This window comes from Choloepus didactylus, chromosome 9, assembly GCF_015220235.1.
Source record: "Choloepus didactylus isolate mChoDid1 chromosome 9, mChoDid1.pri, whole genome shotgun sequence".
In the NCBI taxonomy this organism is placed as follows: Eukaryota; Metazoa; Chordata; class Mammalia; order Pilosa; family Megalonychidae; genus Choloepus; species Choloepus didactylus.
In genome coordinates, this window is record NC_051315.1 from 85,828,923 (window position 1) to 85,901,011 (window position 72,089).

The 72,089-nt window shown below is 35.1% G+C and overlaps 1 pseudogene; it reads right to left on the reverse strand.

Moving 5' to 3' along the window:
- Window positions 1-29,602: 29,602 nt before the first annotated feature.
- LOC119543793 lies at window positions 29,603-49,735 on the reverse strand (annotated as a pseudogene).
- Window positions 49,736-72,089: the final 22,354 nt, after the last annotated feature.

Sequence of the window (72,089 nt, forward strand, 5' to 3'; positions counted from 1 at the left end):
TGACTTCTTGCTGAGGACCAAGAAGTGGATTCTGCATTATTCACTACAGACTACATTTCCTTGCAAATACTTTAACAGAAGAAATGCAAAGAGAAAAAGATATAAATGTTGTTGTGGAATACTCCAACATGAAATCAGAAACTGATCTGAAGTCTGAATTACTGAAAGCAATACATCAACAGCAAAACCAAACTCAGAGAAAGAAAAAAAAATCATCTTTAAAAAAGAAAACGAGCTGATAAAAAGCAACATGGAACCTAACATAATCTAACATCCAACCTCAAGAGGCTTTTGTAGCTCTTCTTAACAGTCCAACAATTGTCAACAGAAATGGAAGAAATTTCTCTAACTCTAGAATATTTGTCACAAAACAAAAAACAGATAGGGTAATTGATACTTTGTGTATTTTTAACTTCTATTTAAAGAATAATATTAAATACATGTGGCATTATATTTTACTTTAAAATAATTTTTTTTCATTTATGTTAATATTCCATTCCTTTCCTATATTCTTTATTAAATATCTAAATCAAGTAGGGATATTTTTGCCTGTTATTGAAATACATAATCTTATCATCATATATCAGTTCATACCATTCATCTATTACCTACATTTTGTATTAGTTTGTTGTACAGCAAACTTCTGCAACATTTAGTATTGGCTTTTCAGAAAAATGATTTACTGTTTATCCTCACTCATTACTATTTAAAAATACCTAAATAAATTATAACTTATGATTAGAAAATGTCCTAAAACTCAAGGAATTCTTATTTCTCATCCTCCAAATCCTCAGGGCTAATATTTGTCAGGCATTAGATAATGCTAACAGGAGAAGTTATAGTGAAGACTTCTCTTATTTGTTTTTCTTTCACTGTGTTTATGTTTGCCCAGGGGTTTTCCAATTTTTATTAAACTTACCCTCACAAAATAGATAATTACCCTTCCCCCCAAAAAGATCCCGGCAAAGAAATCATGGATTAAGGATGTTATTATAAAATCTAGCTTAAACAAACAAGAAAGTGGTAGAGGGAATATAGCAACACTGTGTAAGTGCCCTTTGTCAGCCACATTAATTTGAGGCCTGTGTATGAGAGGAAGGGATAACTAGAAATTGAGAAAAAAAAATGAAAACAAAAAACAAAGAATGAGCAGATGAAGAAACAAAATTTACTAGTGAGGACAAAATTGGAAAACAAGCTTTAAAGCAAGTGGATGATCCAAATCATTAAGCTACAGTCCCTTCCATGTCAAAGGATCTGCCAATGTGCATATCATTCAAAGTCAAACAAATCTTCCAATGTGCAGTTGGCAGATTCACCGACCAAGACACTGGCCGTGCTAGCCTAAGAAGGCCTCATGTGGGATAGGAGAGCAGGGCTGCTATAGAGGGCAGAGTGAGTGAGAAGCAGACTGCTAAAAAGAAGGAAGAAGTCAAGCTTGGCATTATCAGTTTACTTTTCCAAAATTTACTAATCAGATAAATCACTCCACTTTCAAACCCCAAGAATGAAGTAAAGGAACACATGAAATTAGGTCAGAAGTGTAATAGTGGATTTCATGAGTCTAAGAACTTTTCTCCCCTCACATTTTAACATATTTCCATATCTCTACAATTGATGATGTCTTAAGATTGCTGTTGGACCAGGAACAGAAATACTATAGTTATTTCAGATGACATGACTGGACAGCTAAAACTCTTCAAATACCATTTGAAAAGAAACTATAAATCCTGATTGTTGTCTGAAAACCTTTGCTAGGCATCATGAGGGGAAATTAAGGAATTGCATTAACATCATGTATTAACATCTGTACAATGAGTGTGAGTGCTGTGGAAGAAATCACAGAGACAATAATGGAATACTCATAAAAAATCCACATTGGTGGTGTCCTTGATGCTTGCAAGAATGCTATAGTTGAAAATACATGAACATCAATGATGCTGAGTCAAAAATTATTCACAAAAATTGGACATTGTAGATTAAGAAGTTTTGAAATGCCTTCTCCAATTTATTTCACTTATTTCTTCCTTTTTGTATGCACATGAGGGATACATGAATAAAATCTACATCTAGGTAAGTATAGAAGAGCTCTTTCAATAAGTAAAAAATACAAATTTTAAGTGATAAAACATGTTGTCATACTGTAATTGGCAGAATTTTTTCCTTAGTGGTCCATACAATAATGGTGAAAGTGATCATTGATTCATGAAATAAAATAATAATGAGTGATAATATATTTGTAACATTCATTGAACATGTCAAACACTGCACTTACATGTATTAATTTCATTTAATAATAACAAAAACTCTATAAGGTAGGAACAAATACTATTATTATTTTACACATTAGGAAACCAAGGTACATAGGAGTATAATAATTATCCAAGAGCATACAGCTAGTAATTCCAAGTAGGACACTTCCAACCTAGACAGTCTAGTTACAGCATCAGCCAACTCAAACACTACATCAAATTGCAACACTCAGGATACACTGTTTACTTGAAAGTAAACATCAAATGTGGGGAAAAATATCCACCACTCCCAGATCATCAGTTATGAGGTAAAAACTGTTAAGCTGACCCAAATACTCAGATTATTTAGAAGACTCTATTAAACACAGCTTTTCTTCTCTTGAGTTACATGTGTATATTTTGCCTAAGAATATTAACTAATTCCATATTGAGCTATTAATAGCCAAGATATTTATAATGTAGTCATCCAGAACATAATTAATAACCATTTTTAGAGAAAGCAAAAATATTTCCGTAAAACTTTGAATATTTGTTTTATCTCATTATTTTAAATTTGGTTTATTTTATAAAGGGCATAATATGTTACCATAGCACTGTTATATGTATATAATCTGTATGGAAATAAATGTACATAGATTGAAGGTATGGGTCCAGTTATTTTATTTTCTGAAAGGGGCATGCAAATGCAATGAAAACAGTCTGGAAACCATTTTCTTAGACTTCTACGCTACTACCATGTGCATTAGACTAGAAAGGATAAACTGCTACAGAGTTTAAGAGAAAATAATGTGACCACTAAAATTTATATCCTATAAAGCTGGTTTTCTTACACAAAGTTAACAACCAAGTGTATTGTAAAGAGAAGAGTCTCAGCAAATATACAACATTATACTGTTCCAGAAAGAAAACAAATTTTAATTAAATAAATAGGTAGATACTGGAAAAAAATAGATGTTTTGACTGTTAAATACCTTGTTTTATGAGTAATCTTAGTTCTGTAAACTAGAATAGAAAATACTGTCTCCTTAGAAAATCGTATCACTATCTCTTTTTTTAAAGATGTAATGGCATCTTGTCAAAGATATATCTTTTAAAGGAGATTTTAAAGTTCTATTGGGAAATAGTTCAAAGTTATTGCTAAATAAGAAATATTGACCCAACGTGTGCCAGTTTTTTAACAACACTTTTATCTTTTATGTATTAACGTGGGGCTGGAAAGAGTCACAATCTGTGTAGCTACTGTGGAAGGAAAGAAATTAACCAACATCAGATTAAATTGTTTATGGAAAATTAGGTTTTAGTCTTCAGTGCCCATAAAATGTAGTGTTTACAGCCTGAAATTAAAATTAAGCAGGAGTTAAAACAGCGCCGCTTTCAATATTTAGATGTAGGCTGAGTCTGGACAATATTCTCAAACAAAAAATAATTTTGTACATGCATATGGAGGAATTTAATTTTTCTTATAAAGCATGCGAAGAAGTACAAATGAATAGAAAAATTATATAGAGATATTATAGAGAGTACACAGTATTGGAAAGATAAAATATCAAACATATATCTATTAATTTCATTAATTACAAGGACCTCTTAAAATGTAGAAATTTCTTATGTAATTTACGTTTAATGTGTTAATACTTATGATTCATAAGAAAGATATTCTTAATTATGGGATATTATCAAATATATTTTCTACATGAATAAACATTTCTTTTTTCAGGATTGAAAATTCTTATTTGCCAATTTGTGTTTCTGTCCCACCATATATCTAAAAAACCTTTTTAGGCTCTGTAAGGTATATTCCAGACAACTCTTAGGATCAAGGTATTGCAAATATTTGCCTTGTAACATATAGTACTGTAGGTTTCTTCAGCTGTCAGATACTGCCAGGCAGAAGAGATACATTATGTTTTCACTGATATAAAATGAGTGAATACTGTCTGCACTTCTTTCCTGATATAATTTTGAAGAAGATAAAATAAGATATAAGAAGTGATTTTAAAGAGTTAAATAAATTTTAATTAAACTCACTCACTTGCTTATATTTGGATAATTAAGCTGATGGATCCACTTGCATTGTAAGAATATGGGATAATTTTATGATCAGTGAAATCTTTTATATCCAGGTTTTAGAACAGGTATCTAGACTTACCATTAAAAATAAATTTGATCCCTTGTTCTATAAAATATTCAACATGAAAAGTGAAGTGTAAAGATATACGAACATCACACAAAATCAGTTTATGTTTCAAAAAAAAAAAAGAGTTTCTCCTCAAAACCCACAATGTATTATAATTATTTTTTTCATTTGGAAAGATCACCAAATCCTTGAAGTATAATCTGAAATATATCCTGAAATACAGAAACTATGATTAGCCATTCTGATATATTTATCCTGGCTAAATATTATCCTTGTTCTCCTGCTATCCACACTTGTCCCCAGTGAAACAACATATTTATGGTTACTTAGCAAGTTGGTAGCAATAACTGAAGTTGAAATTGCTAAAATGCAACACGCTATATGATGAATTTATTCATTTTACTATGGCTTTCAATCGTTTTTGTTTTCTACCTCATTTTAATTATATTGTCAAGTTCTTCCACTTTCCTTGTCCCAGGTAATTTTCCTTTTGTCTTCTGGATTCTGCTTGATTTCTGCTTGTTTTATTGAATTATTTTTAATCTTTTCTAACTTCTTAGGTAGCTAATATAGAAAGGGAGGGAAGTGAGAGAGAAAGGGGTTATGTTTTCATGCATCATGAAGTCAAGGATCTTCAAACCAACCAAGAGTTATTAAAATTATATGTATTTAATACAGTCTCTCTAAGAGTTTTCTGAAGCTCTAGCTGAGATTTTTCTTTTCTCTATGCTTCCAGGAACATACTGGAAAATAAAGATAAAACAATTCTCAAGTAAGTTGTTTACTGAGAATTTAATTGTGAGGTTGCCAACCGTGGTTTGATTTCTCATTGTCTATTGTTTTAGGGTTATAAACATTTCAATTCATTTATATTTATAAGCAATTCCCACCACATTACATGCATGGATTATTAGAAATGTCTCCCAGTAGAATTTTGTCAACTGTCTGTACATAATTCATTAAAAGCCTTGGCTCATTTTTTATCAAACTTTTACAGCGGGCTAGAATATCTGAAATCTAAACTCAAAGTCACTTTTAACCCAAATGACTACTCATTCTCTCATTTGGAAGGCTCTTTATTTCATGGATTTGAAAAAGGGGATTAAAGCCATTGGAGAAATCACCTCAGGCAGAGTGTGGTATTGCTGATAACGGAATTATATTTCACAGTAAAGGAAGCTAGACCCTGTATCTAATTAACAAACTAATGGGGATAAAAAGAAATCAAAGGAGAAAACTTTACCCTAAAAGTATGATCCTACCTGCAAAAGAATGAAGTGTAATAGTTGACCTCTAACCGGGCCAATAATCACCAATACCATTATCTTTCTAAGAGGAACATGGATAAGCCCAGTCTTTATATCCTCTGCAGCAGAGTGAAATCCTCAATCCTACAACTTTATCTAACCCAGTGTTCCTCATGGCATCACCTTTGAGTCACATAGGGAGCTTTTAAAGCCTATCAATGCCTGGAGTTTAGCACTCAGAGATTCTGTTTCAATTCGTCTGGGATTGGAACAAGGCATAGCTTGTTTAAAATATATTTATATGTGTGTGTGTGTAGGTATACAAATGATATACAAACCAAACAGTGTTGAAAACCTAATTTGGGGTTATTTAAAAAGTACTTACGGTGCTAATATTCATAACATTCACATAGTTTGTCCCATCATTTCCCCAGCATTGATCTTAAATTTTGAAAAATCATTGTGAATTTAGTGTGAAGCAGTAAGTGATAGACCAGAAGCACAGAGGAAGGGTAAAATTGGCAGTAATCGTAAGTACATATTTAAAGTTGTACTTGACCAAGTGAAGTATATGAAATCTCAAAGACCTTTTATGCCCATTGTCTTGCAAACCGTTTTTTTTTGTTGTTGTTGTTTTCTTTTAGACTCAGGTACAGAAGGTTGAGTTAATCATCATATTCCTCTATCCATGGCATGCGAACATCTTAGGCCATGCAACACCTCTATGTATTTATTTAACCTCCTACCCCTTGACTATTTCCCCCACCATCTAAAAGGCAGCAATTCTATCTTAAAGAATGTGTATTTTTTTATCACATATAAAACCATTTAAAAATAAAGTAGAGAAAGCTATTTCTTATGTTTACAGGGGAGTAAGCTATCACTTAGACAGCTTTTTAATATGTGATTTTTTAAAGAATGGAAATGTTGAGTCACAAGATAGGAATATTATAAGGTTTTAGAAATACATTGCCATATTTCTCTGAAGTTTGTACCAATTGACACTCTGAATAGAGCTTTGTACACCAATGTCTATAGCATCATTTTCACACAGCCAGAAGGTGGAAGCAACCCAAGGGTCCATCAACTGATGAATGGATAAACAAAATGTAGTACATACACACAGTAGAAAAAATATTCAGCTGTAATAGGGAATGAAGTTCTGATACATGCTACCACATGGGTGGACCTTGAAGACATCATATTCAGTGAAATAAGCCAGACACAAAAGGGAAAATATTGTATGAGCTTGCTTATATGAAATACCTAGAATAACCAAACTACATAGAGGCAGATCGTAGATTACAGGTTACCAGGGTATGGTGAGGGAGAGGAAGGAGCAGTTATTGCTTAATGGGTACAGAGTTTCTGTTTGGGGTGCTAAAAAAGCTAGCACAATATTGTCATTGTAATTAACGCCACTGAATTGCACACTTGAAAGTGGCTGTAATGGGAAATTGTGAGTTACATACATGCAGTATAATATAAAGTTAAAAACAAACAAAAAGATTAAAGTAAAAAACAGCTGTCCCAAAGTTTCCATGGCTGAGAAATTCCAAATGGAGTTGAGAGGTGACTCTGGTGGACACTCTTATGCACTGTATAGATAACCCTTTTTAGGTTTTAGTGCAATGAAATAGCTAGAGATAAATTCCTGAAACTATCAAACTACAACCCAGTAGCCTTGACTCGTGAAGACGAGTGTATAGCAATACAGCTTACAAGGGGTGATGGTGTGATTGTGAAAGCCTTGTGGATCGCAGTCCTTTTATCCAGTGTATGGATAGATGAGTAGAAAAATGAAGATAAAAAACTAAATGAAAAATAGGGTGGGGAGGATGATTTGGGTGTTTTTACTTTTATTTTTTATTCTTTTTTTTCACATTTTCTGGTACAAGGAAAATGTTCAAAAAATAGATTGGGCTGATGAATGCACAACTATACAATGGTATTGTGAATAATTGATTGCACACTTATGGATGATTGTATGATATGTGAATATATCTCAATAAAAATGAATTTAAAAAAAAAAAAAAGCTGTCTCCCAACCCAGTTCTCTACCTCTCTTCCTAAGAAATAACTAATGTTACCAGTCTCTCCAGCATCTTTGTAGAGAAATTTATACATAAAGAGGCCTCTGAATTTGTTTCTTTTTTCCAGGTAAACAGTGGCACATGCTACATCTCAAGAGACATAATTTCTAAGTATTTCCTGAGTTAGCATATTTTCTCTCCATCCTTATTACCATTATTCAATCCATCATTGAAGAGCACAGGACTGTTACTTTGTAGACACACTCAATTTTGTTTGTCTGGTGTTATCTTATGGTTAATTTTATGCACTTTTTACAGTAATGCCACAGAAGGGATACTGTCTCCTTCTTAGTATATCCTATCAGAAGGCACCTCATATCAATTTTCATTCTTACAGGTAATGTGAATTTTAACCATTTGGTTAAAGTGAAATCTGCCAGTTTTCTCCACTGAAAATTTACCAATTTTCCTTTTGTATTTAATAAGTATTCTGTGGAGAGATTCTTTGAGGCAAAATATATCTTATTCTTCATTAAACCTTCACTTGGAGGTTTTTACATACACTGATGAGTTTTGCCTGAATCAATTATTACTATGATTATTGCAAAAATTATATGTATTAGTTTTATTTCCACTGTCTTTGAGCACTGCTGAACTCTAGAATCAGGCTGGGTTAGTAGGGCTGGGAATGCCTCTTGGACTTGTCTCTGTCTCCTGAAGTCCTTCTTACCGTTTCTAGAAGTCTAAGAGGAAGGGTGCATTCTCAGGAAGAATGAGAGGGAAAAATCTGAGGCCCAGTGTGTTGATATCAGAAAGGCTAGATTTGTTTCTATGCCCTTCCATTCTGGTTCCAGAGGAATAAGACAGTTGCTAGTGAGGTTGGTGTCATCTTGTGTAGCTTCTATATTTTGAATTTTATCATCTAAGAGATTTTGTCCCTGGTCTTGTCTTTGTTCTAAGACCTCACCAGTTTCCCTTTTTTTTCCCTGGACATGGAATCTAGATCTTCGATTTTGAAACCAAATTTGGACTTCTGACTTTGTTACCCCAATTTCTTTAGCAAGTTGTTCTCTGAATCAATCCCAGGGTAAGGGTTCGTAAGTACTTTGAGGAGAGTGCATAACTGGAAAGAGGTATAGGAGGAGGTTTGCACCATCTGGCTTCTCTGTCTAGAGTAGGTGTAAGAAATACTGGGGGTAAAAGAATATTTCAGGGGTCAGTTTACATATTTGAACATGGAACTCAAACATGCCCCAACATCTCCAGCTAATTTGGAATCCGTTGTGTCTCCCTCAGAGAGCCTTGTCCCAAGTCCATTCCCAATGGAAGATGCAAGAGGAGATGTAGGATGATATGACTGGGCAACTGGACTCCAGCTGGAAGAAAACAACCATGGGAAGGCCTGAAAAGGGCCACAGACAAGGTGGGGCTTATATGTTCATTTCTCTTATGTCTTTTGATGAGCAGAAATTTTTAATTTTGATGAAATCCAAATAACAGATTTTTAAAAATTGTTAGTGATTCTAGTCTTTTACCCCAACAGAGCAAAGTATTCTTTTATATTTTTTTTTAGAAATTTCATAGTTCTGTGTTTACATTTAGGTTTACTATTTATCTCAAATTAACTGTGTTGAATGAGAAGGGGATCAAGTTTTATTTTGTTTTTATATGGAAATCCATATTAAATCCAAGCTACATTAAGAGCTTGACATGAGTAGGCTTTGTATAGCCTGTGAGTCATTCAAATATCTGAAGCTGAATAATCTTTAAAACGTTCTCTTAACTGCTAAAAGTTTATATTAAGTCCTGAAATTATAGTTTAGGTTCTCCAAACTTGTTCTTTTTCAAAATTGCTTTCGCTATTCTATATTCCATACAATTCCAAGAGAATATTTGATTCAGTTTATCTATTAAAAAATAGTACCTGCAGGAGTTTTTATAGATCTGTTTAAGGAGAATCTTCAAATTGTTTCTTCCAATCAATAAAATCTCTCCATTTATATAGTCATGTTTAATATTTTAAGCAATGCTTCATAGTTTATAATGTAGAGGTCTTGATAGTATTTCATTAGATTTATTCCTAAGTAATTGATATTTCTTGATGCCATTGTAAATGAGATTTTTTAAAATTCTATTTTCCAATGGCTCATTGCTAACATATAGAAATATAATTGACTTTTCCTATTGACTTTAGATCCTACATTCTCAGTAAATTCACTCATTAGTTCTAATTTTCTTCTTCTTAGATACCATAGTTTAGTACATAAGCAATTATGTTATCTGTAAAAAATTATAGTTTTCATTCTTTGTTTCTAAATTGTTTTCCTTTTTTCCTTGCATTGTTGCACTTCCTAGGACCTGTAGAACAATGTTGAATGGAAATACTGGAAGTATATGTGCATAACTTGTTTTATCTTAAGGGAAAAGATTTTAGTTTTCCACTATTAAGCATGACATTACCTAAAGGTTGTAAATGACCTTTAGTGGCTTCAGAAAGTTCCCCTCTATTCCTAGTTTGATGAGAGTATTCCTCATAAAGAGATATGAAATTTGTCAAATGCTTTTGCTGTATTTATCAAAATAGTTTTTCAACTTTATTCTGTTATTGTCTTGTTTAGCAGTTTCAATAAAACTTTATCCTTTTTACATATTGCTGCAATTCATTTACTATCATTTTGTTGAGAATTTCTGCATCTATTTTCATGTGGAATTTTTATATGTTATTCTCTTTTTTGTATTATTTTTATCAGATTTTGAAGTTAGATTAGTATTGAATTCATAAAATTTGTTGGGAAATGTTCACTCCTATATTTTCTGAATGAGTTTCTGAAATATAGATATTATTTATTAAATGTTTGGTATAATTCATTGGTGAGGTCATCTGGGCCCGGAAATCTCTTTGTAGGAAGGTTTTTGATTATGAAATTAATCACTTTAATAAATAAGGGGCTCTTTAGGTGTTTTATTTTTCTTGTGAAAATATTTGTAATTTATGTCTTTAAAGGGTTTTGTGTATTTGTATAAAATATAAAATGTGTTGACATTAGCTGTTTAAAATACTTCTGTAATATCCTTTTAATTTCTATAGGATCCATAATGATGTTCCTTTTTGTAGTACTCATGATGATAATTTGTGCTTTCCCCATTTTTTTCTTAGTCCTTCTTCCTAAAGTTTATCAATTTATTATTCTTGTCAAATAACTATTTTTGGCATTATTGCTTCCAACCATGTCTATTTTTTATTTTGATTTCTGTGCTTATCATTTTCATTCTTTCATTCATTTTGGATTTAAATTGTTCTTGTTCCTTGCATATTTATATTGTATGCTTTCTTCTTCAAATATTTGGGGATTTTTTTAGGCATCTCAGTTCTAGTTGTAGGTAATAGCAACACTTTTTGTAGGTAAATAAAAGAATATACTTTCTCACTCAGATAACACAAATTTTACAGCTCTTATTCAAAGTACTATTATGAAATCCAAGTCATGTTTATTCTTGTACTGGTACCTAAACCTTTAAAGATCCTCAAAACCTATGGCTTTTTAAAAGAGTAACCATTGATATTTCCCTAAAGTCACTTGGATCCTTTCTTTCCTTATCTATGATCTGTTTTACTTGTTTTCTATCAAATAGTCTTATTTTAAAAGGTCACTAATGCTATTTGTAACATGCCATTAAGCATCCAATTGAGCTACTTACAATATTACACAATATAATAGTGACACATTGACTAATATATGAAGTATGAAGGTCATCTCACTCTATTTCCTTTTTATCTTTATCAATAAGCAATTATGTTATCCGTAAAAAATTATAGTTTTCATTCTTTGTTTCTAAATTGTTTTCCTTTTCCCCTTGCATTGTTGCACTTCCTAGCTATTATTCTGCCATAGCTAATTTGTCATTATATAGCTTCATTAGTTCTCATTGCCTTAAGTTAGAACTTCTTAAGTTAGGACTATCAACCTGTATTTTATATGTCTAGTCTAAAACCAGAAAACATAATAACTAAATACAATTTATTTAGTTACCTTATTTCTCTATTTCATTTGGATCCATTGACTTAAAATTTTTTTATTGGAGAAGCTGTAGGTTTACATGCACAAAATTTAGGATTCCAATATATGCCCCACCCCCCAGCATTAACTCTTGCATCAGTGTGGTACATTTGCTACATTGATGAAAGCACAGTTTATAATTGTACTATTATCTATAATCCATGATTTAACTTTGGGTTCACTGCTTTGTATAGTGCAGTATCATGTTGTTGTTGTTGTTTTTAAATTTTTGTTCTTTTACCATATAAACAACCTAACATTGCCTCTTTTAACCAAATTCACATACACATTTAAGTGCTGTTAATTACACTCACAATGCTGTGTTACGATAACCACTATCCATTATCAAAACATTTCCATTATCCCAAATAGGAACTCCGTATATTTTAAGCCTTAACTTCCTGTTACTTACCCCTACTGTGTCCCCTTGTAACCTATATTCTAGATTCTGACTCTATGAGTTTGCTTATTCTAATTATTTCATATTAGTGAGATCATACGTATTTGCCCTCTTGTGTCTGGCTTATTTCACTGAATATGATGTCTTCCTGTTTCATCCATGTTGTTGCATGTGTGCCAGTTTGTATATTTATGTTCCCCAGAAAAAGACACATTCTTTAATGCATTCTTACGTATAGAAGGTTGGAACTAGAGTGAGGAGTGTGACTTGACATGGAGTGGGATCAGAGTAGGTACAAAAATAGTTAAATTTTGAAAGTGATAATGTAATATTAAGCTAGTGATAGGAAACTAACCTGGCAATGATGTTAAAAACCAATGGTTAATGCAAGTTCTTAAAGATGCTTTACTCAGAGAACTTGTGTTAGGCAATGGTCTCTTAGACTTTACACCCAAAGAGAAAGCAACAAAATAAAAAATAGATAAATGAGATTGCATTAAAATTAAAAACTTTTGTTTTTAATTCTTTCCCAGAGCCACATTCAACCCTATCAATGAGGCTATCACTGGCACCTAAAACTGCTTCTCTCCTTTTGCCTGTTGCCATATCTGCCATAGGCTTTCTCTATGCTAGTTCCCTCCTTTGCTGAAGAAAATTCTAAACTAGTGCCTTTTCATTCCATACACAAAGTGATATTTAACATTAAACTTCTTTGTTAAGCTGTGAGCGAATAGGAAAGAATCAAAATTAATTAATCCTGGCATTCAGGTCACACTATGATCTGGCTTTAACATAAATTTCTGTATTTGTATCCCATCATTCCTTTATAGGCTTTTTGTAAAGCCTATACTGGAATGTTTATGCCTCTCCTGCTTTGTTATTCATCTGTGTGCCTTATCTTACACCAAGGATGGCAAATAGATTTTATCTTACATGAGTGCTCTGATTGATTGTGGTGGTAATGAGGAGGTCTGTGTTGAGAAGAATTCTGAAGCAATGATCAACTAGTGATGTCTGCCATGGGTGTGGAAGGTGAAAGGACTATGCTGGGACCACACTTTAGCTGGGCATTGCCAGGCATTTGCCACATATTTTTCCTTTCTGCTTTGCATTCTTTATGTATGGATTCTATACATTCCTCAAAGTTCAAGTCAATTGCTACTTCAAGAAAAACTTTTTTTTTATTCTATGTATCTTCTTTCTCTAGACTATAATATCACTTTAGACATTTCCCCTGTGTGAAGATGTGTATTATTAAATATGTGTATTATCTTTTTTACTATGTGGTTAACTCCTCAAAGTTAGAGCCAATTCTTAATCATCCCATTTTGCTTTGCATAATGTCTTGTAGGTAGTACAAGTAGATGTTTGGTAAATATTTGCTGGATGGATGAAAGAGACAATTACATTTTTGTTTCTCTTCCCCATCTTATTAGATCAGAATTTTATTCCTTAAGAGCAGAAAACGTATATTCACTTTGATACTAATTTGCACACTACTCTGCTGCCCTTTGAAGCTTTAATTCAAACTAGCATCCTTGAGAGTTAGAAACCTAGAAAACTAATGAATTAGAACAAAGTCCCAAGGACATGAGTGGAGACAGAAATGAATGAGAGAGGAAGCTGGTTACAGTTGAAGCAGGTTGAGAATCCATAAGGAATATATTAAAAGGTTGTCATGAACACAAATGGGGTATCCTGTATTCACTTTTATGGGCACTTGGGTTTATTGGGTAGGCTTATAATAAGAGTCCAGATGGAAAATGGAGGAGGTGTCCATCCCAGGCTTTGCTACTGTGCCTTCCTATATGGTTGTGCTATCCAAAACTTTCCATACTTCCAAGTTGAAAAATTTTCCAGTCCTGTGAAAGGAGAAGGAGCAATGTGTGTAGGTCTACTGAAGACTATAGAAATTTACTCGTATTGCAAATAGTTGAAACAGAGCCAAAGTGCATTTCCTTCATATTTGCTATTAATTTCTAATTGTAGGCTTCTCAAAGGCACCTATTCAGCCCAACTAGTACAAATATATGCCAAACTTTTTTGAGTTTCTCTTGTTTAAAAACAGATTGCACTGTGAGAAAGCTAATTAAATAGGATTCTGTATTACCTAGTAAAAAGACAACAAATCTGACTCAGGAATCCAGGATTAATGCTGGCATTACCTGTGAGACTGGGCAAGTCACAAATGCACTTTAATGTACCCATACTGAATCTCTTTAGAACTGAAACTTTCTCCATCTCTCTCTCTCCTTTCTTTGTTTCTCTGAACAAAAGGACATTAAGAGAGAGAAGGAAAAAATATATCTGACAAATATAAACCACAGGATAGGATGGCTGATTCAAGAAATGCCTTCACTGTAATAATGTTAAATGAAAATGGTTTAAACTCCCCAATTAAAAGATATAGATTGGCAGAATGGACCAAAAAATATGAACCATCAATATGTTGCATACAAGAGACTCATCTTAGACACAGGGACACAAAGAAATTGAAAGAGAAAGGATGGAAAAAATATTTCATGTAAGCTACAGCCAAAAGAAAGCAGGAGTAGCAATATTAATCTCAGATAAAATAGACTTTAAACGCAAGGATGTTATGAGAGACAAAGAAGGCAACCACATACTAATAAAAGGGCCAATTCAACAAGAAGAAATAAAAATCATAACTGTTTATGCACCCAATCAAGGTGCCACAAAATACATGAGACAAACACTGCCAAACTAAAGGAAGCAATTGATATTTCCACAATAATTGTGGGAGACTTCAACACATCACTCTCTCCTATAGGTAGATCAACCAGACAGAAGACCAATAAGGAAATTGAAAACCTAAACAACCTGTTAAATGAATTTGATTTAACAGACATATATAGAACATTACATACCAAATCACCAGGATATACACTCTTCTCTAGTGCTCACGGAACTTTCTCCAGAATAGTTCATCTGCTGGGACATAAAACAAGCCTCAATAAATTTTAAGAAATTGAAATTATTCAAAGCACATTCTCTGACCACAATGGAATACAATTAGATGTTAATAACCATCAGAGACAGAAAATTCACAAATACTGGAGGTTAAACCACATACTCCTAAACAATCAGTGGGTTAAAGAAGAAATAGCAAGAGAAATTGCTAAATATATAGAGACGAATGAAAATGAGAACACAACGTATCAAAACCTATGGGATGCAGCAAAAGCAGTACTGAGGGGGAAATTTATAGCATTAAATGCATACATCAAAAAGGAAGAAAGAGCTAAAATCAAAGAACTAATGGAGCAACTGAAGAAGCTAGAAAATGAACAGCAAGCCAATCCTAAACCAAGTAGAAGAAAAGAAATAACAAGGATTAAAGCAGAAATAAATGACATAGAGAACAAAAAAGCAACAGAGAGAATAAATAACATCAAACACTGATTCTTTGAGGAGATCAACAAGATTGACAAGCCCCTAGCCAGACAGACAAAATCAAAAAGAGAGAAGACCCATATAAACAAAATAATGGATGAGAAAGGTGGCATTACTGTGGATCTCAAAGAAATTAAAAAAATTATAAAAGGATACTATGAACAACTGTTTGCCAACAAACTGGATAATGTAGAGGAAATGGACAATTTCCTGGAAACATATGGACAACCTAGACTGACCAGAGAAGAAACAGAAGACCTCAACCAACCAATCACAAGCAAAGAGATCTAATCAAGTCATCAAAAAACTTCCCACAAATGAATACCCAAAGCCAGATGGCTTCAAAGGGGAATTCTACCAAACTTTCCAAAAAGAACTGACACCAATCTCACTTAAACTCTTATAAAACAATGAAGAAAATGGAATACTACCTAACACATTTTATGAAGCTAACATCAATCTAATACCAAGCCAGGCAAAGAGGCTACAAAAAAGGAAAACTACAAGCCAATCTCCCTAATGAATATAGATGTAAAAATTCTCAACAAAATACTTGCAAATCGAATCCAAAGGCACATTAAAAAAATCATACACCATGACCAAGTGGGGTTCATTCCAGGCATGCAAGGATTGTTCAACATAAGGAAATCAATCAATGTACTACAACACATTAACAAATCAAAAGAGAAAAATCCAATAATCATCTCAATAGATGCTGAAAAAGCATTTGACGAAATCCACCATCCTTTTTGATAAAAACACTTCCAAAGTTAGGAATTGAAGGAAACTTCCTCTATATGATAAAGAGCATATATGAAAAACCCAAAGCCAGCATAGTATTCAATGGTGACAGACTAAAAGCCCTCCCTCTAAGATCAGGAATGAGACAAGGATGCCCGCTGTCACCACTGTTATTCAACATTGTGCTGGAAGTGCTAGCCAGGGCAATCTGGCAAGACAAAGAAATAAAAGGCATCCAAATTGGAAAGGAAGAAGTAAAACTGTCATTATTTGCAGATGATATGATCTTATATCTGGAAAACCCTGAGAAATCAACAATACAGCTACTAGAGCTAATAAACAAATTTAGCAAAGTAGTAGGATACAAGATGAATGCACATAAGTCAGTAATGTTTCTGTATGCTAGAAATGAACAAAGTGAAGAGACACTCAAGAAAAAGATACCATTTTCAATAGCAACTGAAAAAACCAAGTACCCAGGAATAAACTTAACCTAAGATGTAAAAGACCTATACAAAGAAAACTGCATGACTCTACTAAAAGAAATAGAAGGGGACCTTAAAAGATGGAAAAATATTCCATGTTCATGGATAGGAAGGTTAAATGTCATTAAGATGTCAATTCTACCCAAACTCTTTACAGATTCAATGCAATCCCAATCAAAATTCCAACAACCTACTTTGCAGACTTGGAAAAGCTAGTTATCAAATTTATTTGAAAAGGGAAGATGCCTCAAATTGCCAAAAACACTCTTAAAAAGAAAAATGAAGTGAGGGGACTTACATTCCCTGACTTTGAAGCTTATTATAAAGCCACAGTAGTCAAAACAGCATGGTACTGGAAAGATAGACATATTGATCAATGGAATCAAATTGAGAATTTGGAGATAGACCCCCAGATCTATGGCCAACTGATCTTTGATAAGGCTCCCAAAGCCACTGAACTGGGACATAACATTCTTTTCAACAAATGGGGCTGGGACAGTTGGATATCCATATCCAAAAGAATGAAGGAGGACCCCTACCTCACACCCTACACAAAAATTACCTCAAAGTGGATCAAAGATCTCAATATAGAACACAGTACCATAAAACTCCTAGAAGATAATGTAGGGAAACATCTTTAAGACTTTGTATTAGGCAGTCATTTCCTAGACCTTATAAATAGTTTATAATGTAGAATGTAGGGGAACTAGCAATAGAGAGCAATTAATGAAGGGGGAATGAAAACCCAAAGCACAAGGAACAAAATAAAAATAGATGAATAGGGACTCCTAAAACTTAGAAGTTTCTGTACCTCAAAGGAATTTGTCAAAAAGGTGAAGAGGCAGCCAAAATGGAAAAAATTTTTGGAAACCATGTATCTGACAAAAGACTGATATCGTGCATATATAAAGAAATCCTACAACTCAAGGACTATAGTACAGACAGCCCAATTATAAAATGGGCAAAAGATATGAAAAGATAGTTCTCTTAAGAGGAAATACAAATGGCCAAGAAACACATGAAAAAATGTTCAGCTTCACTAGCTATTAGAGAGATGCAAATTAAGACCACAGCAAGATACCATCTCACACCAATTAGAGTGGCTGCCATTAAATAAACAGGAAACTACAAATGCTGGAGGGGATGTGGAGAAATTGGAACTCTTATTCATTGTTGGTGGGACTGTGTAATTGTTCAGCCACTCTGGAAGTCAGTCTGGCAGTTTCCTAGAAAACTAAATATAGAGTTACCCTTCGATCCAGCTATTGCACTTCTCAGTATATACCCAGAAGATCTGAAAGCAGTGACACGAACAGATACCTGCATGCCAATGTTCACAGCAGCATTATTCACAATTGTCAAGAGATGGAAACAACCCAAATGTCCTTCAGCAGATGAGTGGATGAATAAAATGTGGTATACACAGATGATGGAATACTACACGGCAGTAAGAAGGAATGATGTCATGAAATATATGACAACACAGATGAACCTTGAAGACATAATGCTGAGCGAAATAAGCCAGGCACAAAAAGAGAAATATTATATGCTACCACTACTGTGAACATTGAAAAATGTAAAATCAATAATTTATAATGTAGAATGTAGGGCAACTAGCGATAGAAAGCAATTAATGAAGGGGGAACAAAAACCCAATAAGAGCAGATAAGCTACCATGGGTAATTTAATATTCTGGGAATGCCAAGGAATGATTATGGTTTATTAATTTCTAGTGGATATGGCAGGAACAAGTTCACAGAAATGTTCCTCTATTAGGTTATTTTCTTGGGGTAGAGTAAGAACATGTTGGAAGTAAAGCAGTTATTTTAGGTTAGTTGTCTTTTTCTTACTCCCTTGTTATGGTTTGTTTAAAATGTTTTTTTATTGTATTTTTAAAATTTTTTTGATATAGTTAATAGTTAATTTTTAAAAAAAAGAGTTAGTTAAAAAAAAAATGAAAAAAAATATGCAGAACCCCCTGAGGAGCTGGTGGAGAATGCAGGGGTGTTGGGCTTCCCCACCTCGATGGTTGCTGTTGTGCTCACAGACAAAGGGGACTGGTGGTTTGATGGGCTGAGCCCTCTACCATGGGACTTGCCCTTGGCAAGATTGTTGCTGCAAAGGAGAGGCTAGGCTTGCTATAATTGTACCTAAGCGTCTCCTCCTGAATGCCTCTTTGTTGCTCACATGTGGCCCTCTCTCTCTAGCTAAGCCAACTTGGCAGGTGAAATCACTGCCCTCCCTGCTACATGGGATCTGACACCCATGGGAGTAAATCTCCCTGGCAAAGTGGAATATGACTCCCGGAGAGGAATCTAGACCCGGCATCATGGGATGGAGAACATCTTGACCAAAACGGGGATGTGAAAGGAAATGAAATAAGCTTCAGTGGCAGAGAGATTCCAAAAGGAGCCAAGAGGTCATTCTGGTGGGCACTTTTAAGCACAGTAGACAACCCCTTTTAGATTCTAATGAATTGAAATAGCTAGCAGTGGATACCTGAAACTATCAAACTACAACCCAGAACCCATGAATCCTGAAGACGATTGTATAGAGATGTAGCTTATGAGGGGTGACAGTGTGACTGGGAAAGCCATATGGACCACACTCCCCTTTGTCCAGTGTATGGATGGATGAGTAAAAAAGTGAGGGCAAAAAAAAAAAAAAAAAAGGCACCCAGTGTTCTTTCTTACTTTAATTGTTCTTTTTCACTTTAATTTTTATTCTTATTATTTTTGTGTGTGTAGTAATGAAAATGTTCAAAAATTAATTTTGGTGATTAACAAACAACTATATAATGTTACTATGAACAACTGAATGTATGCTTTGTGTGACTGCATGGTATGTGAATATATCTCAATAAAATTGAATTTAAAAAAAAAGAAATGAGACTTTCACTTCAAGGAAACAAGTTCAAAAAGAACTTGCCATGAAAAAAATTAAAATTCCAAGCAAAAATTAGAATTTTGGAAAATTTATATCTATGGCCATGAGTTTGAAAGTTTCCCAATGCTTAAATATTTTTCCAATGAGTTTAATGGTGATTTTAATGAATGTGATTTTGTCTTGCATAAAGAACTATGCCAACACTTGGAATATATGCAAAACAATAAAACAATTCTTTTCTCTTTTTTTCAAGTGAACATGCATGAGAATTGTTTGTGAGCGAGTATGTGGGAACTCTGTACTTGCTGCATGATTTTTCTGTAAACCTACAACTTCTCTAATTAAAAAAAAATTTAATTTTGTGTTTTTTAAAAAAGAGCATAGAGAAAGATTTATGTATGTACGGAACCATGATATAGGATGAAAATGGACCTAGAGACAAAAGAGAGAAAAAAGCATCTCTTTTATGTGTGGTTTGGTGTACTTGTATCATCTGCAGAAAAATGAAACTAAATTTCTAGCTCATAAACTTTTATTATAAATATGATGTATTCCTAGTGGATTGAAGGTCTAAATGTAGAAAATATGCACATGAATCTAATTAAATTGTAGAAGAATATTTTTATGACATAAAATTGGGGTAAGACTTCATAAAAATTTTAAAAAACAAGACATAGGCCAAAAATTTTGGTAGATTTAGTTATATCATGATTACAAGCCCTTCTGTTAAATACTGGATACTCTTACACAAGTTACCAGTCACAGTAATTCATTTAAGATAATTTGAAATAATTCTTCCCAATAACTTTATGCCGCAAGTTGATGTGCTTTTGTTTCAATTGCTTTAAATTTTTAGGAATTGCTCTTTGTTAATTTGTTTTTTAATTATACTGTGTGTGTGTGTGTTTGCATGCATGCATGTGTTCACATCAAACTTATAACCTGGGAAAAAAGTTTAATCAAGACAGAGAGAGACGGAGATTATAAAAATATTAAATTTGACCATTATTTAATGATCTTCTAAAAAAGAAGATCTTTCTTTAAAAATGTAAAATATAAATACCAGAAATAAAATAATTCATAAATTAGACTACATAATGTTATAAACTCCTATTTGGAAAAAATCATTTAAAATTAATAAAAATAAATGACAAATAATGCTCCAATCTGCCATTATGTTGTAGCTGGTATCAAATTTACCAACACAGGTGGTAAAAATGAAATTGCTAAAATTTTTTTTTTTTAATATATTGCAGGTTCTAGACAGCAACCAATGCAGGACTATAATCCTGGAGAAACGAGAATCACATATGTGAACTCATATTCATCTTAGCTCTTCCTGAAGTTACTTTCCAAAGTGGTGGAGCAAATAAAGCCCAAGCAGAGCATAGCAGTCCCTTTGGGCAGTGGAAACAGAGACTGGAATGTGGGGCAGCATTTACTCTGCAGTTGTGTTGTTTTGGCTGGAGAATATGAGGCAAACCAGAGTCACATAGATACATATTTGGAAGATGGAGCTGTAGCTAAATAGCATTTTCATATAATTGTGCATATTCTTCTTTGATTATACATCAAAAATTGACAAATGGTAATTTTGTAAAGGTTAGTTGCAATGGGGAATCTGAACTTTTCATGATCTGTTACATTAAAATCCATAGGTCTATCTTTCCCTTTGAACAGAACTTTTACTCATGCACATTCATTTGAAAAAAAGAATTGTTTTATTGTTGTGCATATATTCCAAGTGTTGATATAGTTCTTTATGCAAGACAAAATCACATTCATTAAAATCACCGTTAAACTCATTAGAAAAGTATTTAAGTGTTGGGAAAATGTTAAACTCATGGTCGTAGACACAAATGTTCCAAAATTCTAATTTTTGCTTGGAATTTTTATTTTTTTCATGGGAAGTTCTTCTTGAACTTCTTTCCTTGAAGTGGAAGGCTCATTTCTTTTATTATTGAGAAAATATTTGCCAAGTAAACATTGTTTCTCAATTGATCTTTCAAGTAAAAGTGATATTTTATTGCAAAATCAACAAGTTCAACTTGGAATTCAAGTTAGGCAAGTGCTTTTTCTTAGGACAAATAGCAGCAGAAGTGTTTTATGTATACTTCACATTGTATTCACACAGAAAGTTGAAAAAGATTGAGTCAAGATTCAATACATTTCATAATTTTACTGCTTTATCAAGATATTCTAAAGTGAAACTGGGTTGTTTTTCAGCATATGGATAGCAGTGAAGAAAATAATGACTATTAGGATTGTCTAGTGTTACTGCTTTGATTCATGCTAAGTCTCCAGTAGTTTTACTCATAATTTCTATTGCACAATCACACAGTGAAAAGACAAATAGAATTTAGTATTTTTGATCCCATAAATCACCTGAAAAGGTTTCTGAGACCCCAGGGGTCCATGAACCACACTTTTAGAATTGCTAGAATATAGTCCAGAAAGACACATATACAGATATGTTCACCTGGTTTATGGCAAAGATCCACTACATTTAAGTAGGAAAGGGATGGCCTTTTCAATGGTTGTGTTTGATCAATTAAATATCTATATGGAAGAAAATAAACCTTGACCATTGCATTTCACCATATGCAAATATTTCAAAATGGAAAACAGAACTAAATGTTAAAACTAGAACAATTTCCTAGTGGAAGGAAATATAGAAAAATATCTTCATGATTTTGGTTAGGCATAAATTTCTTAAATAAGACACGAGATTCACCAATCATAATGGAAAAAATACATGAATCTTTATTACATTACTCTGTTAATATATACCGTATATTATTAAATATGGCATTTATTAAATATAAATTAAAATTAAGTAATTTCATTTATCAAAAGACAAAATTAAGAAAGTAAGAAGATAAGTCACATGTATTTTGCAGCACAAAAATCTGACAAAAGATTCATATCCTAAAGAACAACTAAAAATCATTTAAAAATTCAATATAAAATCATTTAAAAATTTCAATATAAAATCATTTAAAAACTTCAACATAAAAATAGAGGTCAGAAGATTTGGGGTGATAATTCATAAAAGACAATGTCAGTACAAATTTCTCTGATGACTAAAACATCATTAGTCATCAGAGAAATGCAAATTAAGACTACAATGAGACACTACTGCATGCACATCAGAGTGGCTAAAATTAAAACGGCTGATAATATCAACTGTTGGTGAGGATGTGGAACAACTGGAATGATGTCACATTGTTGGTGGATTTGTAAGTTGATCCCTTACCTACAATTAAACATACATACATATATCCTATGTCACAACAATTTCATTCCTGGCATATAGCTAAGAGTACTGAGTGCCCATGTCCATCAAAAGCACAAAATATTTGTAGCAGTTTTTTCATAATAACCTCAAACTGGAAATTACCCAAATATCCATCAACAATAGAATGGGGAAATAAATTTTGGTATATCATATAATGGAATACTAGAGAAAATCTAAAAGAATGAATTATATTGAAACAACATGCAGAAATCTAAAAATCATAATTGAAAGAACTCAGATACAGAAGATAATATAATTTAAGCTTCCACTTATATGAAATTAAAAACAGACCTCAAATCCATGGCTATCCAAGTCAGAATATTCTTGATCTGGGTGGTAGATGTATACAAATAAAAATATTTACTGAACTCTACAACTAAGACTTAAGTACTCTATTTAATATTTTCTCAAGAAAACAATAAAAAGAAAGAAAAGCTTAATGTCTGAAAAACTCAGTGTCAAACATACCAAAACAAATGAAAAACTGGGAAAAATTTTGCAGTATATATGCAAAACAAATGGTGCATAATATTAATTCATAAAGATCACATACAACATAATAAGAAAAAAGACAAATGACCTAAAAGAAACCATTGGCAATGTGTGTGGAAAATTTATTATAAAAAGAAACCCAAATGTACAAATAAAATCTAAAATAACTCATAAATTCATTCCTAATAAATGGAGATTTTTTTTCAAGTTAAGATTTAAAAAGTATATAATACCCAGACTTGTAAGAAAGTCTTGAAATAGACAGCCTTGTATAGTATTTATTGTAGTCTAATTTGAAGCAATCATTTTGGAGAATATTGGTCTCTCAGATTTAAAAAGACATAGTTTTTTTAATCAGCATTATTTAAAAATTTAGGCTACTGGCATCATGGATTGAGAAAGACTTCTTGACCAAAAGGGGCAAGAGAAATGAAACAAAATAAAGTTTCAGTGACTGAGATTTCAAATAGAGTTGAGAGGTTATTCTTATGAATTACATAGATGTCCCTTTTTAGCTTTTAGTGTATTGGAATAGCTAGAAGGAAATACCTGAAATTGTTGAACTGCAACCCAGTAGCCTTGACTTTTGAAGATGGTATAACTATGTAGCTTACACAGTGTGACAGTGTGATTTTGAAAACCTTGTGGCTCACACTCCCTTAATCCAGTGTATGGAGAGATGAGTAGAAAAATGGGAACAAAAAGTAAATGAATAATAGAGGCGATGGGATGTTTTGGGTGCTCTTCTTTACTTGTATTTTTATTCCTTATTTAATTTTATTTAATTTTATTTATTTTAATAATGAAAATGTTCAAAAATTGATTTTTGGAATGAATGCACAACTATATGTTGGTACTGTGAACAATTGATTGTACACTGTGGATGATTGTAGAGTATGTGAATATATCTCATAAAACTGAATTAAAAATAATTTAGGCAGCAATTTTCTCATCGATATATTCTCAAACTATGTCAAGGTAAATACCAGGGTAAACTCATAGCAATGTGTTTTGAAAGAGTAAACAACTGGAAACCACCTAAATGCCCATCAATATAACCATGTTTAACTCAGTTATGAATTTCTAGGTATTTGTTAAAAAATAATTAGTAGATCTCTACGTGTTGACATGAAATATTCTCAGAGATATAAAGAGATTCTATCAAGTTGCAGAATGATATATAGATATGTTCCCTATTTTTGTAAGGATATATGCAAAAATAGCTTAATAGAATTTATTTTTGCATAAAAGAACATTGTCAGAAATGAGGAAGATCCTCATTTTCACTTCAAATATTCCTGTTTGTTTGAATTCTCTAACAAAATGTTTATGCTACTTTTATTTTAAGAAATAAATAGGGAAAATGGACTATAGGCCTTTTTTTCCTTTTATATTTTCCTATATTGAAAATTTTAAATCAACATTACTAAAAATTGAAACAGAAACTAAAATAATCCAAAGGATGTCTTTAAGAAAATCTCAATGAAGAGTGAATTAAAGAAAGACCTTGTCATAAGCTTATAATAGAGAGTAAGATCCTGGAAGATAGATGTTTGGAAGTACTTTTCCTCTATAATCCTTGAAAAGGCACTTCATTATAAATTATTACATGTAAGTCAGAACCACCTGAACTCATCTTTAGTTCTTTCTGCTCACTACCTAAGCTGAACTAGATCACAACTATCTGCTTCTGTTCAAGGACTGCTAAGAATGATGTCTTCAGCATGTCAAGCAGAAAGAGCTTTACTACAAGGAACTAGATGCTCATGAATTCTTTGGTGGACTCTAGGAAAAATGTCTCTAATTCAAGGGCATTATTGCTGTAGCTGACATCTGGAGGTTAGAAATCTGTTGCTGCAGCTGTCATATCTCCCTTAAAAGGACCTCTTACCTTCACAAAGCTGGTGGGTCTCTGGCATGATAAATAAGGGCAACACAACAGCTTCCAAACACCCAACACTATGATCTTGTCTTCTTACAGAGCAGTAAAAGGAGCATCATTTCCACCTTCCTAATATAAGTGTATTTAATTGTAGGAATCCAAAGTGCATCCAGAATTCTAGCTTCAAGAGAGCCTAGGAAACACAGTTTTTAGTTTTCCTGCTTCTGTCACCAGGAGTATGGAAAGGATGTTGAGTAGATCAATCCATAATACCCAAGATAGAAATTAAATCTTTGTAAGTCTCTTCATTCCACCCAATACCAGCATTCCTCTTGTTCATGACTCTAGAGTGAGGCACAATTTTGAAATAGAGAACCCCCTGAATTTATCTACCACTCCCCACGTTGAATAGAGAAATGTACTGCAACTTGTTTGCTTCCTACTCTTCAAACACACCAACCTTGTTCATGCATCAGAGTTTTAAACTTGCCTTTCCCTCAAACTGTAAAGCCCTTTTCCTGGGTTTTCTCATGGCTCATTTCCTCACCATTTAGATATCTGCTCCTATATAATCTCAAAAATTTCTTTCCTGATAACACCATGTGGAATATTAATCCTCTTCAATGACCTATTTGTTTTCTTAAATATTTTCCTTTTCTTTGTAACACTTACAATGAATGCTAATCAGATAATAATCATCATCATTATTATTTATTTATTTTCTGTCTAAGGTTTATTTATGCTACCATTCCTGAAGGAAAACATCAAATAGTTTTAATTTAATAACAACTAGAGAAGTACCATTTCATTTTCTACAAGCTTTTGTTATTTTTGGAGCTCTGAAGTGGTTTTTGATATTCTTTTTGAAATATAAAATGTGCTATCTGTATTCAAGGAATTTTACCAGGGTACTAGGTAATTTTTAAAGGTGTATCAGTATTTTTAAGGAAGAGTAAATTTACAAGAATTTCTAATTCCACTTAAGTTCTGAGCCTTATAAGACAAATGGAAGTGAGGAAAAGGGTCAGGATAAACTGTGAGTAGATATTCTAAGGTAATAAACGGGAAGAAGAGATAAGTGATTTGAAGTCAGTAGTACAGCTCCAGATTTTAAGAAAAAAACCCTTTCTTAATAAGCAGAAATAACATAGCATTATACAATTTGGAATACTTTTTATCATGCCCAATCAGTTTTTAAAAGATTATTTTATAATGGTCATTGCAGTGGTCACCCTAAAGATGATTTTCCTTGTATATTTATTCAGTAATTTATTCCACATTTATTTATTGAATAGCAGCTATATACCAGGTATTGGTATTGGGATGGATTCCATTTTCACATTTCTAGATTCCATTCTCATGATCAGTTAATGATAAAAATTAGAGGACTCAAGACTCAGATTTTTCCCTCATATGCCATTACTTATCAACTGCCTGAAATTATTTCACAGAGCCAAAATTGTTTTCTTTTCAATCCATCATTTTTCACTAAACGGATTTCCTTCAACAAGGTGGGTCATGGCAGCAATTTAACCAAACAAATATATTCTCTCTTGTGAAGTTGCAAATTTCAAGTTCCAAATACAGGATTCAAACTTGGAATTGATTTCAAAAGAGATATAACAAGTTAAAATAGAAAATTATTGACATAAAGTAGCAGATGTTTTGCTTTCTTTTCTACAAATGATCTCTAAAAATTAAATTTTGAAGGATTTTTGAGGGATAAAGATTAATGCATAATGTTTAGCATGTTAAACTAAACTTGTTGTTTAGTGAAAAGCCTACTAACATATACTAACATATACACTAATTGTAATATGCACACATATTTAACTAAAAATTAACATTAATATATTGAAATTGCAAATTATTTCTGAATTATAAATTATTTTGCTTCATTATTTCATCTAATAATATTACAAGACATTGTTTTTTTCTACAATTTCCCATGATAGGCACTTTTAGAGTGTAAAAATCATATACTGTGTGATTATTTTTAAAAAACAATACATGAAAGAATGGTTTCAGAGAAATGGATGACTCAGCATATCCTAAATTGGCTGCAAATTATAGTATATTAGGATGAAACTCTCTTACATGACTTTATTTTCACAAAGTTATAGCATTTCCTAATATTATAGGATCTAATTTAAATCTTTTATAAGAGAAAATGATGCCATTAGTGAAAGTATTATATTAGCCTGTTGGATTTGTATTGTTCAAAAGCATCATAATATGTTCATAAAACATGTATATTTTTACCATATTAGCCCTAATATGGTGTTTGCTGTTTCCAAAACATTTAAATCTACTCTGTCTTCAAAATGTTCATTGGGTCTCAGTAACATACTTAGGCAATTTGCAAAATATCTTACTAGAAAATATAATTTACAAAAAATAAAATAAATTTAAATGTAAATTAGCTATATAATCCACTTTTCATGCTACATATTCACTCAAAATTGAAACTATATAATTAAATCATTAGAATAATAATAGGAGGTATGTAACTATGATACAAAACAGAGTTTTAAAGTCATGATGATCTATAACAGCTCCTTATAATATATGGTATTTTAGACTATACAGCCTTATTCCCATTTCATAAACATAGAATATAGTTGAATGGAAAGGTATAGGGATAATTTAATCCAAATAGCAACCCTTATGTATAAATTTCCTTTAAATAACCCTCAGTTAAATATTCAAATTCTGTTACCTAGTTCTAGTTATGGGGTACTTGTTATTCAATAAGTTGAAACCTAAAATACTTGGAACAAATACAGTAAGTCTACAAATTATTTAGGGTAGGTCTTATGCCTTAATTTTACAGTTAAAGAAATTGAGGTTCAAAATAATTATGGCTGTATGGCTAATGTGTGATAGTCAGAAATCCTACTTAAGCCACCAACTTTAAGTCCATTTTTTATCCCTAGACTGTAATGACTCCTTAGCCCTATTTTCCAGATTTAATTCATCAACCTGTTTTTGTTTCTCATTTAATTCTGGAAACTCAAGGACATATTAGGTTCAGGTCTGTTGTAGGTTTCCATGTATGTATATCTGTGTATGTCTTACTCTTTAAAAATATTTTGTTGCATTTTTCAAATGTTTAGTTTTGAAAATATTGATTTGCATAAAATTTACCAAAATATTCTCTCTCACTCTCTCTCTGTGGACGGATAAATAGATAGGTAGATAGATGATGATGATGATGAAGATGGTAGGTAGATAGATAGAGATAAATGGATAATGATAGATACATAGCAATACATATATTCAACTATCTATCTATTTATATTTTTCTCCATTGTTTGAAAGTAAGTTGTAGACATGATCTCCACTGACCTCTAAATAATAAAGCATATATTTCTAAAAATAAGGCCATTCTCTTTTGTTATCACAGTACTATGATCAAAATCAGGAAATTAACATTGGTATGAAGGTATTGTCTTATTTATAGGCATTCACATGTCATCCATCATCTAAATATTAAACTTTATAGCAAAATTTTTAAAAAATTCTGATCCATTAACTAATCCAGGATCATGCATTTTGTTTAGTTTGCAAATCTTAGTTATATTTTTATACTCCCCAGTTTACTTTGAAAACAATCTTTTCTGATATATATCCAAATGAATTTGAAATTACAGTTATCCCAAGGTACACAAAAATTATCTGTATTCTCCTATAAATAAAACACTGATAAAAGAACACTTAACATGTAATTTAAGAACTTCAACATAATAGAATTCTCTTTTCCAGTTTTTTAAGTTACTTTTCCTCATCTAAGCCAATACATATTTGACATTTGGGTTATAAGTGTATAAAAACAGACATGTTTGCCAAAGTTAGAATAAGATAAAACAGTAAACAGTGTCCTTTCTGGATATAATTAAGTTTTCAGAGGCAAAGTGATCCAAATGAGAACAAAAAAAGCTGACTTCCTTATGAAATAAACTAGTTAAAAATAAAAATAATCAAAGACGCTAGAGATTAATTCCATAAATCATTCTCTCTTTCCTATCCTTTTAACATGCACGTGTGCACTACATGTGCATGTGTAAATTAGAATACTCCTACTCAATGTTTTGAACTCCTATGACTAAGGGTATGTACTGCAATAAAAGGCCCTGGGGTAAGAAGCTGAGAAGTAGTATAGGTGAATAGAAGACACTTGTCCATCAAGTTATCCATATCAACTTTCTAAAGAGGTACATTATTTAAAAGTCTCAATGGGTTCAGGTATTGACTTGGGCCTTAAAGTGATGTTTAATTCAAGATATTCTCCGCCTCCACCTGCTCCCCTCACCTCTCTCTCTCTGCTGCTGCTTTTTTTTTTTTTTTTTCTGACCAGGAAGGCATATTCCTTTAGCATCATCCCAACTGCTCTTAAATGAAGAAAAGATTGGAAGGGCAACCGATCTCTCAGTTTTCAGGTATAAGAGTTTCATACTCTCCCACTTCTCTGGCAGTTTTTCCTGAGCCATTTTGCAGCAGCAAGGACATTTTGAAGGATCTGCTGCAACTTCATCCCAGGGTGACGGATGTGAATAGTACTGCAGGAACCAGTTTTAGAGATGATTAAGACAATTCCACCTGTAGATTCATTGATCTCTTTTGATAAATTCTTGGCCAGAAGGTTTACAGATACTGGAAATTTCTTTCTGAGATAGAAATATTTCCCTATGATGGAGGGTAAAAGCCTCCTAATTCTTGCATCAGTAAGGAAGAAGGCAAAACTGCCCAAGAGACGGAGCTTGGCTTCATAGGGTTTATATTTCTTTTTTAACTTTCGGAGGGGGATAATCTGAGAAATAGTTTTAATTTTATGCTTGTTCAAAAGACTCCTAAATGTTCCATCTTTTCAGGAGTTAAATTGGGTTCTTCCTTGGTAAATAAACAGATTTCTGCTAAATCTGACTGAATACTATAAGGCAAAGACAATCTGACCCTCTGCTCTTTACTTGGAAGTTTCCATAATACCACCATTAAGAGGAAATTTTCTTTCTCATTCAAAAGCAAGTCAGCATTTTTCCTGGACTTAGAATTTTCCAACAGCGCTCCGATCGCCTTTGTAATCTGCGGTTGGCTCACCAGCGACTGCGCTCGGTGCGGTAGGAGTCTCTGGGGTGGAGGTTGAGGCTGGGATCGAAGTGGACTCCTCCAGGGAGCTCTCGTCTTGTGCGGACAAGCGAGCGGAATGTGATTTCGATTTTGAAGGTAATGTTTTTCAACGACAATGCAAGTTAATTCCAATTCAAACAAAAACTCATGAGGGAGAATTTGATGGAGTGTTTATCCTTCTAATCCCCTTTACCCAAGATCTGACTTTTCATTATCAGAGGTAAATTGACATTACTTATCAGATCATCTTGCCCTTTTTAAAGTCTAGACTTTTCATAATAATTTTATATAAATAGTGGCTACTTTTCTAACAATTTTTTTTTTTTTTAACTTGCCTGGATACCCACCAGTCATATGCACTGCTGTTTCAAATCTGTTTATGTGAATTATAATCCATTTTGTTATAGATATGGTAACAATATAATGTTACCTAAACCAGAGCACTTTTGAAAGAGAAAAGGGACACAATTAATAATTACATCAGGATAACAGGCATAAACTTTCATTTTCTTAGGAAATATGGACATATTGTCATTCTAATCATAGATGATACACGGAGTTAAATGGCCTATATATGTATATGTGTATCTAAATGTATGTATATTCAGTGATAAGCCTTTATATGCTAGGAAATACTAAAAACATTGGGAATATAGATATTGAAGACTTAGTCCTTGCTTTCCTTGCCCTCAGGAAACACAGCCTAGCAAAAAAAGACATAAATAAAAAATACCCTAAATTCAGTTTATGTGTTATATGTATAAAAGGCCTGAGCACATGTGAAGTTCCATAATAGAACCAAGGAGAAAGCAATTTCACAAAAATATTCCACTCAAGGCCAAACCTGAAGCTAGTGCTGTATCTATTTCAAGACAAAAAAAAAAGCTTCTCCAAGTTTTCAAGTGATGTGTAATATGAAAGCCAAGAAAAGAACATTGTTTTATTTTACTTGATATTTGCTGAATTCGAAACAATGTGTGGTTTTACAAAAAATCCAGTCCAACTTTTCAAAGAATGTTAGTTAATGCAGAGTTACAGTATTGGCAGGAAGTTCTTAAACACTTTAAAATTTTATCCATAAGATTTTGTTACCAAAAAGAATTTATGAACAATGAAGGCTGTGAACAGAACAAAATGCATGTCACAAAGGTTCTAAAATCTACTGTTAAAATTAATACATTGAACCCAGATTTAAAGATTCTGAATTGTATTTGCTAAGTTGATGAGATCAAACCTGTTCCAAAACTCATGTGTTAAGTTATAATTATCATTTTTGGAGGAAGGAGTGCCACAACTTTGTAAAGTGAAAATGCAAATGACCATGAAACACTACCAAATTCTGATTACTAGCATAGGTGGTGAAATTGTGATCATCTCCTCTAGTGGGTCAAAGAATTAGTCAGAGTGATTTATTTACAATAGCTATTATCTCCCAATATGTGTAGTAGAGTTTTTTTTATGTGATCTACTACTGTAATTAGTATTTGTAATACTTTAAGTTGAAATTGAAGTATAACCAAATCTTATTTAAGGCAATAGTTTATTTCTTATGATTTATGCATATGTTGAACTGCCATGTTTTCATTTAAATAGCTATTAAAAAGTTTTCATATCTACTAATATCTGCTGAGCATAAATGATCACCCAAAGCAAGCATTCCTACTCTATTTTTCCTGCCTGAATTTCAGGAGGTTCCAGACATAAATATAAGAAAGGACAGATACTTTCAGTGTCCAATGCTTCAAAAATTGACTATGTCTTTTACACATCCAACAGTTTAATATTTGGAAGCCTTTTGTGTGTGTCTGTTCTCTAAGAAAACCATTACCATTAACCTCTATTTCTTAACCATATCTAAACAGTGAAACTATCTTTCCTGGGGTCTTAAATCAGATTTTAGACTTCTGATTTGTGCTAGTGGAAATGTAAAGTGTTTATCATATGCTTTTATTTTCCAGGTTCTTTTTTATCCTTGCTACTTTCCAATGCACAAACCTAAGTGTTCTCTGTTGAAAAGTCCAAATTCTTAGCAACATCAGGATTTTAAACATTATATTATTGTTTATATCTCAGAGAAATGATAAGCTCTCCACTAAAATCCTCATTACATTATATCAGCAAACTCTGACTATATATTGCATCAGTCTCTATTGTGTCTAGTCATATACAGGTGAATTAGGCCTGGCTCTCCTTCAAGAAACTTAGTGATAATATTGTATAGTAAATATTGTATAGTAAATATTGTATAGTAAATTTGTTTATGTAGCTTGTTCAAGCATTATTTCATTTGATCCTCACAAGAACCTTTTGGGATTTTTGCAAACGATCACATTATGGTCTAGTAAATTAAAAATTTTTTAATGATACAAGAAAATTATAGATACAGTGTGATTTTATCTAAAACTCCTATTATATGCCTATAGAATACCTGCATAAAAGAAGCTTTTACATAGTTTTATACAGTGTATGCAAAATAATGTCTATTTTCCCATTTGTGTTTTCAAATATTTTTTGAAAAATTTTATAATGGACATATATTGCACTCATGAACTCATGATCAGGAATACACGTAGTGCTCATATTTTTAGGTAAACACTTTATTCAAAAAAGCCAAATGAATTCACAAAGATATATCTACCAGTGACTCTTGCTAACAAAAGTAATTCACAGATCCCCTGTCCTCTTCCAACCCAAGACAAACACGCCAATAAATTGATAAGGAAGTCCCAAAGTTTTCCAAGATTGCTTTACCTAAAAATAACATTATTCTTTGTGTTTTACATATACCTCTAGTACAAGGTCATTTCAATTACAATTTCCTGTATAAAATAATCCAAATAAATAAAATATAATTTAATCAAACTTTCTTATAAGCATTTCTCATAATGAGCAGTCTACAAATCTGTCAATCGAAATTTGAGTATAACCAATATAGCAATTTGTATTTTTTTGCAATTAATATCATTTAAATAACAATAAGTTACCTGAAAGTTGAAATCATTTTTTCGTTGTTGATTATATAAATAAAGATAAAAACAATGTCAGACTGCAGTTTCACAGATAGTTACTTTGGTGTTAAAAGAAAGCAAATTTATGAACTGCAGAAAAGTCAGGATAATTATATTGAAGTAAAAGAGATTCAAATGAGTTAATTTGAACTTGGTTTTTCACCAGAAATGAAGAAAAATGACAGCAAATATCTTGTACTACAATTGATAATACACATAATTTATAAGTACTACGACAGTAACATTCCTTCTTTTTCATATACGTGTCTGCATGTGTGTTCCTGTTTGTGTGGATCTGGCTTCTTTTTCCCTTATTTCTTTTTTTACTCTCTGAAAAGAAGGCCTCTTAATTCCCTACAACCTGAGCTGTGTCACCAGGAAATGAAGGATTAGGCAATTGGCAGTGAGCTGTTGATAACAGTGGTGAAATTCTATGATCTTAAGGAGAGAGGTGATTTTTAAGGCTTAGCTAAGGTAAACAATGGCCTTGAGAAGCTGGGGCTTCAATGTAAGAAAGACTCCACAGGCCTGCCGTTACTAAATGCCAAGCAACTACAGATGCAGGTTGAATACACTCCATGGGTTTTTGAAAGTGCCTTGATTCATAATAAAACAGTTCTTAAAATCTTGAAACTTCCTTTTCTTTTCTTTTGTAAAAATTGAACAGAGCCTGCTGAGATATTGTTACTATACAAAAAATGGTTTCATAAAGAAACGTGTTAGAATCAAATAAGTAGATCAACTAGTGTTACCACTTATATAAGAAAAAAAAATATTACTATAAAAGTACTCCAGGGCTTTCTCTGACTCTGTATTATGGGCTTCAAAAATTAAAGCATGACTCAAAGTAATACAAACAGAGCCACCCTCAAAAGGCTTTGACTTTATTAAGTTCCCTTCTCTCCATGGCAAAATTATCTTCTCCCTCCTGCCTCTGGAAAACATGCTCCTTTTCCTAGAATGTTCTGACCAATGCTATCAGTTTTCCTATCTTGGTTAACTCTAAAGACTGCCTAATACTGAAATGTATTTAAGGCTGGCACTGATGTCAGATATCAGATTTTATACCTTCAAAATCCACTTTGTCAATTATTCCAGGCTGACATTGTGGGGTGAGTTGCTACAATGATAGGTCATGGGAACAGGACACCATAGCAACTTTCAGTAAATGATCCATTTATTACTTGCACAGCATAAAGAGCCCAGAAAGGGCAAATAATCTCCTCGTCACACAAAGAAACCAAAAGAGCAGGCAGGGCCAGTCTCCCAGGATGGCAAAACCTTCTCCAGGTCGGGTTGGTGGATGGCAGTTCTGCATTTCCCACTGTGTATTCTTCACACTGGAGAAGAGAGACCAACCTACACTGTTTGAGTGTGGTTTTTATCCACCTGCTGCTGAGAATCCTGTTCTGATAAACATCTGGGGCTGCTTGTTCCTGATTTTGGGTTTAAGGTCTGGCCAGCCCTTTTCATTAGACATCACATCTCCTGCAGGTTGTGGGAGGGCACACAATAGAAAAGGAGGTAGGTGTAGTAGAAGGACAGAAGATGACTGCTTAGCATGTGTTCATCACTTCCCCAGGGAAGGATGTGGAGGAGGTGAGGTCTGTGTGATGGCTGCTTAACAGGTGTCTGTGATTTCCCTAACAGACATCTATGAGATTCCTTTATTTGGAGTAGGGATTATAAAATGTCTAATATGAAATTGTCCCCTAGTGACAGTTAATAGCTCTCACAGATAATCACCTTTTAAGAATATGGGTCAAATTGGGTTTGGTAAACTTATTATCTTACCTTCTGTGAAGTTTAGGGTTGAAGAGAAAATATAATGATATATTTTATTACTCAAATGCTACTGTCTCTAGAAAGTCCTTTCCTAAATCAATAGCATTAATTCTGGTACTTGTCAAACAGGAGAATCTGCCAGGGCATGTACCTGTGACTTCACCTCTAAATCTCTTATATTCCTTAATCCCTCAAAACTATTTTGTTAAAATCATGTTCAAATAAACACATAGAACGTACTACCAAAGGAATAGTATTATACTACTAAAGGATACAATATATCCAAATTAGAGATTCTATCCAACTCAATTGACATTGTATTGATAATACCCCTTTTGCAAAAACTAGTTAATGTGACAAATTCTGTCCTGAATCAAATGAGTGATATAATTTTATAAGACACCAGAAATATAACCTTTTGCCAAAACAGTTTAAGAATTCCTTTTTTCAAAGAAAATGCTATTTAACATATACAAAAGTACTAAATGAAACACTGTATGGGCAGTTTATTTGTAAATGAAATAATTATTAAAGTCTTAATAAAATTATCCCAGATAAATGACAATTTAAAAATGTTTTAAAAAGGAGAAGGTATCAATAATTTCTTCTTCTAGTCAACATGAAAAAATAACTCATGGATACACTCATTAACTAGTAAAGAGATGAAAGCCAACAAGTAAATTAATATGGTATCACAATTCTAATAACTATTAGACAATTATTGTAAAGGCCTGTAACTGACAATAAGTAAAATTGGTGGCCTATTGGCATACTTACTATACACCATTTTTTGAGTTTTTTCTCTTATTTTTCCTTCTCTTTACGTCACTTTTTTTTTAACCAACCACTCCTTTTTACCCTAATCCTTACTTGTACAAAATAGCTTGTGGAAGCCTTAAGTATTTTTTTTAGCAACGCTCATATTTCAGACACTGAATAATCCATACAAACTTATGTTCTAAAGAGCAATACTGTATTCACATCAACTTGTGATAATGAACATGCTTTGGTTATTTCATTTATGTTCTCGAGCTACAATATCTATGAAGCAAAAAAGATACTGCAATGACATTGTTGTAATTGTTCTTAAGCATATTTAAAATATAAATATAGGGGAACAGGAAGAAAGGCTTGATATTTAGAGCAGCATATAGGATTCTGTCTAGTTTTGTTACCATGGATAACATTATAGCTTGCCCTATTGACCTAAGCCATAGAATAGACAGAAGCTAGATACAGACAGACAAATAAAGTACAATGTGTATATAGAAGGATCTTTTCTATGGAGAAAGAATACAAATGAGGAGAATATTTTTAAATGTAGAAGAATAATGGATATCTTTAGGAGACCCATGTAAAGGAGCCTCTGCTTATAATGTTAGTTACTTCTTTTGCTGACATGGATCAAAACAAAAGAAGAGAGTCATAAAACAATTGTAAAGGTTAGAGTCATGCCATCAACATGGCGACATAAGACATCCACTGAGAAAACCTCCCAAGAGATTCAGCAAACAAAGAGACAAATCTCACTTGCTTAGAAAATTGGGGAATGGTAGAGACTGGAGAAGGACTCCACAAATGCTGAAATGAAGAAAAATAAAAATATCTGGTAAGAAATTTCTGCCCCAGATTCACTGGTTCACTTCCCGTTCCCTCACTGGGACCCGTGCAGCCTGGGAGTTGCTCAGAGGCAGCAGCTTGGATCTTCCCACTTCCCATCAGGGACACAGACTGTAGAGCCACTCACAGCAGAGAGTTGTAACCCCACACATATCCAGGCACAGGGACCCAAGTCCACAGAGTTCCAGGGCTGAACACGAGCTGCCAAGGAGTGCTGCACAGAAAAGGGCCCCTCAGGGGCAGGGAGATACCATGGTAGAACTGCAGCTTTCAAGAGGTGTGCTCGCTCATTTCAGTTTCTGTTGGCTGGACAGTGTAAACACAAGACAGACTTTTCTGGAGTGACGCACCTTTCTGGATTGACCCCTTCTGACTCCCTGGGTGGGGTACCCTAATGGGGAAAAAATTAGAGGCAGAAAAGCCTCACAGGGAGAGACAAAAAATGGGGTGGGGGAGGGTTAAACTGAACTCCTGTAAGATAGAGGGTCACGGGAACAGAAAAGTATAAGGAAAATCGGGCACTGGGTAAGGAAGAGAATTTCAACAAATCATAGGAACTGGGGAGAACTTCTGTTTGTTTTGTTATGCACAAAAACAAACAGAACAGATCAAGTTTTCCAAAGAAGGAACAGAGGAAAGGAAGCTTTCTCCTGAAGGTGAAACAGTTACACAAAAATTGCAATCTTAAAAATTGTACCACATATATAGGGCAAGAGTCACATGAAGAAGAGCTGAGAAAATCTGAACTATTAAACAGGGGCTGTTCTAAATATCGAGAATAAGTTGGACCAAGCATGAAAGAAGAGACTTTACACAAAGCCAATCGGCAGTAATACCCTAGACAAGAGGGAGAAAGTGACATTCAGAGGTAACTCATCAGGATAATCAGATGCCCAGACATCAGCAAATATTACCACCATACTAAGAAACAGAAAGATATGGCTTATCTATGGGAACATATTAAAACTTCAGAGGAGCAGAGAATTTGAAAAATCTAATGAAAGAAGTTCAAAGAAATCTCTTAAATCAATTCAGGGAGATGAAGGAAAATATGCATAAAGAGACAAAGGTTATTAAGAAGAGAATGTGTGACCATAAAGAAGAATTTCAAAGAAACATAATAGAAATTATGGGGATAAAAGGCACAATAGTAGATATTAAAACTACAGTAGAGGCATCCAACATCATCCTTTTACCAAAGCCAGATAGAGATACTACAAGAGAAGAAAATTAGGACCAATTTCTGTTATGAACATAGATGCAGAAATCCTCAGCAAAATACCTGTAAATCAAATCCAACAGTGCGTCAAAAGAATTATACACCATAATCATTTGGGTTTTATCCCAGGTATGCAAGGGTGGTTCAACACAAGAAAATCAATTTATGTAAAACAGCACATTAACAAAACAAAGGGAAAAAGCCCATGATCATCTGGATTGACACAGAAAAGGCATTTGGCAAAACCCAGGATTCTTTCTTAATAAAAACATTTAGAAAAATAGGAATATAAAGAAACTTCCTTAACATGATAAAGGGCATATATGAAAAACCCACAGCTAACATCCTGTAAGATCTAGAACAAGACAAAGTATGCCCACTGTGACCACTGTTATTCAGCATTGAATTGGAAATTCTTGCCAGAGCTGTTAGACAAGAAAAAGCAATAAAAGGAATCCAAATTGGAAAGAAAGAAGTTAAACTTTCACTACTTGCAGATGACACGATCCTACATATAGAAAGTCCTGAAAAATCTACAACAAAACTACTAGAGCTAATAAATGAATTCAGCAAATTGGTGGGGAACAAAATCAACATGCAAATTTCAGTAGTGTTTCTATACACTAGTAATGGACAATCTGATTAGGAAATCAAAAACAAAAATTCCATTTACAATAGCAACCAAAAGAATCAAATACATAGGAATAAATTTAAACAAGAATATAAAGGACTGTACACAGAGAGCCACAAAACATTGCTAAAAGAAATGAAAGAAGATCTAAATAAATGGAAGGACATTCTGTGTTCACGGATTGGAAAACTAAATATCATTAAGATGTCAATTCTACCTAAATTGATTTACAAATTCAATGCAATCCCAATCAAAATTCCAACATCTTATTTACAGAAATGGAAAAGCCAATTATCAAATTTATTTGGAAGGGTTAGGGGCCCTGAATAACCAAAAACTTCTTGAAAAATAAAAACAAAATTGGACTCACACTTCTTGACCTTAAAACCTATTACAAAGCTACAGTGGTCAAATCATCATGGTACTGGCACAAAGATAGATATATTAACCAACAGAATGGAATTGAGAGATCAGAAATAGACCCTCACATCTATGACCAATTGATTTTTGACAACGCTGCCAAGTCCACTCAATTGAGAAAGAATAGTTTCTTCCACAAATTGTACTGGAAGGATTGGATATCCATATGCAAAAGAATGAAAGAGGACCCCAATTCACACCATATATAAAAATTAACTAAAAATTATCAAAGACATAAATATAAGACCCAGGTCTATGAAACTCCTGGAAGAAAAATTAGGGAAGTATCTTCAGGATCTTGTGTTAGGCGATTGCTTCCAAGACTTCACACCCAAAACACAAGCAGTAAAAGAAAAAATAGATAAATGAGACCTCCTCAAAACTAAATACTTTTGGTCATCAAAATATTTTCTCATGAAAGTGAAAAGACAGCATACTCAGTGGAAGAAAATATTTGCAAACCATATATCTGATAATCGTATAATATACAGAATATATAATGAAATCCTACAACTCAGCAATAAAAAGACAAACCACCAATTAAAAAATGGGCAAAAGATTGAATAAACATTTCCCCTAAGAGGGTCTATCAATGGTTAAAAAGCACATGAATAGATGTTTAACATCGCTAGCTATTGGGGAAATACAAATCAAAACCACAATGAGATATAATTTCACACCTTCTAGAATGGCTCCTATTAAAAGCAAACAAACATACATACAAACAAACAAACAAAAACACAGACCACTACAAGCGTTGGAGAGAATGTGAAGAACAGGAGCACTCATTCACTGCTGGTGGGTATATAAAATGCTGCAGTCGCTGTGGAATACAGTTTGGCTGTTTCTCAAGAAGATGAGAATATAATTGCCATATGATCCAGCAATCCCACTACTAGGTATATATCCAAAAAAACTTAAAGCAGGGATGTGAACAGACATTTGCACACCAATGTTTGTAGTGGCATTATTCACAATAACCCAAAGATGGAAGCAATAAAACTATCAACTGATGAGGTATAAACAAAATGTGGTGTATGCATACAATGGAATATTATTCAGCTTAAAAACAAAGTGAAATCCTGATGCATATGATAGCGTGGATATACTTTGAGGACATTATGCTGAGTGAAATAAGCCAGACACAAGAGGACAAATATCATATGACCTCACTGATATGAACTAATCATAATAAGCAAACTCATAGCATTTAAATCTAGAATACAGGTTACCAGGGGATGGATTGAGGTTAGAGAATTGAAAGTGGCTGCTTAATTTGTACAGAATTTCTATTTAGCTTGATTGTAAAAGTTTGAAAATGGATAGAGGTGATGGTAACACATTATTGTAAGGGGAATTAACAGCACTGAATCATGTGTGGGATTGTGGTTGAAAGGGGAAGTTTAGGGTCTGTGAAAGTCACTAGAAGGACAACTAGAGGATGAAACATGGGACTGTATAACAGGGAAACCTAATGTGGATGATGAAGGTGGTTAATAGTACAAAGATCAGAATGTTCTTCCATGAACTAGAACAAATGTATGTCACTGTTGCAAAGTGTTAATAATAGGATGATATTTGGGAAAAAATATACCTAATGAAAACTGTGGACTATAGTTAACAGTGATATTATAACATTATTCCATCAATTGTAATAAAGCTACCACACCAATCCTAAGTGTAAATAATAGGGGGATGCCTTAGTTTGGGTTTTCTAGGGAAACAGAACCAACAGGAGGTATCTGTAAACATGAGATTTTATAAAAGTGTCTACAGCAACTGTGGGGATGCATGAGTCCAGATTCCACAGGATAGGCTGCCCGAGTCCAAATTCTGTAGGGCAGAATGCATGAGTCCAAATTCCATAGAGCAGGCAGCGAGCTGGCAACTCCAATGAAGGTCTTTGATGAACTCCCCAGGAGAAACTGTCTGGCTGAAGAAGTGAGAGTTTTCTCTCTTCTCCCTTAAAAGTCTTCGACTGATTGGGTTAAATCCAGCTGATTGAATTATCTCATTGTGGGAGTCATTCCCTTCTTGATGTAATCAGCCGCAGATGCGATCAATTGCTGGTGATTTAATAAACCAGCCTTCTGCCACAAACGTCCTTGCAGTAACAGTTAGGCCAGTGCTTGCTCAACCAGACACCTGGGTACCAACAACTGGCCAAGTTGACACATGAACCTAACCATCACAGGGGGTCTGACCGGCATGGGGTTTTTCTTTCGTAGCAATAAAAAGTTATTGTTTGGAAATAGATTGTGATGGTAGTAGCACATTATTGTGAGTGTAATTAACACTGAATTATATAGATGAATGTGTTTAAAGGCATAAACTTTGGGTATTATATGTTACTAGAATAAAAATTAAAAGATAAAACACACAACTCTATAACTCCGTGAAACCTATTGTAGTCGATGGGGAAAAAACGTAAAGGTTGACTCATTAATTTTTTCCTGTTTATAATTGCAGCACAATAGAATTAGGAACAGGGATTCAAAAACATTCTCTAGCAAGAGTGATTAAGTGATTGTGGTAGGCTTTAAAAACGGGAAATAGAAAACGAACACGTCTTTTCAAATTACTGAATCTGAAATTCCAGAAATTTCTATTTCTTCCTGTCTTGCTCCAAATGAACTTTAATGTTTACCAATTTCTCCTAGTGTGTCTATTTGAGATAAAGTCTATTTTAAAATGTATTTTATAGGCCAGAAAATGAATTCATCAAAGGAAGAATTTTGTATTTAGGTGTATAATTAGGTATTCTTTGTTGACAAATCCCTGAAATTTGTGTCCCTTAACTACAGAGGGAAATTCTATCTAATATTTAGGGTTGTGTATAGCAAAATAGAGTATTTAGTGATGAGACACATAGACATAAAGAATAAGGTTTTGTAATGTCTAGTTTTAGAGAAGTAGTTATTAAATCATCAATGTGTCTTACAGTTTATGGTCAATTTAAAATGTGGAACAATGGTATTAAATTCTAGAATTGTCAATGGAAACTTTGCTTACACTGGCACAACTCTAGTAGTATGGACACATTTAGCAAAAGGAAAACACAGTGGCCAGATTGTGCCATATTGTGGATTTGGGATTAATAAAAAATAGGACAAATGAGTAAACTCTATGGAACAGAGCACAGTTTTAAATAATGTGAATAATCTTAGATAATAGTGATAGAAATGGAAAAAAAAATCAGTGAAAATCACTAAATTAAATGATAAGGATTATAATTAATTAAAGTATAGTCATTAATTTAGAAACTAATTGCTACTAATAAATACTTGCATATATTAGTCCAGGTAGGGAGAATTCCAAATTATGTAAGATTTTTCACACAGGTACCACCCTGGCTTAGAAAAGCAGTGTACTGTTTGTCATCATTAATGTCCTCAGCATCAAATCCTTTATTAATTTTTTTTTTTAAATTCCCCAAAGATAAGTTAAATAGAACACTGCATAGGTATATAACACATTGGATGTAGATATCTGCATTTCTCTATTCCTTTAATGTTTTTATCTACTCATTGATTGGTTTTATTTGTCCCTATGTTTTATTGATATTTGTAGCAGTATTGCATTTTGGGGGCATATGGTAGTGCAGTGTTAGTATTTAACAAAAACAAGATTGAATTGCAACATAAATTAATAATTTGAGAAAATAAATTAATATTTTGAGAAAGTTTAAAGGTTTTATGAGTCACATTAGAAAGAAGTATTATTAGGAAAGGTAGGCTCTGAGGCCAGATTGCATGGGTCTCATTTAGTTCAGTCACATACTAGAAATATGACATTGAAAAGATTACTTAATTTCACTGTGTCTCAGTTTCCTTATTTGTAAAATGGGGGTGTAATTATGTATTTCCTCCTTCAAGGGGTTGTCATTAGAATTGACTAGACCCTTAAAGCAGTGCCCAGCACAGGGAAAATGTTAGTTCTTATTATATAACTGCATTCTTCATCAATTTCCTATTCCTGTTGATTTGTAGAAAATGCATATAAAATCATGATTAAGCATAGACAATATAAAGAAAAATTGTTGAAACAACTGTAAAAATTTTTTTCTAAAACTTAAGTTAGAAGACATTGAAATTTATAGGTTTGCCAATGACCACAGTGTGTATTTCAATTTCCAATTAGCATGCCTGAAATTCACTGCTCATAACCCTTTTTACTTCCTGTTAAGATAATCTCAGTTCTTATTCAAGCCATCAAATTTTTCTTTCTGGTTAGCAAGAAATAAGTGTAATCCATTTTCTTCTGACTTTATATGAGCTTTCCAACTGATGTTAGTGAACCTCATTAGAGATCTCCACTTGAAGACAGACAGCGTTTTAGGAAAAAATTAGAATACAAAATAAGCAACAGGAGTTATATCCTATATTCCACAAAACACAAGATATTCTTGATAAATCTCTAGAGATTACAGGGAAGAAAGCACAGTTGTGAATATACTGAAAGGGGAATTATCTACAAAACATCAAAACATCCAAAGTGAGAGTGAACATTTCAGTCAGGCTTCCAGAGGCTTGCTCTATATAATGTCAATGAACTCCTATACATCCTTTATAAAGTATGAAAATGGAATGGTTAGTAGCTTTGGTAACCATCTCGATTTGCTTGAACTTCCTTTTTATCCAGGGAACTACAAAGAAGAAACAGAAAACAACTGAGTCAGACTGACATACCAATAATCCTTTACAGCACTAACTATGACCTCTGCCCCTGTAGAGAAGAAACAAGTCATGCTGACACCCACAAATCTGCTTATCTTCACTAAATGGCCCATTCCTGCAGAAACATCCTGACTGTCCAGTTGCAAATTAGTGAAACATAGCCCAAGGGCACCCTGCCCCAGGCAACTCACTAGTTCACTCTCCCCTGCTCCCCTTCCCCCTCCCCCCATATCCGCCTTTTGTCCCTGACAGTCATATAAACTGCTTCCCCCAAGCTCACCTTCTAAGCAGCAACTTACCTTTAGTTCTGCTCTGCACATATGCTACTTCAGCTCAATAAACCTTTCCTACATGTTGGTTTTTATAGTTTGCAATCTGTTTTCAGCAAAACAGTCTGGTGTCAGAAGAGTGGGATTCAAAGGCAGATGCTAGGATGATGCCGGGATGGCAGCTCAGGAAAGACCTTTGTACCAACAAGAATCCTTTGTGTTCTGTCTTCTCTGGGTCCATTGTCCAGCTCACTTGGCTTGCCTCGCTTGGATCTTTGTAACTCCCGCCACATTGCAGTTGAGGTCAAATCCATTTGCTAAAGTCTGGTTGGGCCCTCAGGTACGGTCTCTGTTTTCTGCCATCAAGTAAGAGAATTCTCTACTCTTTCTCTGTTAGTATGGGAAACGGTCATTAACTCTGGGGAAGCACCTCCACAAAGGACAGCCGCTTATTTTACTTTATGTAACTTTGTACCTAATTCTTGTTCTTTGCTGAAAAAGTGGACAAAATTAACCTCTGATGACCCTAAGTTTATTTGACCTCCGTGGGAAGTTTTGAACGTTCCAAATTTAATTATCTTAAGGAAAAGTTAAGCTCTTCAAAAGTTTCTACCAAACTCCCTGAATGGGATGCTCTAAATAAGTGGCTTTTAGAAGCTAGCAAACACCAGTGCAAAGCCCAGCTGGAATCCATCAAAGAATAAATGAAAGACCTTAAAGCAGAGATTCATGACCTTATGAAAGACTTTAAAACAGAAACCCATAATCTCATGAAGAACTTTAAAGCAAAGACTCATGTTCTAATGGAGACTTCCAAAAGAGTTTCCTGATTTCTGCAAGGAAACTGAAAACAAGACTTCTTGCTCTAGTCAAAAGTCATCATTCTCCCCTCCATGCACTCATGCTCCTTACCCTTCCCAAATCCCCAAACCTCTTTATCCCTCACTGCCTACAACTCATCACTGCCCCCCCACCTTTAATCCTGAGCTTTCTCCTCTTCCCCCTTGCTCCAACCTTGTCTCTCAGTTTCCCTTCAAAATTAAAACACATACCATCTGGGATGAAAATAATGTTACCAGAGTCATGCCCTGGTAGGTTTATACCCCATGGACTCAAAGTGAATTAACCAGTTTTGTTAAAAGCCTCCCGAATCCCCAAGAAGATCCTGCCAGCTTCTGCCAGCAGTCTGAAATCCTCTGTCTCACTTACAAGCCAGGCATCTCTGATCTTTTCCAACTAACCCAACTAGCTGTTGGCCGAGCTGATGCTCTCCATCGGTTTACCACAGGGGTCAGATCAGACTTCCAATCTTACCTTAAGCAGGAATGGCCTCCTGAAGAACACTGAGATGTAGCTCAATGCATTGTAAAACTTTTATTGGATAGTATCCCCACTGCCTTCCCTAGACCATTCAACCTCTCAAAGGTCCAAGCCATAAAAGAAAAGAAATATTCTTTCTATGAATATTGCTTCCACTTCACTGAAGCTTATCATGTAAACTCTGGTCTAAACCACAGCCATCCTGGAGTTCTCCTTAACTATCATTCCATGCTTTTAGAAAGTCTCCATCCTGAACTGTCCACTCTAATCAATCACAATGCTGTTGATTGGTAAACTCTTGATACCCAAGCCCTCCTTTGAATGACTGCCAGATTTCAGGACTCACTCCTGTTAGAACAAAAGGAGAAAAAGACTAAAGTCCTACAGCTACAACCAAGACAAATTCAGTCTCTACAGAGCTGTTCACTATTAAACCTGCCTCTTAATTACTCTAAGGGGCAGTTTACCACCACCCACCCCACCCCCAAAGCAGGAGCCTGCTTCTACTGCAAACTCCCCGGGCACTGGAGAAATGAGGCCCATATAAAGTTCGCTAAGAAAGATCCAAAAATCCTCATCCACAAAGAATCCATGGGAGGAAATTATGCCCCCACAATTTAACCCTGATTTTTCAGCATGAAGGAGTTCCAGGGAGATTAGCATATATATATATGTCTACCACCATTTCAGCCATCCTTCTCAGGCTTAACCCAATAACTATTTGTGGTAGCCCTCTTTCCCTTCTCGTTGACTTCAAGGCTACTCTATCTGACTTAAACCCCACTGTATCACTCCAGGAGCCTCCCCAGAGTACAGAAGTTTACACTGTTGTGGGCATTACTAACCATCCCTTTTCTGTTCCCCCCTCCCCACCTTCTAGATCTCTCCCTTTTGTGCTCAGGGGCCTTAGGAGAATTCACCCCTTTCTCCTTTCCTCCCACTCTGACATTTGTCTCCTGGGGTGAGATTTACTCTCAAAGTTTCATGCCTCTATGGACTTTCAGACAAAGGGAAGAATTTCACTAACAGTTGAAAACTCCTCCCAAGGCCTCATCTTGCCCCCTGATTTGCACAGTTTTAAACTCCCCATCTGTTGCCTCTAGCTCCCTTGTATCTATTCCCTGCACCTTACGGGCTACTGATTCCACCGACATTGGCCATGTCCTTAGTGCTCCCCCAATTGTTACTCAAGAAAAGCCCTCTGTTTCCCTTCCCTCTCTTCCCCAATACCCTCCAAGCCCAGCAGCAACTGAAGGAGCCAGATCCATAGTCCAAAATTTGCTTGCTAAAAGCCTTATTATCTCTTGCACAGCCCATATAATACCCCCATCTTCCCAGTGAGGAACCCAGGAAACCAAACAAGCGCACAAGATCTCAAAATTAATGCTATTGTACCTAAAACGCCTGTTGTCCCCAATCTGCCTATGTTCCTTAACCTAATCTTCCCTCCCCCCAGGCCAAATTCTTTACTATGTAGAACACTGTAGTGGTTTCTTTTCTGTAAAAGTTTCACCTGAGAATCAATACCTTTTTGTATTCACCTGAGATAATCAACAATATACCTGGACTGTACTTCCCCAAGGATACACTGACTCTCTCATTTCTCCCAAGTGTTAAAACAAGATCTCATGGACATTTCCTTTTCTCAATCAACTCTTCTCCAATATTTCGATCATCTTCTACTCTGTTCCCCTTCTATTAATTTCTATATTTAATACTTCTTAACACTCCTGACCACTGTAGTGCCAAAAAGGCACAAAGCCTCAAAAGAAAAACTTCAGTTTGCCCAGCCCTTGGTTAAGTTCCTCAGCCATATGGTCTCCTCTCAAGGGCTCTCATTAGACCACTCCCATCTCAAAGCCATCCTCAATTTCCCCTGACCCAACACCAAATGACAGCTCCATGCATCTCTTGCTGGGCACTGCCACTTGTGGATCCCCTCCTTCTCCACTGCTTGACCTCTTTAAAAATTCCCAGCCTGAACCCTTCTCACTCTCTGGCTCAGCCTCTTAGCTTTCCAGACTCTACAGCAATCACTGCTGAAACCCCTGTCCCTAGGGCTTACTAATTACTCTCTTCCTTTTCAACACTTTGTGGGTGAGAAAGGAGGGAATGCACGTGAGGTGCTAACGCAGAAACATGCTGATCATTAACTCCCCATCGGCTATTATAGCCAGACCTTCGATGCAGTTACTTGGTCCTCCCCTTTTGCCTACATGCAGTTTTATCCACTGCAACTTAAACTCAAGCAGTTTCCAAAGTGACCCTGGAACAGATGACCCTAGACTCGGTTTTCCACAATCTTTGTGCTTCATGGTGTGGAACCTTTGCTAAACAGTCACCACACCTAGCATTTCTCTGCCAGCCATCTAGCACACCTTGAAGCTTGCTAATTTAGTAATCCCCACATGTCCATCAAGCCTGTTAAAACTCTGAACCCAGCAACCTCCCTCCTTGAATCTGCTGAAGATAATGAACCTCATGACTGTTTCCTTCTTCTTGACTCTGTTCTCAGTCCAAGGCAAGATTTGAGTAAGATCCTGCTAGAAACCCAGAAACCCCTGACTATGTGTACTTTACTGATGCCTCTTGTTACCATGATGAGCATGGAGACTTAATTTCAGGGTATGGAATAACAACCTCCTCGGGAATTGCTGAGCATGGGCCACTGCTAGATTCTCCTCCGCACAGCAGGCAGAGCTTGCTGCTGTTGCCAGGGTATGAGAACTAGCTCGAGGAAAAGCTGTCACCATTTATACTAATAGCCACTATGCCTTTGGGGATTACCCATGATTTAGGGATGCTCTGGAAACACCATGGCTTCCGCACCTCCTCAGGGCAACCAACGAAAATGAGGTCTGGGTAAGCTGTCTCCTTGGCAGCCTTCTGCTCCCCAAAGCCATTGCCATTGTCAAAGCTGCAGGACATAGTAAGATGGATTCAGAAGAAGCACAAGGAAATGCATTAGAAGATTCTGCAACCCACCAAGGAGCTGCTATGCCTGTTGGTGGAAAATAACACTCTATTCAGGTTCTTCAGGGGCCAGAAGGGGCCCTCTTTAAATGATATCATACAAGCCCAACAAACTACACTCCCCTAGACATCAAAACACTTAAAAACTGGTGGGTATCAAGGCCCCAAATCTGGATTGTGGGTTGGACCAAATGACCTCCTTGTTCTCCCCAATGTGCTCACCTTCCTATGATGAAGTCTTTTCATGCCGAGACACACTGGAGCCCCAACAAGTTGAAAAACTTAGCAAGAAAAGACTGGTGAGGCAACTTGGGAATAGCACCACAACAAGAGTCACTCACTGAAGCTCTGCCCATGATACGGCCCAGCACAATCTTTCCACCTGCCTCCTGGAAAATTCCTACCACTTCAGGGGACTTTCAAAATCTGGCAAGTAGATTTCATCCAGCTTCCCCTCTGCCAAGACTGTAAGTATTTTCTTGTTATGGTCTGTATGTTCTCTCAGTGAATGGAAGTTTTTCCAGTAAGGCAGGCAACTGCAACTGCAGTGACCAAAATTCTCTTAGAGAAAATTATTCCTTGATGGGGGGTTCCCCATGAAATCCATAGTGATTGTGGTACCCATTTTACTAGGCAGCCTCTTTCTAAATGCCTGCCGACCGTACCCATCTTACAGTGCCTCCACTGTGCCTAGCACCCTCAGGCATCAGGATTAGTTGGACACACTAATGGCATAGTCAAAACCCAGTTAGAAAAACTCTCTGAACAATTCTCTCTTCCCTGGGTTAAAGTCCTTCCCTAGTTCTTACGAACTTACGGGGATGATCTTTTGGCCCTCATCAACTTTCCCCTATGAAATAGTCAGTGGTAGATATATGCCCTTATTTCCTTGGTCTTCTACTGCAGAAATCAGGTCTTCTTTAGCCTCATATTGTCAAAAACTCTCACAAACACTCTCTGAATGCCATAAAACTGTTTCTGAGTCTCTCTCCACAGAGCTACCTGTTGCTCCCCATAGACCCAGGAGATTGGGTTTATTGGAACTGACATCTCCAGAAGCATGGTCTGGAGCCCTGGTGGAAGGGACCCTACCATGTCTTTCTCATCACCTCCAGAGCTGCCAAAGTTTGAGGAGTAGAATCCTGGATCCATCTGTCACAGCTAAAGCCAGCTCCTCCACCTGACAGACCACCGAAACCACCGGAGACCTGACTCTGTAATTCTGCCAAGTCCGGAAGCAGACAGCATCTGATGCAGACTGCAATCCCAAGACCCCATACCTGATCCTGCAGAAGCAGATGCCACCAGAAGTAGAGTGCTCTCCCAAGACTCTGTACGAGGGCTGAATATACCTTCCCCCATGACTGCACCCCTGTGGGATAATGAAAACCACCCCTGCTAGCACTGCTACCTGTTTCTTACCTCTATTATCATTGTAGCCCTACTGTGGGCAATTACCAATTATCTTTCTCCCTCAATTCTGCCTCTATTACACTTTCCCTATCCCTAATTCTCACCCTGTCCTCCTTTCCTACTGACGGGCCTTCTCATTAACTATCTTAATTTTCTTGAACTTCCTTCTCATCCAGGGAACTACAAAGAAGAAACAAAAAACAACTGAGTCAGGCGGGCATACCAAAAATTCTTTATGGTGCTAACTATGACCTCTGCTTTTGCAGAGAAGAAACTATGCTGACACCAGCAAGTCTGCTTATCTTCACTAGACGGTCCTTTCCTGCAGAAACATCCTGCCTGTCCAGTTGCAAATTAGTGAAACATAGCCCAAGGACATCCTGCCCCAGGCAACACACATAGCTCATTCTCCCTTGCTCCCCCACCCCATACCCCCACATCCTTCCTTGTTCCTAGCAGCCATATAAACTGCTTCCCTGAAGCTCACCTGAGCAGCAACTTACTTTTAGTACTATTCCACACACACACTACTCTAGCTCAAGAAACCTTTTCTACACTTTGATTTTCAGAGTCTGTGCATTCTGTTTTCAGCAAAACAATAGCATCCAGTGCTCTCATGGTAACAGGTACAACAGTTATCAAACTGGATGATAACCACTGGATACAAGCCCATTGTCAGTTCCATGAAGCTGAGACTACGTATCGTGTTTACTTCGTATCCATAAGTTCTGTTCTATTATCAGAGTAGGTACTTAACAAACACTCTGATTTAATGCATAGCTGGCATCAATTGTTAAAATATCTGACCACTCCTGATAATTTGGAATAAGTACAAAATATCTGGACCCTTCTGAAAATTTGACACCAAATAAGTACAACTTCTGGTTGCATCATCCTTATATGATTCTACTCAATGTTGATTTTTCAGACACAAAATTCAGAAGGTTAAAAAATTATTGATCTTACTAATCTAGTGCTTATATTAATTTAATGAAATAGTACAAAATTTGGCTGAAATAAAATACTAAATTACTTTTTTGTAATCTATCTATATTTGCACAAAATATTTACATCCCATGAGTAAGGCAAAACTTCTTACACTATTTTGTTGTTTGATTCCAGAAATATAGTAGTTGCAGAAATATTTGACAAAACCCCTGCTGTACTGTACATGTTTGGATGATATTTGGGCCAAATGAACTTTGCATGTGAATTTTGGGAGCAGTGACTGAAGTCTGAAGACAAAACAATTTAAAATGAGAAATTCTCCCAAGAAAACTTGTCAAAATATTTCTATCATTATCTGAGGTAATGTGGTTCCAATTTTTCCAATTGCCTTATTAAAAATTGTGTGAGTATATAATATAATTTAGAAGTACTTTCTTTTCATATGGTTGCCATCTCTGGAGGAGTTAATATTTGTTCTGGGGATCAGTGAGCACTAGAGATAAAATTAAAGTTAATACATGGATCTCGAGGAGAGGAGGTGGGGCAAGATGGCAGACTGGTGAGCTGTATGTTTTAGTTACTCCTCCAGGAAAGTAGGTAGAAAGCCAAGAACTGCGTGGACTGGACACCGCAGAGCAATCTGACTTTGGGCATACTTCATACAACACTCATGAAAACGTGGAACTGCTGAGATCAGCGAAATCTGTAAGTTTTTGCGGCCAGGGGACCCGCACCCCTCCCTGCCAGGCTCAGTCCCGGGGGAGGAGGGGCTGTCAGCTCCTGGAAGGAGAAGGGAGAACTGCAGTGGCAGCCCTTATCGGAAACTCATTCTACTGATTCAAACTCCAACCATAGATAGACTGAGACCAGACACCAGAGAATCTGAGAGCAGCCAGCCCAGCAGAGAGGAGACAGGCATAGAAAAAAAAAAACAACACGAAAAACTCCAAAATAAAAGCGGAGGATTTTTGGAGTTCTGGTGAACATAGAAAGGGGAAGGGCCCTGAGGCGCATATGCAAATCCTGAAGAAAAGCTGATCTCTCTGCCCTGTGGACCTTTCCTTAATGGCCCTGGTTGCTTTGTCTCTTAGCATTTCAAAAACCCACTAGATCTCTGAGGAGGGCAATTTTTTTTTTTTTTTTTCTTTTAATCCTTTTTTCTTTTTCTAAAACAATTACTCTAAGAAGCCCAATACAGAAAGCTTCAAAGACTTGCTATTTGGGCAGGTCAAGTCAAGAGCAGAACTAGGAGAGCTCTGAGACAAAACACAATAATCCAGTGGCTGAGAAAATTCACTAAACACCACAACTTCCCAAGAAAAGGGGGGTGTCCGCTCACAGCCATCATCCTGGTGGACAGGAAACACTCCTGCCCATCGCCAGCCCCATAGCCCAGAACTGCCCCAGACAACCCAGTGTGACGGAAGTGCTTCAAATAACAGGCACACACCACAAAACTGGGCGTGGACATTAGCCTTCCCTGCAACCTCAGCTGATTGTCCCAGAGTTGGGAAGGTAGAGCAGTGTGAATTAACAAAGCCCCATTCAGCCATCATTTCAGCAGACTGGGAGCCTCCCTACACAGCCCAGCAGCCCAGAACTGCCCTGGGGGGACAGCACTCACCTGTGACATAGCACAGTCATCCCTCAACAGAGGACCCGGGGTGCACGGCCTGGAAGAGGGGCCCACTTGCAAGTCTCAGGAGCCATACGCCAATACCAAGGACTTGTGGGTCAGTGGCAGAGACAAACTGTGGCAGGACTGAACTGAAGGATTAGACTATTGCAGCAGCCTTAAAATTCTAGGATCACCAGGGAGATTTGATTGTTAGAGCCACCCCCCCCCTCCCTGACTGCCCAGAAACACGCCCCATATACAGGGCAGGCAACACCAACTACACACGCAAGCTTGGTACACCAATTGGACCCCACAAGACTCACTCCCCCACTCACCAAAAAGGCTAAGCAGGGGAGAACTGGCTTGTGGAGAACAGGTGGCTCGTGGACGACACCTGCTGGTTAGTTAGAGAAAGTGTACTCCACGAAGCTGTAGATCTGATAAATTAGAGATAAGGACTTCAATTGGTCTACAAATCCTAAAAGAACCCTATCAAGTTCAGCAAATGCCATGAGGCCAAAAACAACAGAAAATTATAAAGCATATGAAAAAACCAGACGATATGGATAACCCAAGCCCAAGCACCCAAATCAAAAGACCAGAAGAGACACAGCACCTAGAGCAGCTACTCAAAGAACTAAAGATGAACAATGAGACCATAGTACGGGAGATAAAGGAAATCAAGAAGACTCTAGAAGAGCATAAAGAAGACATTGCAAGACTAAATAAAAAAATGGATGATCTTATGGAAATTAAAGAAACTGTTGACCAAATTAAAAAGATTCTGGACACTCATAGTACAAGACTAGAGGAAGTTGAACAACGAATCAGTGACCTGGAAGATGACAGAATGGAAAACGAAAGCATAAAAGAAAGAATGGGGAAAAAAATTGAAAAAATCGAAATGGACCTCAGGGATATGATAGATAATATGAAACATCCAAATATAAGACTCATTGGTGTCCCAGAAGGGGAAGAAAAGGGTAAAGGTCTAGGAATAGTATTCAAAGAAATTGTTGGGGAAAACTTCCCAAATCTTCTAAACAACATAAATACACAAATCATAAATGCTCAGCAAACTCCAAATAGAATAAATCCAAATAAACCCACTCCGAGACATATACTGATCACACTGTCAAACACAGAAGAGAAGGAGCAAGTTCTGAAAGCAGCAAGAGAAAAGCAATTCACCACATACAAAGGAAACAGCATAAGACTAAGTAGTGACTACTCAGCAGCCACCATGGAGGCAAGAAGGCAGTGGCACGATATATTTAAAATTCTGAGTGAGAAAAATTTCCAGCCAAGAATACTTTATCCAGCAAAGCTCTCCTTCAAATTTGAGGGAGAGCTTAAATTTTTCACAGACAAACAAATGCTGAGAGAATTTGCTAACAAGAGACCTGCCCTACTCGAGATACTCAAGGGAGCCCTACAGACAGAGAAACAAAGAAAGGACAGAGAGCCTTGGAGAAAGGTTCAGTACTAAAGACATTCGGTATGGGTACAATAAAGGATATTAATAGACAGAGGGGAAAAATATGACAAACATAAACCAAAGGATAAGATGGCCGATTCAAGAAATGCCTTCACAGTTATAACATTGAATGTAAATGGATTAAACTCCCCAATTAAAAGATATAGATTCGCAGAATGGATCAAAAAAAATGAACCATCAATATGTTGCATACAAGAGACTCATCTTAGACACAGGGACACAAAGAAACTGAAAGTGAAAGGATGGAAAAAAATATTTCATGCAAGCTACAGCCAAAAGAAAGCAGGTGTAGCAATATTAATCTCAGATAAAATAGACTTCAAATGCAGGGATGTTTTGAGAGACAAAGAAGGCCACTACGTACTAATAAAAGGGGCAATTCAGCAAGAAGAAATAACAATCGTAAATGTCTATGCACCCAACCAAGGTGCCACAAAATACATGAGAGAAACACTGGCAAAACTAAAGGAAGCAATTGATGTTTCCACAATAATTGTGGGAGACTTCAACACATCACTCTCTCCTATAGATAGATCAACCAGACAGAAGAACAATAAGGAAATTGAAAACCTAAACAATCTGATAAATGAATTAGATTTAACAGACATATACAGGACATTACATCCCAAATCACCAGGATACACATACTTTTCTAGTGCTCATGGAACTTTCTCCAGAATAGATCATATGCTGGGACATAAAACAAGCCTCAATAAATTTAAAAAGATTGAAATTATTCAAAGCACATTCTCTGACCACAATGGAATACAATTAGAAGTCAATAACCATCAGAGACTTAGAAAATTCACAAATACCTGGAGGTTAAACAACACACTCCTAAACAATCAGTGGGTTAAAGAAGAAATAGCAAGAGAAATTGCTAAATATATAGAGACGAATGAAAATGAGAACACAACATACCAAAACTTATGGGATGCAGCAAAAGCAGTGCTGAGGGGGAAATTCATACCACTAAACACATATATTAAAAAGGAAGAAAGAGCCAAAATCAAAGAACTAATGGATCAACTGAAGAAGCTAGAAAATGAACAGCAAACCAATCCTAAACCAAGTACAAGAAAAGAAATAACAAGGATTAAAGCAGAAATAAATGACATAGAGAACAAAAAAACAATAGAGAGGATAAATATCACCAAAAGTTGGTTCTTTGAGAAGATCAACAAGATTGACAAGCCCCTAGCTAGACTGACAAAATCAAAAAGAGAGAAGACCCATATAAACAAAATAATGAATGAAAAAGGTGACATAACTGCAGATCCTGAAGAAATTAAAAAAATTATAAGAGGATACTATGAACAACTGTATGGCAACAAACTGGATAATGTAGAGGAAATGGACAATTTCCTGGAAACATATGAACAACCTAGACTGACCAGAGGAGAAATAGAAGACCTCAACCAACCCATCACAAGCAAAGAGATCCAATCAGTCATCAAAAATCTTCCCACAAATAAATGCCCAGGGCCAGATGGCTTCACAGGGGAATTCTACCAAACTTTCCAGAAAGAACTGACACCAATCTTACTCAAACTCTTTCAAAACATTGAAGAAAATGGAACACTACCTAACTCATTTTATGAAGCTAACATCAATCTAATACCAAAACCAGGCAAAGATGTTACAAAAAAGGAAAACTACCAGCCAATCTCCCTAATGAATATAGATGCAAAAATCCTCAACAAAATACTTGCAAATCGAATCCAAAGACACATTAAAAAAATCATACACCATGACCAAGTGGGGTTTATTCCAGGCATGCAAGGATGGTTCAACATAAGAAAATCAATCAATGTATTACAACACATTAACAAGTCAAAAGGGAAAAATCAATTGATCATCTCAATAGATGCTGAAAAAGCATTTGACAAAATCCAACATCCCTTTTTGATAAAAACACTTCAAAAGGTAGGAATTGAAGGAAACTTCCTCAACATGATAAAGAGCATATATGAAAAACCCACAGCCAGCATAGTACTCAATGGTGAGAGACTGAAAGCCTTCCCTCTAAGATCAGGAACAAGACAAGGATGCCCGCTGTCACCACTGTTATTCAACATTGTGCTGGAAGTGCTAGCCAGGGCAATCCGGCAAGACAAAGAAATAAAAGGCATCCAAATTGGAAAAGAAGAAGTAAAACTGTCATTGTTTGCAGATGATATGATCTTATACCTAGAAAACCCTGAGAAATCAACGATACACCTACTAGAGCTAATAAACAAATTTAGCAAAGTAGCGGGATACAAGGTTAATGCACATAAGTCAGTAATGTTTCTATATGCTAGAAATGAACAAACTGAAGAGACACTCAAGAAAAAGATACCATTTTCAATAGCAACTAAAAAAATCAAGTACCTAGGAATAAACTTAACCAAAGATGTAAAAGACCTATACAAAGAAAACTACATAACTCTACTAAAAGAAATAGAAGGGGACCTTAAAAGATGGAAAAATATTCCATGTTCATGGATAGGAAGACTAAATGTCATTAAGATGTCAATTCTACCCAAACTCATCTACAGATTCAATGCAATGCCAATCAAAATTCCAACAACCTACTTTGCAGACTTGGAAAAGCTAGTTATCAAATTTATTTGGAAAGGGAAGATGCCTCGAATTGCTAAAGACACTCTAAAAAAGAAAAACGAAGTGGGAGGACTTACACTCCCTGACTTTGAAGCTTATTATAAAGCCACAGTTGCCAAAACAGCATGGTACTGGCACAAAGATAGACATATAGATCAACGGAATCGAATTGAGAATTTGGAGACAGACCCTCAGATCTATGGCCGACTGATCTTTGATAAGGCCCCCAAAGTCACTGAACTGAGTCATAATGGTCTTTTCAACAAATGGGGCTGGGAGAGTTGGATATCCATATCCAAAAGAATGAAAGAGGACCCCTACCTCACCCCCTACACAAAAATTAACTCAAAATGGACCAAAGATCTCAATATAAAAGAAAGTACCATAAAACTCCTAGAAGATAATGTAGGAAAACATCTTCAAGACCTTGTATTAGGCGGCCACTTCCTAGACTTTACACCCAAAGCACAAGCAACAAAAGAGAAAATAGATAAATGGGAACTCCTCAAGCTTAGAAGTTTCTGCACCTCAAAGGAATTTCTCAAAAAGGTAAAGAGGCAGCCAACTCAATGGGAAAAAATTTTTGGAAACCATGTATCTGACAAAAGACTGATATCTTGCATATATAAAGAAATCCTACAACTCAATGACAATAGTACAGACAGCCCAATTATAAAATGGGCAAAAGATATGAAAAGACAGTTCTCTGAAGAGGAAATACAAATGGCCAAGAAACACATGAAAAAATGTTCAGCTTCACTAGCTATTAGAGAGATGCAAATTAAGACCACAATGAGATACCATCTAACACCGGTTAGAATGGCTGCCATTAAACAAACAGGAAACTACAAATGCTGGAGGGGATGTGGAGAAATTGGAACTCTTAGTCACTGTTGGTGGGACTGTATAATGGTTCAGCCACTCTGGAAGTCAGTCTGGCAGTTCCTTAGAAAACTAGATATAGAGTTACCATTCGATCCAGCGATTGCACTTCTCGGTATATACCTGGAAGTTCGGAAAGCAGTGACACGAACAGATATCTGCACGCCAATGTTCATAGCAGCATTATTCACAATTGCCAAAAGATGGAAACAACCCAAATGTCCTTCAACAGATGAGTGGATAAATAAAATGTGGTATATACACACGATGGAATACTACGCGGCAGTAAGAAGGAACCATCTCGTGAAACATATGACAACATGGATGAACCTTGAGGACATAATGCTAAGCGAAATAAGCCAGGCACAAAAAGAGAAATATTATATGCTACCACTAATGTGAACTTTGAAAAATGTAAAACAAATGGCTTATAATGTAGAATGTAGGGGAACTAGCAATAGAGAGCAATTAAGGAAAGGGGAACAATAATCCAAGAAGAACAGATAAGCTATTTAACGTTCTGGGGATGCCCAGGAATGACTATGGTCTGTTAATTTCTGATGGATATAGTAGGAGCAAGTTCACAGAAATGTTGCTATATTAGGTAACTTTCTTGGGGTAAAGTAGGAACATGTTGGAAGTTAAGCAGTTATCTTAGGTTAGTTGTCTTTTTCTTACTCCCTTGTTATGGTCTCTTTGAAATGTTCTTTTATTGTATGTTTGTTTTCTTTTTAACTTTTTTTTCATACAGTTGATTTAAAAAAGAAGGGAAAGTTAAAAAAAAAAAAAAAAAACAAGGAAAAAAAAAAAAGATGTAGTGCCCCCTTGAGGAGCCTGTGGAGAATGCAGGGGTATTCGCCTATCCCACCTCCATGGTTGCTAACATGACCACAGACATAGGGGACTGGTGGTTTGATGGGTTGGGCCCTCTACCACAGGTTTTACCCTTGGGAAGACGGTTGCTGCAAAGGAGAGGCTAGGCCTCCCTATGGTTGTGCCTAAGAGCCTCCTCCCGAATGCCTCTTTGTTGCTCAGATGTGGCCCTGTCTCTCTAGCTAAGCCAACTTGAAAGGTGAAATCACTGCCCTCCCCCCTACGTGGGATCAGACACCCAGGGGAGTGAATCTCCCTGGCAACGTGGAATATGACTCCCGGGGAGGAATGTAGACCTGGCATCGTGGGACGGAGAACATCTTCTTGACCAAAAGGGGGATGTGAAAGGAAATGAAATAAGCTTCAGTGGCAGAGAGAATCCAAAAGCAGCCGACTGGTCACTCTGGTGGGCACTCTTATGCACACTTTAGACAACCCTTTTTAGGTTCTAAAGAATTGGGGTAGCTGGTGGTGGATACCTGAAACTATCAAACTACAACCCAGAACCCATGAATCTCGAAGACAGCTGTATAAAAATGTAGCTTATGAGGGGTGACAAGGGGATTGGGAAAGCCATAAGGACCACACTCCACTTTGTCTAGTTTATGGATGGATGAGTAGAAAAATAGGGGAAGGAAACAAACAGACAAAGGTACCCAGTGTTCTTTTTTACTTCAATTGCTCTTTTTCACTCTAATTATTATTCTTGTTATTCTTGTGTGTGTGCTAATGAAGGTGTCAGGGATTGATTTGGGTGATGAATGTACAACTATGTAATGGTACTGTGAACAATCGAAAGTACGATTTGTTTTGTATGGCTGCGTGGTATATGAATATATCTCAATAAAATGAAGATTAGAAAAAAAAAAAAATACATGGATCTCTTTTTCATCTAAGAAATCTCTTCTAAGCCTCATTGACTGAGGGCCCAGTGTACATGTCAGAATGTGAGAACAAAGAAGGAAAATAAAAACGAAGTCCAAAAAACAGCTCTCTAATTCAGTCTTCCACTTTCTGTAACTTTATTTTGCACACTAAATTGCTATTCCTTAAATATGTATTTTTTAATTTTCTATAACAACCAATTAGTTTTCATTTGTATATTCATTTGTATCTTTTTAAGCACCTTGTTCCACCATGGAAATGGAAAGGAGAAGAAATTAACAATTGTGGTATTACAAAGTGTTGTGAATATTAGAGTGACTTACTAGGGGGATACCCCCTTCTCATCTTTTATTTGAAATGAATTTACTTAGCAATATTAATATTTATGAAACACTTAGAGTTTTTTTTTTTTACCATGATTAATATAATCATCACACCATATAGGAAAATAACTCTGTAAAATATGCTTTTTTTCTTGTTTAGTAAATGTCCTATGTACAGAGTAGAATTCCAAATTATGTATTTTAACATTTCTGTGAGAGAAAAAGTTGGTTACCTTTTTTTTTATTAGAGAAGTTGTAGGTTTACAGAAAAATCATTCCAAAAATACAGAGTTCCCATATAATCCCCCTATTATTAACCCCTTGCATTAGTGTGGTACATTTGTTAAAATTGATGAAAGAATATTATTGTGATTATACTATTAACTGTAGTCCATGGTTTACATTAGGTTTCAATGTTTGTGTTGTGCAGTCCTAAGTTGTGTTGTTTTTTAAATTTTTATTCTAGTAACTAATATACAATCTTAAATTTTCCCTTTTTCGTTTACTTTTTTTACATGAGAGTTTTGAAAAGATTTTTTTGTAAATTATTTATTTGTGGATAAGCTTCCATAACATAATAGGAACTATTGTTTACATTTTTAAAAAGATTTTTTCCTCAATTTTATGAAAAATGAGTTCTAAATCATTAATTTGAACTTTTTCCCTTCCAATTATACAAACCTAGAAATATTTTCACACTGTATTCTAGCCATTTTAAATGCTTAATATAAGAAAGTATTTCATAGAGAATGTCCAAATCACTATAATGCATAATAGTTTGGGTTTGTAAAATATTACAGTAGATGTTACATGTGAGATATGTTCATATCAATACATTTTCAGTGACCAATATTGGGAGCTTACAGTATAGAATACTGAAATTTTAAAAGTGTAGGTTTTGAGATTCCTGTCTTTACTATGAGAATACAGAGTATAATGTCTCTCTCTTTATATATGTGGGTGTGGGTGTGTATTTGTGTGTATATATATAAAATATTTATCTTACACATTGCAAGGTAAATAAGGTAAAACTGTGTAATGTGGTATAACTATTTATACCACATTAAAGGAAGGTCTGTAATTGCCTTCCTTTTGGAAATTAGTTGAAAAAACTCATGCCTGTACTCTAAATATCTCCTTATAGGCTAAATAATCCCTTATTATCACAGGCTATTTTTTATATTGGATGTTAAAAGATAGAGAGAGTTTAAATTAATGAGGTATGGATATATTCAAATGGGAGGAGAGAAATACAAAACCAAGAAAACAAGGAAGCTCTAGTCTATGTTCTAAGGATCACAAAGTCAGGCCATCTTGATTAGATCTCCAAAGCAAATGTAAAAATTAAAAGAAAAGAATAAAAAATGATAAAACTGGAGGGAGGCAAGGACAAAATAAACTATTATATAATGGTGACCAGGGCCACAGTGCTAATCTAGGTTTTGTCTATAACATTTTAGACGTACCATTTCTCCTGGTATATATTTCAGTATTTTATACCACGTAGGCAAAAATATAAATATATTAATCTGTTTGAATCATTCATATTATGATATATTATTTTCTTCATAAAACATTTATCCTTAGGAACATTGGTATAACTTTTGAAAAGAATAAACGTAACATGTGGGATGTTATCAAAGCCCAATTTTGTTTTTATCGCCCACTGTCCTTTCATCATTCGTTCAGTGAGGAAAACTTACCCCTGCTACTAGATGAAATCCTTCAAACTCCTTGAGTTTTTTGCTCACTCTTAAATAATAGACAGTTTTATGGCCACTTTAAAATATACAGTAAAAACAAATCAGCATTTCAAAGGGTCCAGTCCAACATATTAATCAATCTTCATTCAATAGAAAAACTCTCCTTTCACCTCAGCAATGGTTAGTACTTGACTGGCATGAAACCTACTTTGGAGTAAGGGATTATGTTTGACTTTGTCTTTCATCTCCCATTTGGTATTCACAATTTATCTGAGCTGCAGTTTGATACAAAGTAGAAGAAGGAAAGAGAGGTGCTAGCCATATAGCAGGAAAGTTCTCACATGGCTGGTGAATGGCAGTCTCCTAAGCAGGTGATGACTCTCCTTCCACTAGTGCCTCCCCATCATCCTCAGTTTCTCCTGGAGGTGGTGATCTACTTTACACTAGACTTACTTGTTGGAGACTCCTCCCCTTCATGAGATATCCCTGGCCAGGATTTAATACAGCCCCAGGCCATTTCTTTCCTCAGGAAGGCCCACAAACACTCAATGGGAAACATTACTGCAGACCTTGTCCAATCTTTGGTGGGAGTGCAGTTACTTCTCAAACTCAGCTTCCTGTTCACTTCCCTTATCATAGCCTGATGGGATTCAGTTAACAGTCCACACAAACTACTCAATGTGGGAACATCCCAAACTCTCGAAGTGGTCCTGTTCAAATCTACTTTCTCTAAGGGTGTTGAAACAACACCCTGTACTCTTCTGTCTTCTGTGAAGATAGAGACTTAAATTAGAAATCACTCACAAATTTACTCACAAATTCCCTATCCATCTTTTCTATTTATTATGCCAATCTAAAAGAAGGTTTTGTTTTGTTTGTTTGTTTTTTAAATCATTGACCTTTTGCTCATTCATTTCTTTTGAAAACTGAAGTCTTGTCTTCCTCAAAGTTTACTTTGGTATCTGATACCTATTGAAACTGGGTTTCTCAGTCAAAACTTCAAAATTAACATCCTGTTTCACTGGAGAGAAGCTAGTGTCTGTGCAAAAATTGCCTTTCGTAAAAGTGATCATGTAAACTTATCTATGTCTCTATTTGATGAGACAGTATCCAGGTGGAGTCCAAGGAACCAGAGATGGACTTAGAAGAAAAGCTCCCATCAGGGAGTGCTAAGGATCAAACAATTATGATTGTGTTAAACACACATGGTAGGGGAAAAAAAAGGTCTGGTAATAATAAGAGAAAGAGTAAAAAACAAACAAAACAAAACAAACACAAAAAACAGAAATTGCCATAAAATGAAGATCAAGGACAATGCAGATTTCAATCAATTGAGATCTAGGCATATTTCAAGCAAAAGGGCTTGAGTGCCTGTGGTCCTTTTCAGTTGACTTTTGGATACACAATACATATATCAGACCAAATTAAAGAAACAAATTCAAGCAGTAAGGCCTTCCATGATTCTTTTCTTCTAGATAATGTTGATGGTTTTCTTGAATTGGATTAGCAGCAAAATAAAGAGGGGAGTGGTGAATATATTAGCAAGGACCATATGATGCCTTACAAAACCAAGGACATCAGCCATGTGAAAGTTAGGTTAAATTAGTTTTTCGGTTATCAAATAATTTTAATATAGAACAGCAAAATTCAAAGAGAGAATTCAAAATCAAAATTGTATCCAAGTCCCAACCTGAAATATGAGAGACAGTACTTCTAATTTGGACAATATTTGGTTACCCCTATGTGACTTATTTTCCTTATTTATTCAATGGATGAGATGGAACAGATGTTCTCAAATTCTAGTATTAGAATCCTGTTTCATGAAGTCTATGTTTATGTGAGTGTCTAGGACACTGGGAATGGGAAGCTGGTCTTCATTTCAAATAACTTTGCCTTTTTCTTTAATTCATGCTTCCTTGCATCTAATATTCAGACTCTAACAATTCTTATGGGAAAACGGAGCCCATGGTTCATCGTACTCAAAAGACAATGAGATACATGCCTTCTTGCCTAAATCAGCATCTTTACATATAGCCTGAAGTTAAATTTCCCTGTTCCTTTTTTTCAAGTTCTGTCTTCCTCACCAAATGCCCTCTTCCAACAACAGGTACAAATCCTACTCGTCCTACAAAAACAGGTAAAGGATTTTAACTGGACAAGGTTTATTAGCCTCTAGTACATTGAATAACGTAGAAGAAATAATTCATTATTTTAAAAATTGAAAATTATCTTAACTCCCACTGGTCTTTATTCTAATTGGTCTGTATTAGAGAAAACTCCCATGGATTATTGTACATCACAATCAAAATATGGCCAAATAAATCCTAATAAAAACATCAAAATGCTGTAATACACAAGCTTTCTTTGTACCAATTATATAATTCCAGTTCTTTCAGATGTAGTTCAAGGTAATCCTAATTAAGTAGCTCTTACTGACTAGCTTTGTTATTTGCAATTTGCAATTTATTACACACCTGAGCACACTTGTTTCATTTTCTAAAAGGATACCACTTTAGAAAATAAAGACAAAATATGAATATAATTTACCTGCAAAATTTACATTTGAACTTCATTTTCAAATGATCTCCTCCATTAAACCAATTTAGCTATTGGGGAATTAGGGGTAAATGTGGTCATGATTTCATTCTCCATATTATGAAAAAGTATGTAAAAAATTCATGCATCCCTGGCTATATATAGTATGAAAACAAATAAATTAAGCCCCTGGATGGATGGATGGATAATGGAAGGAAGGAAGGAAGGAAAGAAAGAAGGAAGGGACAGAGGGAGGAAGGGAGGAAGAAAGAAAATTGAAGGGAAAGAGAAGAAGAAAGAAGGTATGAATGAAAAAAAATCATAAGAATGAAAGGGAAAAGATGGATGGAGGAAGAAAGAGTGTTATAATCTAGGTTCTTCCAAGCAAGTTATTTTGCTTAATTGATTTTCTTATTTTTACATTAAGGAAACTGAGGGCATTTTAAGAGGACCAACCAAGATTATAAATCCAATCAGCTATGGAGTTGAGAGCAATTCCCTGTAGGTCCAGATTGGCCAAATCTGTTAATTAGATTGAATCATAACAAGGTAAGTGTAATATTTTTCTTTTGCACATGGAATAGTTTGTCTTAGAATTAAAGCCTCCTTGATGCCCATGTCTTATTTTTTTTCTTTTCTACCTTTTACTATGTTCTCTCTGACTATAGTCTCTGTTTAGCAATATTAGAGCACTGATTTTAATCAGCTTTATCACACTTTTATCATACTTGTGGTGATAAAGAAACAGGGTCAGGATATTCATATTCCTCACCTAATTCTATTGTAAATGAAGGGAAAAAAGAACTATGCCAGGACAGTAATAGAGATGTAGAAATCTCTCCAGTTAACATTATCAAAAGCAGGGTGCTTATCTGTGTGATCACTGTGCTTCTATAACCCTAAAGAAAGACCAAGGCGGTACGAAAAGCATTTCACCATTCACCACTGTTTTGTTTTAATTAATCATCTATGCAGAAATGATTTAAAAGTTCTATATTTTTTACTTAGACAATGCAGGACATTTAAAGAATAAGATATGATCTTTGTCTTCAAGTATATAGAAACCATGTTTGGTAGTAATTCAAAGAGGAGTTCAATTTGAAATGGAGATATATATTAAGGATAAACAAACAAACAAAAATGAAGAAGTATTAGGTTATCATCACCATGTCCTGTAGTGATTCAGCAGCTACATGGGCTTCATATTACAGAATTATAAATTCAAACTGAGGAGGAATCAAGGCATTTTTAACCTAAAATCATGGGTAGCAGGAGAAGCACTGTACATGAAGAGGAACATGTAATTTAGAAGACTATTAACTATCAGTGGTAGAAATAGAAATCTGGGGTGTTGTACTGTAGTGTTTTACTTGTGTTGACAAAAATAAGTACCAGAAAAAAAAAAAAAAAGAGGATCTTTTGCCTTTTGTTAGTCATCAACCACAAGCAAAGAAGATAAGAGAGATAAATAGAGACTGAATTAAATGGGAGGTAATTTTCACAGAAGAATGAAATAATAGCAATTTTCATCCAACCATTTGATGGGAGAAGGTGAAGTATATCTCCACAAGTAGTTTCAAACCAAGGCAAACTGTGTACCATATATCAAAAAATAAAAAATAAAATAAAACAGAGAAAGAGAGAGAAAGTTGCCAAGAAAAAGTGAATGATAACAATATTAGAGCACTGATCTGAATCAGCTGTATAGATTTATTCAGCTCTCAAAAACACACAATGGCTTAACCTAGGAAAACATAAAAACACAATGAGTTTTCAATACACAATTCAAGGTTAATAAAGCACAGCACATCTCAAAGCTAAAACAATCCAATTATTAACTTTCTTATTTATACCATCTCTTCCAAAAGGATGGATCAAAAAGAATGTGAACCAGAAATAGGAGACTCAGCACTTCATTAAAATCAGTAATATCTATAATAATTGCAAGTTCCTATACTTTAATGTACAATGGAAGGTATTCTGGAAGAAGGAAAAAGTTTTGTCTAATACATCCTGATGTCACTTCAATGAAATGGAGATAGAATGTAGCCTCTTTCATGATTGAGCAGAAGTCCTGAATATATAAACCTACAAGCTCAAAACACACACATGAGGCAGAACAAGTAGCACAACATGCTTGTTCTAATCATCCTGATTCAGTAACCTTTCTCTAAGCTTAAAATACAGGTTGCAAAAGAATGGCTAGAGTTAATATTTCATTTCAGTTTAAACTACAGCAATATTCTTCTTTATTGTCACCTACTTTAAAACTCAGAAGCATTTCTCTAAAATAGTACAAGTAGCAATAGCATAGATTAAAAAAAAAAAAAAAAAAAAAAGATGGCCCATAAAGAATAAAAACAGAAAATCTTAACTAAAAAATACATGAACTTTCTTGGACCCTGATGTTTCTGTTTAACTTCGTTTTCAACATCTCTTTTACAAAACCCATGGATGCCCAGACTATTCCCCACACCAGGCATTCTACTCTAAAAGGGATGAAACTGAGCACAGAAAAATAACACTTTATCTCAAGAATACTGAAAAGATCATGCACATATCACCAAACTCAGTATGTGAACTGGGAGTCAAGCACTCAATTACATGCCAGTTGCAACCACGAAACCTTGTATGGAACAGAAACCAGTGTGTCTTAGACTGGTAGAAGTAACCTTGAAGATGCTTTTGTCATGGGGACAAATCCAAGTTGTCCTTTGTAAAAGAACAGTGAAATAGCATTTTTCTTACAGCTAAGTGAAAAATTATGTTTATTGGCTCATCTGAAAGAAACAGATGTGATTTTTGTATAATAATTTATTATTAATTAATTCTCTAACTTCCTCTCCTGGTCTTCATTGGATTAGACTTGTTTAGTTCCAACAGCACTCTCTCTGTCTATTAATGGTCCATCTCACCATACAAATATTAGCACGTTATACCACACCTTGGATATGTAGGAGTGATAGCAACAAAATTCTAGCTACTTCATGGTTCAGTGAGTAAATTAGAAAATTTACCAAAGTAACATACTCACTGTCCTCTAACTTGTCTTATTTATTAATAGAATTGTGATGCTTTTTGTTTTCTAAGTGTGAAACATAAACTTCATATTTAATTGCACATTTTAAATGACTCCTTTTAAGTAATGTTATGAATAGCTAATGGAATAATCATTTTTGGTGCCATGGAAAGTTTTTTTAATGTTAATTTAATAATAGAAAACTGTTATTTATTCCCTTTTATAAAGAACAGTGTTTCAAAGGTCATTCTTCCTTTTACATACTTATGAGGAATATTAAAAATAGTTAATCCTTATTCCTTTATTATCTGAGTTCAACTGGTAATACATTTGTTCTAGTCTGCAAAGTTCATGCAAGTGTATTTTGGTAGAGAAGGAAACAGTAAAAGAAAATTAGGTAACATGACTGATTTACATTTTTTTGAAAGTGTTGCCTGAAAGTCAAAAGTGAATAGCTTTCTACTATGACATTAAAACTTGGTATAACAACACAATTATTGAACAGTTTATAATTAGGAATAGTTTCTTCCAGAAAGCCGAACCGAGGTTATAACAATTTGCTGGGTGTGGGTGGAAGGGGGGTGGGTGAGGGGTGGCAGAGAGGGAGTGATATCTACTCCATGGTGTCATTTTCAGGAATAGGACAAACATTTCTATATTCTTCCCAGTTTCTGATGCTACAATAAATCTCCCAGGGCATGTTTAGAACATATTGCTACTTCAAGTCTATCTTCTGAAGATATTTATATAAGCTTAAATACTGCAATTGTGTATGTATATTAGAAGAAACAAATGATGGGAAAAAGAAATGAAAAATCTGAAGATATCCATTCCCTATTATTTTTATGGTAAGAGAAGCTTATCATGTCCGTAAACATAGTGACCTATTTTGTTATGTTTGTATAGAGGTACATATCTCTTTTAGGTCCTCAATTAAGTTTTTGATGCAAAATTCAAGGCAGGTCATATAAACTTAATTCAAGAAAGTAAAAAATATTTTTATATTTTTTTCTAACCTTGGATACAACCACAGTATTGTTTATTGCCCTTGTATATTAGCAAATGGTGCAGAGAGGCTGTGTGCATCTGATGACCCTTCATCTTGGCAGTGGGACCATGGTGAACAGCTGAATGTTAAGTGCTACTGACACACCCCCAATCTGTCTAGAATGGAGGTACAGCTGCAACACTGGTGCTGGGGTGGTACTAAATGTTGTTTTGCTCAAAACCTCGAGTACTTTAAAAATGATAACTAATAATCTGTGAATCAAATAAAATTGAAAACTCATGTTCTTCTTGATCCCCTCTGACCCAGATCATTTCTCACAGTGATTAATGAATGCCTAAACACTACTTGCTTGTTGAACAATTTATATGGGTTTACCCAGTTACCAACAAATTGCTATTAGGCTGAATGCATTCATATTTTTCGATTAAAAAGAAATTTAACCAGCAATTCAGATTACTAACATTCAGACATATTTCAAGATAAAATGGACAGCCTTCAACATAGTATCACTGAAAATGTTCAAATATTGGATAAGCAACTGCTTGGCAGAAATATCGGAGTATGTGATTTTAAAGTGAATATTTAAACCCGAGATTTCAGGATTTTTCAAAGTAAACAGATGAATTCATTTGAGAGTGATCATTCTTCCTAGTCATTCTTTCACAACATAACTTTTTAGTAGGGCCTCAGTTTTTAAAATAGTGGAATTAAAATCTTAATATTGCATATTTGTTTTTGAAATAACTATTGCATCTCAAAGCTATTTCCACAATGGTTTCAAAGGGATAGCATTTTTCTTTTAAGAAAGTTGTTGAAATTGTTGGTCTTGGTTGTTATACTTGATCCTCATTATATCAACAAGATAGCGTCCATCAGCATTTCATATTTCTTTTAAAACATTTTATCTTTTCTTATACAAACACATATACACACGTTACATCCTACGAATTTAAGGATGCTTTAAAAATATTAGCTTTTTTGAATACTGTATTTACTTAACAGAAAGAAAGAACAGTATAGTTAATTAATATTTTGCATTGTCCTGGAGAAAGTTTCTGCTCTTTAACAAAGAAAATTTGCTAATTTTTATACAAGCAATTCAGTACCTGTTTTAGTTTTCTTGAATTGCTACTACAAATACCACCCAATAGGTGGGCTTAAACAATGGGGATTTACTGGCTCATGGTATTGAGGCTAGGAGAAGTCTAAAACTGAGGTGCCAACCAGACAATGCTTTCTTCCCAAGGTCTGTAACATTCTGGTGCAGGCTGCCAGCGACCCTTGGGGTTCTTTTGGCTCATATCCCTGCCTGGTGTGGCATGGTGATATCCTCCTCTTTTTCTCCTGGCTTCTGCTTGCTTCCGGCTTCTGTTTGCTCCTCCCCATGGCTTTCTCTGACTATGTCCAAATTTCTTCAGTTTATAAAGGCCTCCAGTAATCCGGTATAAAGCCCGCTCTCAATCAGCTTGGCCACACCTAAACTAAAATAACATCTTGATGACAGCCTATTTACAATGGGTTAACACCCATAGGAATCAGGATTAAGAATGTGTAGTTAAGATTAATAAATCATGGGAGTGTTAGAAATTGTAGAAAGGTGTAATGTATGGATCAAACCAATATGAACCATAAGCAGATAGCTGCCCTGCTGACAGCAGGTGCCGGCCTGTCTGAAAGGGAATAAGAACCAAAGATACATATAACAAAGGAAGTCACTGAAGTCTAACAGAATTTATCTAGGAATTTCTGTAATAGTTAATAGATCACCTGTGCCTCACCTGTGTCTCACCGAGGGGTAGGCTCCCCCTACCCCCCACCCCCCACTGCGGACTTCCTGGTGAAACTAAGATGAGGAAGTCTTTGTGCTCATCCCAAGGAATTAGCCCTTTCTTGAGACATGCAGCAAAGCACTTCTACTCCTGGACAAATTGTCATAAATACTGGCTCAAGTCCCAGGAAAGAGGGCTCACCCAGGAGGGGAGGTTCTGCCTGGGACCGTGTGCCAGCTGGGACTCTGACAGGATGAAGAACCGGGACTTCCCCAGCCAGTAGTATCAGATGTGGGGGCTTTCCCCAGCTTGGTGAGTTTCTTCTTTTTCGTTTCCTTTCCTTTGTCTGCTGGACAGACTGCTTTACTTTCAACTATCATGTCATTAATAATAAATGTTTGTAGTCCTGTAATTCAATAAATTCTCTTATGTAAAGTTATACTATATCAGTTTGTGTCTCTTTCCTCCTCCCACAATTCATCTCACACAACAATGGGTTCATAATCCGACCCACTACAGCACCCAAAGCATAAATCATGTGCCTGACATACGCAGAAACTGAACTCCTGAGCTAAATTCTGCTGTCAAAAAAAATTCATTCTTTGGTTCCTGCTCAAACATTACTAAACTGTCTAATTGACTCTAAGTGTTTTATTTAGGGGGTATCTATCCCTACCCTATATCTGTCCAACTTCTAGAAATTAAGAAACTGATGAGAGGTCAAATCTCCCCTCTTTGTTTACTTTTTGATCTAGCTTATGTTTTCAACTTTTAAAAATGTTATTTCTTCGTGTAGTCAGTACTACTCTGGCCCTGATTTCCTCAAAGGCATAATTCTTGTAGTGGTGTCCAACCTTTTAACTAATAGATGGAGTCACAATCTCATTTGTGGCTCTAAGTAGCTAATAAGTCTACTGTTGTGAATGTGGGGTGAAACCTAGATGACTAAAAAATTTAGAAGGAATGTGTTTAAAATTGCTAGGATAGAGCACTTCAATTTTGTTTTGTTTTATTAATTGATAATATTTTGGTTATTTATTCCCATTACATAAAGAAAAGAACAGCTAGGTTATTTTGATCTCTAATAACCCTTACACCAATGATCTAGTTTTGTGATAAAGCCTTTCTGTAACAGAGCTCAGTTAAATCATTAACAAAGAGAAAAAAATATCAAACTTCAAAAATTGAGAAATAAAAAATGCTGTTGAATTTATTGTTTCAATTAAAACTTACAGTAACTCTACCAAATAGGTGGACAGAATTACTGCACCCATATCTTAGACATGACAGCATCAAAGAAGCTGAACACACATCCCAAAGTCAGAGAGCAAGTCAGTGGCCCACCCCTAACTAAAATGTCATGGTTTGTTTTCCCAACTTGGAATTCAGAGCATTTTGTGATTTACATTGGCACTGGCTGGCATTTGGTGGCATTTTGCCTTGCATGTAGAAAAGCTCTTACCTAGTCACCTAATAAATTCCTTAAATTATGCCAAAGTCATTGGATAACACAATCCTTTCTGTAGGAGTAAATGGGCCAAATAGATTGTTTATTATAGACAAAAATGTACCATCAGCTAAACAAAGGCCAAGTGCATATAATTTACCTTCCAGAGAGTAATAATGAAGAACCAAATAAATTTCAAGGACTACATGGTTGAGTAGAGGATGAAGGAACAAGATAATTTGATTTACTTCATGGTCTCTATTTTCTTTAATCAAACGATAGCCAGGGTTTGGTGTTTGAAGTTCAGAAGAGTCTTTACAAAGATGCATCAAATATGATATTTGAGAGAAAAAAAACTAGAGCACATTTCAAAAAGTCAAAATATTGTGATAAACCATGGGGTAGAATGAAGTATAAAGAGTATGACACAAATAGAATTTAGAATGGTTTTTATTTATAAGACTGACTTATAAACAAACTGTTTATTAATTAATAGTTACAATATATTACTGGAAGTGTTCCTCTCTTCATTAAGATTTTCTCAGGCCAGGAATAATATTTTTCAGCTTATGATGTTTTAATGATATGTCTAAAAAATTGAAAGTACATCAATATCTGAAGAGGATAGTTACAGTCGCAAAGGTATGAGAATTAAAAATTAAATTTCTAATTAACATCAAAGGTGAACTGGAAAGAAGAATCAGTAAAACTTTGATTAACAGAAACCCTAAGCTAGGTCTTCAATTAATCAGGATTTTCCTTAATTTTCAGGAGAGAGTCATATTATAAGAAAATGATCTTATATTAATGACTTACCAAAAAAAAATTAGACTTTGGAGTAATTATATTGCCATTCAGTCTTCTGCATCATATATTGTATAAAAGTGAGTGATATAAGGGATCATAATCCTACAGGACTACAGGATTCTAAACTAAATAAACTATTTAGAGGTTCTAAACTATGTCAGTTATATTCAAATTTTTAGGATGACTGAATTTCTAAAATCTAGTAAATGATTAATGCTCATTTCACTTTCAGACATTGATGCCTACTTCAACCTTGTGAATGCTGATTAACCAAATAGGGAGCACTATCTGTGCAGAAGTGTATTTAGAGTAAAAGGCAAAATAATGCCTATGATTATTTGAATGCTAAAATAATGCAAAATTATCTAGGCACATATTTTCAT